The sequence below is a fragment of the Phocoena phocoena genome, chromosome 2, assembly GCF_963924675.1.
Source record: "Phocoena phocoena chromosome 2, mPhoPho1.1, whole genome shotgun sequence".
NCBI lineage: Eukaryota > Metazoa > Chordata > Mammalia > Artiodactyla > Phocoenidae > Phocoena > Phocoena phocoena.
In genome coordinates, this window is record NC_089220.1 from 133,365,034 (window position 1) to 133,436,516 (window position 71,483).

General features: G+C 47.5%; 1 protein-coding gene, 1 non-coding gene and 1 pseudogene across 3 annotated transcripts; all 3 read right to left on the bottom strand.

The window, feature by feature from the left end:
- Positions 1-1,354: 1,354 nt before the first annotated feature.
- On the bottom strand, positions 1,355-58,375 carry ST8SIA2 (ST8 alpha-N-acetyl-neuraminide alpha-2,8-sialyltransferase 2). Of its 2 annotated transcripts, XM_065871837.1 has the most exons (6): positions 58,278-58,375; positions 26,015-26,077; positions 23,824-23,952; positions 19,499-19,756; positions 14,770-15,063; positions 1,355-1,640 (listed from the first exon to the last, which is right to left on the bottom strand). In XM_065871837.1, exons 1-6 carry the CDS (start codon positions 58,373-58,375, stop codon positions 1,355-1,357), a joined length of 1,128 nt encoding a protein of 375 aa, XP_065727909.1. The 2 variants fall into 2 exon arrangements, with proteins under 2 accessions (XP_065727909.1, XP_065727910.1); XM_065871838.1 differs by lacking the exon at positions 26,015-26,077.
- Positions 32,047-39,642, bottom strand: LOC136143777 (alpha-enolase pseudogene; annotated as a pseudogene).
- On the bottom strand, positions 38,100-38,238 carry LOC136119744 (small nucleolar RNA U109). Its single transcript, XR_010655703.1, has one exon. It is a non-coding gene; the product is annotated as a small nucleolar RNA U109 (small nucleolar RNA).
- Positions 58,376-71,483: the final 13,108 nt, after the last annotated feature.

Genomic DNA, 71,483 nt, shown 5'->3' on the forward strand with positions numbered 1-71,483 from the left:
GCCAAATTCTAAAATCACTGCCACTGTGAAAAGAAGGAGGTGGGGATGGACATTGGAACCTCTCCCCACAGAGCTGAAAACCTCAGTGTTGGAGCTCAGTGCCGGCAAGTGCTGGCAAGTGTGACGATCAGGGTAGGAAAGTGACAAGAAAGTGACATTGACACAGCAGTCTGGCTGCAGAGACACCCCCCCACCCCGCCCTGGAGTGCAGGATGCAGAAAGCAAACACAGTGGCTGTAGAGAAATGGAGCTCGATGTTTAACATTTTTCCACACTCTGGGGCCTCACACTCTGGGGCTCCTGAGGCACCCAGGAAGGCAATCATATATATTTTAAAGGGATGACATTTATCTTTGCGGTACCCTTTTAAGCTTTTGCGGCGGCTTCCCTGGAGGCAGAAGGGAATAGCACAGTCCTTCCTGTGACATTCTAACAGAGCAGGAAGGAGGCTAACCCGGAGGATGAAAGCCCAGGGTCCCTTCCTCTTTGACAACTCAAGTGGCTTTAAAGAACAACCACCACATGTGGGACACTCTTTTGCCTTATTCGGGGCTGGAGTGCTGACTCTTAGTAGGAAGCTGCGATTTTTCAAAAACACGATTTGGAACACCCTAGCAATTTAGTGTCATCTGCCTGCTTGGTCCCAGGTTCTTGGGGGTTCTTGCAAAGCCAGAATAGGACCTGTCCACTGTCTTCTCCAGCCTTCTCTCCAGAGCTATGGAGGCTGGTCTGGGACAGGTGGGTCAACTGTGGTTCGTCCTATGGGCAGTTCAACTCTAGGTTCATGGAACCAAGTCCTCAGCTCTGACGTGGCCTCTGCTCCTTTTGGTGACCTTGTGCTCCTTGGCTGGGCTGAATGTTCCAACCTCCCTCTTCCTGGGAACAGCACCATTTTAGACTTGGGTCAAGTTGTCCCCTCTGGTGTTGGCTCACCCAGAATCCACATTTCTCAGAGGCTCGGGGCAGCTGCCAACAAGTGGTTCTCCAATCATCCATGAGCCCAAAGATCCCTCCAACTTGGGAGGCAGTCATCCAGTCATGGGACTGACATCTCTTCCTGTCAAGTCCTTCTGCCCCCAAAGATGCTCTGAGTCTCAATCTGATCCAGGTGGGTTCTCCACACCTTCTTCCTGTGGCTTATCTGCCTAATGCTAGATGAACACCACACAGTTATAAATACTCAGGTCAATATATATATGCAGGTATAGATATATATATTCTGGTCACTGTTTTACACTTGAACAAAGAAAACCACGAGCCTGCTTGTTCTAGAGTTTGTGCCACCCCGACTCCCATCTGCCTGTGGTGTAGCTGGCAGGAAATGTGAGCCACTGAGTCCCACAGGGCGCTCACCTTACGTGGCCCCGTCGCACTGGCCGACAGTCAGTTTCAAAGCCCCCTGCTCGTGCAGGTTCTTCAGGGCCTTGAACTCCAAGGGCATGGTATGGGGACCGGCCTGGGAAGTGTAGCCGTACTTGAGGCTGTCGTAATAGTGGTACTTGACGGGGTTCTGGTTCTGATCTAGCGGAAAGGGCCAGAAGCCATAGAGGTAGATCTGGTTGCAGAAACGCGTGGCCAGGGTGTACATCAAGAGGCCCGTGGTGGGTCTTTTGATGTGAACTTTGTTAGTCAGCCAGTATCTGGGGAAAAAAAAAAGAAAAAGAAAGTGAAACAAAGAAACAAAAAAGAAACCTGAGTTTGCGAATTATCCTTTCCAGGAAGGGGAAGATTTTGTCCTGGGCCACAGCCTGCCGCCTGCTGAGGACATGAGGTTCGGAGATGAAAGGGGCTTGCCCAGGTTCACCTGGGTAGAAAGGGCATGACCTTGACTTGAGCTCAGGCTGGTTGAAACCTAAAGCAGGGTCTGGCAAACTTTTTCTGTAAAGGGCCAGGTGGCAACAATGGCTGGCTTTGCGGCCATAGTCCTGGCCTCTGCCATGGTAGCCCGAGAGCGCCACGGACAACACACACGGGTGTGGCTGCGCCATAGTTTGCCAACCCTGATAAAGGGCCGCCTCTTGCCTGGTGCCCACTGCCTATTGCCACACCTGACTTTGGCAGGGGTTGACCTCCTTGCCTCCTAAGCATCACAGATTTCTTTCCCATCCCTGCCCACAGGCCCCACACCCCACCCCCTTCCGCCTCTGATGCAGGCTGCCCATCTCTCAGCATACGTGGCTTCCCTGGAGGGCAGAGGGAGCAGCAAACAGCGGCCTTCCCTGTGAGGCTGGGTTCTGCAAAGGAATCTGTCGGAAGTATGAGAGGAAACACGGGGCGGGGGCAGGGCGGGGAGAGCAGAGCTTTAGGCTAAGGGCTTCCTGTGTTGAGTGAGGTGCTGAGCTACCTTTGTACATAGAGGGCCTTGGTTTACCTTAATCGAGAAAGAAGTGAGGAAGAAACCATCTTCATTTCACTGGCTAAGCAACAGAGGTTGAGAGGCGGTTTCAGTGACAGTTCTGTCTACAACTACCGGTGTGCCTTTGAGCAAGTTGCTTCTCCCTGCTGGACCCACTTTTTCACATTTATGCAACGATGGGGCACGGACCAAGGGATTGCCAAGACAGCCTCCAAGTTCCACCACAATCCAGAAGTGTCTTCAGAAGTGGGAAAATAGACACTCTCTTTGCCATCATTTTTATTTTCCATCATGGTTTTTCTCCTGCTTGGATTTAGAACCCACTGGGACGCGTGGTCCAACCTCTTTATTTCTAGTAAAACCTTCCACGTACCCAATGCTGAATCCTTTTAGATGTAATGTGTATGCCTTGGTGGAAAGCCGTATTTCCCTATCACAAAGTCCTTACTACTGTGTCTCCACCGGACAGTGTCCGTGGTTTTCTGTACTCAAACACACTCTGTGGGCCCCCATCCCACGAGCTCCCATTTGCTGCTGTGAAAAACACCCACCCCCCGTCGGAAGCACAGGCCAACGACGTTCCCCGCGGCACAGTGATGCCCAAGACTATAAAGTCACACGTGTCAGTGAAATTCATGCCGGAAGGTAAAACGATGCCGGACAGAACGCTTATGTATTGCTGAAAGTTACAAGTGTTTTACGTTATTAACAGTGCTTCTAGCTCAAAGTTTGGGGGCAGCTTCTCTAGAAGCCCAAGTACACCCTTTTCCAAGTACACCCTTTTGCAAGAGGCTCCTTCTGCAGCTCCAAAATAGGAACCCCCGAACATTTCAGAGACTCAAGCTTAAATCCTTTAGCTTTTGGGGGAGGCATTAGCCTTTGTATCAGACAAGGTTATAGATTCCTAATAACCCATATAATTTCAGTCAATCATATACTATTGGATATAATAAAACTTATTTCAAGGCTCCCTCACACCCCATCCTGTCTGTCAGGCCAGGGTGATCTGAACTTCCCCCCTAACATTGATGATGGAGTCTGTGGTCCCCAACGGCCGGAATCAGAGTGACCGTGATTCTTCCGGGCTCTGCATGTGGCCCACTTTCACAACGGCTCTTGTTTCATAAGCCTGTCAGTTGAAGGCCCCTTCCTTTGTACCCTATCCTTTTTCATCTTGTCTGAGCCAAGAAACTTCCCTGAAGCTGAATTTTCCAACCTGGAATCAGACAGAGAGGCAGAGGCAGAGGACAGAAGAATGGCTCTAGTAACTGCAAACACAATACAAAAAATAATAGGAAAAGAGTTGGCGGACATACCACAGAACTTCATCATTTCTGTCCTGCATGGTTGAGAAGTTTCATCCCAGCTGATACGTAGGAGGCATGGTGCTGGCTCAGGGGGGTGCTTGATGCTGAGACTGGGGCTTATTAGATAGGGAGCCCTTCCTTAGACTACCTCAATACTCTATACGCTCAGTGGGGTTGAGCTGAGCTTGGGAGGACCCTGGGGGTTGAAGGCAGGAAGAGTGCATGGAGGAGAATTCAGAAGAGCAGCAGCTGATACGTCGGCTTAACTACATCTAATCATGGAGAGCTCACCCCCTCTTGAGCTACTCCATTGCACTTTCAGCTTTAACTTAACGGTTCACAACCTAGGCTGCCCCTGCCTGGAGCTTTAAGAGGACCCATCCTGGGTCCCACATCCAGATGCAGCCTGGACGCTGGGATTTTTAAAACCTCCCCCAGTAATTTAAATGTGCAGGCAAGGCTAAGAAGCCCTGCTCTAACTGGTAGGTGGTTCTGCCAAAAGAACCTAAGAACGAGACTTATTTAGAGAAAAGAGGGGGAAAAAGTAAGCACAAGGGATAGTCATCGAGTTTTAAAGACAGCTGGGCCTGGAGAACTCATCTAGCTCAGCGGTCTGGCAGGGGATATAGCTGAGCGAGCTGGGAATTGGGACGTGTGTGTAAGGAAAACTGACACTGGCCTCTGTGTTGCCAAGGCAATAGGGAGTGGGGGGGACTGTGGCATCTAAAGGGGTAGCTGGTTTTATTGTTGTCTTGTACGGTCATGTAAAATTTTCTGATTTTTTCAAAGGTATCAGAAATCTGGATTTTAACACAAATTCTCCAAATTTTTAAATGTTGGCAACTACTTAAAAAAATTGTTTTTAAAATCTGGTGAGTCCCTATTGGGTGAGTTAACAGACCATATCTATGGGTAATCCACGGTTCTCCTGGATTGAACTTGTCCTCTTCTTCCAATTTACAGAGGAAAAAGTGAGAATCCAGGGTGACTTGCCAGAGAAGAGGCAAACCTCTCACACAGCTGGTCAGATAGAGCTTGGATAAAATGCAGCCTCCCCACTCCTGGTTCTTGGGCTTTTTTCACTCCATAGTGATTCTGGGGGGTGGGGGCGTTGTCGGGGTTGGGGATGAGCTGGCTGCAGCTGCTGTTGACACTATCCAGGGACACATGAGCCACGGGCTGTGTCCCCTCATGAGACCATCTCAAAGACTGTTCACTCCCTGAGAAATTCAAGCCCTAACAACGGCCACATGACAGATTAGGGATTTGCGGTTTGTTTATTTTCTGATTGTAAGGCCTTAGCAGAGTAAGGCTTTCAGAAATAAATTTCTTTTCGAGCCATTGCTGCTCTGCCCAGAGAGAGGCAGTGAAGCATTGAATCAGTGGGGAAACGTCCAAGTAGCTCATAGGTGGGTCTGAGTTTACCCAGACAAGTGCAGTGCCCTCCCCGTAGATGTGCCTTTCCCCTACATGTCCTCTTGGTGAACTCTCTTTTTTTTTTTCCCCTCAAACTGAGCACGTGAATCACGTCTTCCTGGAAATGCTCCCTTTGTTCCACTCTCTTCTCAGCTCAAACTGAATTAGTCATTCCCCCCTTATTATTATGAGTTTTGTTTCCATGGATCCTATTGTGCTTATCAACCCGAGCTGATCCTTCATTACCCTATGGGTTGGACTCCCACTTGAAACTGTACTGCGATCTCCCCAAGAGCAGAGGCCATGCCTTACACTCCTTTGTGGGGTCATCAGAGGCACCTGGCTCAGTGTGTGGTGCAGCCAAGGCACTATGGCCGAGACGGCATCGCTCAACCAGTCCTCCATGGGCTTGCCTATATCTCTCAGCATCCCTTGTAGATGAGCTGGAGTCACATGACCAGTTCTGGCCAATAGACTGCAATAGGAAATGGTCCCTGCTGGACCAACTGTTCCCCAAGAGCTTACTCCTGCCTTGGAGAACCTCAGTGCCTCCTGGAAAGATGATGTCAGCCTAAGATGAAAGAAGCCTAAATCCTAGAATCACTGGTTGGAAGACAGCTCCAACTAACCTACATCCCACTTTGCGAGGATGAGAGATAAACTTCTGTTGTGCTAAATCACAAGGGTTTCAGGGGTTGTTATTGTAGCATAAACTAGAATTGATTATCCTGGCTTCCATGGCGCTCGGCAACTTAGGACTTAAATGGAATTGAAAAATGGGAAGAAGTAGAAAAGGAGAGAGGGGGAAGCTAGCAGTGCATGCAGCTTTGTGACTCTGGCCAGCTAAGACAGGAATAGAAACACCCAGCCTCTCAGATCTGCTGCCCAGAATCGCTCACTGGGAAAGGTGTTAACAGCAAAAGAGGCTCCGGAATGAATTGAGAGCTCAGTGGCAGGGAGGGACCCTCTCATTTCCGATTCTGCCTCTGTGGGTAAACAAGAGCTCCTGAGTGAGGTCTGACAGGGACACGGGGACACCGTTTAATGAGCAGCTTGTTCTAGAAGCTGACAGTTATGCGGGAACAAATCACTCTCCATTTCCTTTATCGCTCCTCAGTCGCCCTGGCCAATTTAGAGACTGTGTGCATGGCCGACTTGTAGACGATTTCTTTCCTTGAGATAACAGCTGGGTGTTAAAACACAAACTAATTAATTTTGCCTTCCTAAACGAGGTTAGCTGGGTGCATCCAGGATGCTGTATTGACAATGCACCTTTAATATCCCAGTCTGGAGGCTTTAATTAGAAGGCAAAGTCATCTCCAAAAAGGCAGTAATCATTTTTCAAATTCGTTACCCCAATTGCCAAGACAATTAAGTGGCATATTTTATGAGCATGGACGGAAATAAATGAAGATTGCCAAAATCATCACCAAAGCACACTTGTCCTTCTCCCTGGATTCCTGTGCTCGGTATGTGGCAAGCATGGTGGCTGCCATGGTTGGAAAAAGTGACCAAAGGGGCTTTCTCTAAGAAGCTGAAAGCACTTTGTGGGATATAGCTCATATCATCCTTAAGGAACAGGAATGCCTCACAGGTGGTCATCGAGGGATACTTGGTGATGCTTTGCACAGGATCACCAGCAAAGCCAGAAACAGGGCTCTCAGACTCCTGTTCTCTCGTCATCTACATCACCAGCCCGGTCTCTGGTCCAGGGGCCTCAAAGCTCATGGCTGTCTTTCCTTGGGAGCACCTTAGAGCTCTGGTGTCTTGGGGGGCATCTCAGGATGTAGCTTCCCAGCTTTGTGGAACTGGAGATCGGGGGGGTTGTTTCAGAATTTGGGGCTGGTGTGCAGAGCTGGTTAAGCCCTGGGGATGCTTGAGGCTGATTCCTGGTCCCCAGGCCTCCATGCTTACCCAAGCCAGTGCTCTCATTCAAGTAAGCCAGGCTAGCCTCAAGTATTACCATGCCACCAAAAGCTCGCCCATGACTCCTGGGGTCCACAGGATAACATCCAGCAGCCTCAGCCCAACCTGTGCAGCCCTTGAGATTTGGGCCTGAAATCCCTCCTACCACCTGGCATGCACAGCCACACTGCCACCAGGAACTTCTGGTCTCTTCCAGGACACCACCACCTCCTACTTCTCCTGGCTGGCAACTCCTTCTCAGCTTCCCTGAAGGAAGCCTTCTAGGACCTGCCTGGATGGTTTTGTGTACTGTATGTTGTTCTTTTCCTATCCTAGCACTGATCATGCTATGCTGTAACGATTTGTTTACTTGTCTTCCTCCTCCCCTACAATTTAAACTTCTATGAGCAAGTGGGTTGACTTCTTGCTTCCATGTAACCCCAGATCCGAGCATAGCTCACCCATAGAGTGGGTGCTTCACAGATCTCTGTTTAATGAAGCAGTGAGTAAAGATTAGCAAGTAGGGGTTAATGTCTCCCTTTGGGGCCACTGGCGGGAGAGGTGGAAGGAGCCTGGCCTCACCCTAAACCCTTCTAGGCAGCCACTGGGTTCTCACATGTGAAAGGTGGGCTAACAGCATCCTAGACAGTATGTTGCCAAAAGAAAGAAGGAAAAACCATGATGCCGGTTACTTAAGGCGTTCCTCCTGCTACACGTGGGGGTGGCCCCAGGGAGTCTGGAGACTGCAGCTCCCACACAGGTATCGCTTCTGTCGCTAGAGGCCCTGCAGGGACCCAGCAAGACCATTTCTTGGGGGTTTAAACCTTCTGGCTAGATTCTGGAATCTAAACTGAGGCCACTACAAATAGAAAAAAAAAGTTATATTTAACCTCATTCATAATTAAAGGAAAATTCAATTTCACACAACGAGATGCCATTTTTCACGGGATTGGCAGAGATAATAGTTGTTGATAACACACCATGTTGGGGAGGTTATGTGAAAACAGGTATTTTCAATAATCATAGGTGGGAGTGTAAATTGGTAAATACCTCTGTGGTGGGCAATTTGGCAATCTCTATGAAAACTAGCAATGCTTATAGCATACATCCATCTCTCTTTTTTAGCAATGGCACATCTAAAAAGCAAGACTACATATATACATATGTGTATAGATGCCAGTCCAGGACAATTGCTGTAATACTGATCATACGAGCAGAAGACTGGAAAAGCTTGCGATGCCCACTGATGCCTTCTGCTAACAGAAATTATGGTCCAGACACGGTGGAGTGTAAGGCAGCTGTGAAGGAGAATGAGGTGTTGCATGTCGATATGGAATAATTTCCAGAATTTAGCAAAGTGCAGTACTTAAAACATGCTCCCTTAGGTGTGAAAGTGGATATTTCTGGAAGGATACACATAGAAAAACCAGTTTAATAGGCTGCTTCTGTGGAGGAGGGCTCACTTTTCACTTGAAATCCTTCCATACTATTTGGCTTTTTCTTTTGACTATGTCCATTGCTATTTAAAAAAAAAAATGGAGACAATCCATTAAAAACGACCAATGCCATCTGTGCTTCAACACCCCAGACCTTCCTCCCTTTCTGTAGGTAACACCACTATGCAATGCACTTCCACACTCCGTGTCCACTGGAGGAGACTGGGCCTCAACTCCTGTGACCAGCCCTGGAGACTTGCTCTGTGGACTCTGATAGGCATGTCTGGGAGGGGCCCCCTCCAGGCTTAGCTGGTCTCTCCCCTGCCTCCCTGCACCCTGCTTCCTCTCTCACCCCGGACCTGCCCTCCGGCCTCAGGTTCTGCTCCCCTCTGACAGGCAGCAAGGCCTACTTTGCTGAGCTGCTGCTCCAGCCCTGGCAGTGGTGCCCGCTGGATCAGTGCCTTCTGAGGGCCTAGGCTCAGCACTCCTGATGCCTAATTAAGCATGAATTCACCGGCCTTCTGTGCACTAGGCTTGTGGGCTGGGCGGCTGGTTACACAGGCCAGCCAGCGAGCTGCTTTCCTGCCCAAGGGCAGCCCTCTCTGTAGGTCCCAGCCTTCCCCATTGTGGTAACTGAATTAGAGCCATTCACTACCAGCTGCTGACCAGAGCTTCCCACTTCCTGCCGCCAAATTCAATTGCCTGGGTGTCCTTCCCCTCCATTGCTCACGCCCCTTGCCAACAGCCAGCCAGGGCACTGTGCCACCTTGAGGGCCGGCAGAGCCAGAAGCTCCTGGAAGCCAGGTTGGGTCAGGGGCAGTGAGTGTCGAAGGGCAGGCCTTCTGCTCAGTGTCTCTGACTCACGCTGCCCACTTCCCTGTAATATCCAGGACCGATAACTGCCACAGATGGCAGGAATCTTGAGAGTACATGGTGCGTAGAGAGTCTCCTAGCACAGGTGTGTTGAATCAAAGGCTCTCTGTGTGTGTGGGGGGGCGGGCGCGGGTACTATCTAGCCCAACTGTTAAAGGCTGAATTGCATCCCCTCGAAACTCATATGTTGAAGTCATAACTTCCAGTACTTCAGAATGTGACCTTTGGAGATAAGGGTCTTTACAGAGACAACCAAGTTAAAATAAGGCTACTAGAGTGAGTTCTAATCTAATATAACTGATGTCCTTAAATCTGGAGACAGACAGGGAGAATGATGAAGATGGCCATCTATGAGCCAAAGAGAGAGGCCTGGAAGAGATTCTTCCCTCAGAGGCCCCAGAAGGATTTCTAGCCTCCAGAACTGTAGGGCAATAACATTTCTGTTCTTTAGGCCACCCAGCCTGTGGTACTTTTTTACAGCAGCCCTAGCAAACTAACACCCTAACTGTATAATACATATTTCCCTCTCCACAGCCCAGTAAGGGGCATCTCTTGCTGTCTGGACATCTCCAAGAATGCAGAATTCATCCATTCCTAAGAGGCAACTATACTCATTTCAGATGATCTTTATTTGTTGGAATGTTCTTCCCAGTGTCCAGAGGAAACCAGACTTACTCTAGATCCTTTTCCCGACCCTAGTTCATACGTGGAGACTCACAGCCCAAATCTGCGAGCCCTTCAAGGGCAGGAGCCTTGATTTATTGAATTTTGTGTTCTCCCAGCACAGGCCTGGAACACTTGAGGTGCCTGCAAGTATTTGCTGAATAAGAAAGATTGCTCTCATACTCCTTGGAGACTTCTCTTCCCAAATCCTTTCAACTTTTGAATTTCTTTGCCACTGTGGCCCCTCTCCAGCCTGGTACCCAAAACGGAATGTGATTCTCCAACAATCCATCGCTGACCTCCCTGACTCTCCAAGATGTTACCCATCCATCCATTGCTATGGATGTGTATTGCTGAGATCACATTATCCCTTTGAGCAACCACACATCTGCTGATGGTTGGTACTGTTTATCCCTCTTTACCTGTACAACTGTTTGGAACCCAAGTACAGAATCTTGCATTCATTCATATGAAATTTCTTCCTCTTAGATTGGCTCGTTGTTTCAGCCTGTCAAGAGAAATTTGGATTCAACTCTAAGGCCCCCGATATTGGGAATTCCCCAAAAGTCACATCACCTTTGCTAAGGTGACAATTGATGCCTTCAAGTAAGTCACTGGTAAAAATGGGGACAGTTGGCAGGACAGGGTGCTGGTGGCCTGTTCTTAAAGATCTCCATGAAGTCAACGTTAATCTAATCAGTTAGTGTCTTTGGGGCATCAATGGTCAACAGACAGTGGTCAGTCTATGTGTCAAGGATATGGGAAGGTGGGCGGCAGTGGGAAAAGCAGAGACTTTGAAGCCTCTACATGTGGATTCTAATCCCCCTCTTCCCATCTGAGTGATCTTGGGCAATCCTCTTCACATTCCTGAGCCTGTTTCCTTATGAGTAAACTGAGGATGGAAATAGTATCTATCCTATAAGGCTGTTCTGAGGTGTCCTGACCTTCCCGCTTGTGCTGCTTGGTGGGGAAGCTGCCCTGTGCTTGCGATAACGGTGCTGTGCAGGTGGAGTCTTGACATGCTGCTATCCACTGCGGTCTCCTAACACCACATCTTCAGTGCAGCAGCTCCCAGTCCTCTGAGCTCATAGCACCCCCAAATCCAGAACTGGGTGGGTGTGAATTTCTGCTGCATCTGGTGCATTGCACTAAAGTGAGACAATGTGGTTAAGTTCATGGTTGTGACTCTTACTGGCTGGGTGACCCCATACAAATCACCCAACTTGTCTGGTCATCAAGTTCCTCATTTGTAAGATGAAGACACTAGGGTGCTCAAAGTCAATTCCCACTTGACACTCTGATCAACAAGCACAAGGATTCTAATTTCCTCACACTTGTTATTTTCCACTGTTTTGATAATAGCCATTCTAGTGGGTGTGAAGTTGTAACGCATTGTTGTTTTGTCTTATATTTCCCTAGTGATTAGTGATGTTGAGCACCTTTTCATGTGCATATAGGCCACTTGTATATCTACTTTGGAGAGATGTCCGTTCAAGTCCTTTGGCCATTATTGAATTGGGTTGTTTGATTTTTGCTGTTGTTGAGTTATAGGAGGTCTCTATATATTCTGGATATTAATCCCTTATTAGATAATATGATTTGCAAATATTTTCTCCTATTCTATGGGTAGCTTTTTAACTCTCTTGATATATTGTCTTTTTGGCACACGAAGAGTTTTAATTTTGATGAAGTCCATTTTTATCTATTTTGTTGTTTGTTGCTGTTGTTGTTACCTGTGTTTTTGGTGTCATACTTAAGAACCCATTGCCAAACCCAAGGTCATAAGGAGATTCCCTACGCTTTTCTATAAGAGTAAATTTCTTCTAAGTGAATTGTACACTTTAAAATGGTTTCAATGGGCTATACTATCAAAACACCAAAATAATGAGTGTTGGCCAGGATGTGGATAAATTGAATAACAAGTGTTGGATGAATGTGGAGAAACTGGAACTCTTGTACACTGTTGGTAGATTGTAAAACGGTGCTGCCACTATGGAAAACAGTATGGAGGCTCCTTAAAAAAATTAAAAACAGAACTATGGCATGATCCAACAATTCCATTTCTGAGTGGATATCCAAAAGAATTGAAAGCAGGGTCTCAAAGAGCTATTCACAGACCCATGTTCATAGCAGCACTATTTACAAGAGTCAAGAGGTAAAAGCAACCCAAATGTCCATTGATGGATGAATGGATAAACAAAACATGGCATATACATACAATAGTATATTATTCAGCCTTCAAAAGGAAGGAGATTCTGACACATGCTACAACATGGATGAAACTTGAGGACGTTAAGTGAAACAAGCCAGTCACAAAGAAGCAAAGACTATATTACTTTACTTATACGAGGTATCTAAAGTAGCCAAAATCATAGAAACAGAAGGAGAATGGTGGTTACCAGGGGTTGGATATATGAGGAAGAGGGGACTTGTGTTTAATCAGTACGGAGTTTTGGATTTGCATGAAGAAAAAGTTCTGGAGGGTCTGTTTCACAACAGTGTGAAAATACTTAACACTACTGAACTACACAGTTGAAAATGGTTAAAATGGTAAATTTCATGTGGTGTATATTTTACCACAATAAAAAAGTGTTTATCCTGTCCCACCCCATAAATGGGGTGTTTTTGTTGGACAACAGATTTTTAATGAGGAAATAAGATTATTCTGCAAACTACAACCCATATTGGAACTTTGAGGTAAAGTTCAGGTGAATTTGACTTAGTCCATTGTTCTATAGACTCCTTTATTAAATAGAGCCTAAATAATTTTCCCTCCCAGTGATTTTACCCTCTGGTCCTGCTTCTACCTCTTGAGTCTACAGGACAAGTCTAATCCCTTGGTTGGTGGTTGGTGGCAGCTGCCATGATCACAGTAGTTATGACTGATTGTCTGTCTCCCCTGTGTTGGCACAGGACACACATTCTGTCGTAGGTATTGCTCCTCAGTATAAATAGAGAAAGCAGGGCACAGGAGACAAGCCACCTGGTCAAGGATGTTATACAACCAAGGGAGTAACGGAGCTGGGATGTGAACCCAGGTGTCCCTACCTCCAAAGCTCATGTTCCTGTTGCTAGACCAGATTGCCTCTTAGCCAGATTCCTCCTCGGCCTTATTCTCTATGACCCCTTATTGTTTTCTCAGATGCCTTTGTTCTGCATCCCTCACCAGCTCATTCTTCCTCTTGCAGTAAACACCAGGTAAGTTCCCACCTGGTGGGAACAGAGGCAAGCCCTTCCTCTCAATACAGACATTGCCCACCTTCTCAGTGATGCCCTACTGGACCCAAACCCTATAGGGCCCAGTGTCCACACAGAGGGAGGGGGCCATTGTCAGAAATCCATCCCAAGGCCCCTGAAGCCCTCATTCCTGCCCCCTCCCCTTGCTAAAAGGAGAACACTTTCCCATCCGTCTCTCCTGCAGTATTTCCTCCCGGGAGTTCCTGCAAAGGAAGATGTTGCAATCTCAGGATTAACAGCCTGTTTGTTTAAAGGGCTTATTACTGGTGCTTAATGCTATTTTGACAGGTGAAAGTGAGTCAATTATAGCTGGAAATAGTTCCAGCTGCATAGTTCCTTCCAGGTGGTTGCCCATTCCCTAGCCAAGGGACCTCTTTTCTCTTTACCAAAGGGCACTTCGTCTCTTTCCCTCATATCCTCTGACCTCCAAACCACATAAAGACTTTCCTCCTTCCAGGAAGGAACAATGTTAAAGGCATGGAGCCTAAATCCATGAGAGGCGGGCTGCTGCAGCATCCCCGCTCCATGAGGGGGTGAAATGGGTGCTAAAGGGAGGCTTGACAGGTCAACCTCCAGGATAAAGAATGCAGCCCTAGCGAGCCTGGGTTCATACAGGTATCACTGTCCTCCATCAGCCACGAATGTGGCTGCCTCTCATTGAATGTCTCTCTAGGTCTTTCTTGAGGGCAATCGGTTCCTGTATTGATACCCATCCTAATTAGACCAGTGCTGGTCACAGGCTTGGGCGCCTCAGGTCGGGGGTCACCTTTATGAAGACAGCAAGAGTCCTTTCTGGGTGGCTCAAAGGACTTCCTAGGGTCACACCAAGTTAGGCTAAGGCCCCAATGAAGATCATTTCAATGTCCCCCAGAAATTGTCTTGTGTCACCAGAGCAGGACTGTGAACTGCCAGGTGGTTGGATGGACCACTGGATTCAGGGCCAAGCTGGCAGTCAGGAGTGTCATGAGATGTATTTGTAACAGGTATCTCACAGTTAATATGCCCAAGAAAAAGCTCTCTTCCTCAACATGCCCAAACACACAGAGACTTCTTCCAGACTCTCCCACCACAGAGAATGGCACCACTATCCACACATCTGCTCCAGCTCTAACTCTGACAGTCATCCTGGATTTCTCTCTTTCTCTCACCCCTTGAGGTCCTTAAATAGAATCCATTAGCAAATCCTGCTGCCTCTACTCCAAATGTTCTAGCAAATCTGACCAAAGTGTTGCATATCTACCACCACTGTCCCAGTCTAAGCCACAGTGATTCCCAACCTGGACTCTTGCAACTGCTTTCCAACAGATATTCCTGCTTTCCTTTTTGCCCCCCCGTGGTTTCTCCTCCACCCAGTGGCTGTCCAAGAATCATTCTCCACACCGCTCTCTGGGTGGGGGCAACAGATTGCTCAGAACTGGCACACATTTGCCAGCCTACTTCTCCAGGAAGGGAGGCTCAGAAAGGCCAGGCGACTTGCAGAGGTCAGACAACGAGTGAGTGGTGGAGCTGGGCCGCAAATGCACCTGGGAAAGGAAAACTGCCTCTCGAGCACCCCCCGCACCCCGTGGCTGCTCACCCGCGGACGGCGTGCAGCAGGCGCAGAGAGGGGTATGCAGTACGCACGTTGACGCGGTGCTTCAGGATGAGCTCGTTGACCCACTCGACCCGCTCCTTGCCGCCCCTGGCCATGAAGGCGGGGATCCACAGGATGCTGCCGTTGAGGCTGTGCAGCCGCTGCAGCAGCTTCTCCCGCCACGTGGCGTTGACCAAGTCCTCGAAGGCCCGCTGGATGACAGAGGGGTTCATGGTCACCAGGTCTGTCTTGAGCCCCACATCCCGGGCGTACTCCTGCACCGGGGCCAGGTTGCACCTGCCGGAGAAAAAGGCAGCGATGGTCCTTTCGGGGAAGCTGAGGCACTGCTGCTTAGACTTAACTTTATCCATCCTTTATCTCTCCTCGCATCCTTCTCATCCCCAAACAAAGACCTAGGGCATCTTCCTGAATTCACCAGGCCCTCCTGTCATCCCTGTTCTTTCTTCTCCTGACACACATATTGACTGGGCCCTTAGCATATACATAGAACCTTGCTGGGCCCCGGGGTTGTACAATGCCTGCCTGTAAGTCAGCCCTCAGCCCACAAGATGACCATGCTATAGGCAGGTGTGACCTGGTCACATTAGGTGACAGAGTGAGGGCTCTGAAGACACACTCCTGGGTTCAAAATTCAGCTCTGATATTTTCTACCTGTGTGATTCTAGGTAACCCGATCAACCTCTCTGTGCTTTCTGAGAGCTTCCTCCTGGCTAGGGAGAAGCCACAACAGTTTCTTTTAGCTATGATGGACATCACAACAGCATCCCCTCCCAGGGATTAAGGCAGTCCCTAGACACCCAGTACTTAGAACGCTGCTGGACCACAGTGAGAGCCCAGCACATGTTAACTGTTACCATCGTCCTCACGGGGAGGAGCACCGGGTGGGCTTCCTGAGGTGGTGACCATCACAGGAAGTCTGGAAGGATGGCAGAGCAGAAGCCCATCTGTGGATAAGGCACCTCAGAAGAGTGTTTCTCCAGCTTGTAAGAGCAGAAGAATCATCTCAGGCAGTGGTTAAAAATACAGGATCCCGGGCTTCCCTGGTGGCGCAGTGGTTGAGAGTCCGCCTGCCGATGCAGGGGACACGGGTTCGTGCCCCGGTCTGGGAGGATCCCACATGCCGCGGAGCGGCTGGGCCCGTGAGCCATGGCCGCTGAGCCTGCACGTCCGGAGCCTGTGCTCCGCAACGGGAGAGGCCACAACAGTGAGAGGTCCGCGTACCGCAAAAAACAAAAAAACAAAAAAACCCCCAGAATCCCTAGGTCCCTCACCTGGAGGTCCAGATTTGGCAGGTGAGCTGAGGAATTGATATTTAGTCTTATAACCAGGCAGTTTAGGAAACATGACGCTATGGCATTTCAGGCCCAATAAATGTATCACGGGGGCCTAGGGGTATGAAGCAGTGTGGGTATTTAGGAGAAGGCAGGTGATTTGCTCTGATGGGGGCATATTGTGTGGAGGAGATGGGGTGAGAGAGGCAAGCAAGGTGAGATAGCAAAGGGTCTGTGTGTCAGGGATGCTGCCACCTGGCAGCCAGTGGGGGTCTGTACACAGTGGCGCCGTGTGACTTTTGTCCTGAAAGACCACACAAGTCGGCCCCATAGACAGGCAGATCTGTGAGAACCATAGAGTAAAGGTCAAAGTACAGCCATACATTGTTCTAAGTGGCTCTCGCCGTGGTGTTTCAGGTCCCTCTTTTCCAAGTGCGTGTGGACCGTTGCGGACGTGAGTCCGGGAGAGGCAGAGCATGCTGTGGCCGTGCCTCTCAAAGTGCGGTCCACTCATCGGCACAAGGGTATTTGAAATGCAGAGTCTCGGGCCCCACCCCAGACCTGATAACTCTGCATCTTGATAAGCTCAGATGATTCATATGCTGGTTATGTTTGGAGACACTGGGCTAGAGCCTAACGGAAGGACTTCAGAGACCGCCAGCCGAACCGCCCAGGTTACAGATGATGAAACTGAGGCCCAGAAAGGGGAGTGACACACTCCAAGTCACGTGACAAATTGGCAGCAGAGCCAAAACTGGACTCCAGACATCATACCACTCATCTTGCTGTGCAAGTGTCAAAAAAACAAAACAAAGCAAAACACAAAAACTGTTGGTTAGAACCTGCTGTGGCCTCTGGAAATCCTGGGGCCAGGCTGGGTGGAGCACTGAAAACTCAATATGGAAACCAGGTCAGGAAGGCCGCCTTCAACGCTGCCAGGCTCCCCAGGAGGTGATCAGACCCTGCCAGGGTCAGCTTTTGCCCTCTGACCATAACGCCCTCCGCAACTACCCTCACCCCTTCTCTGGCTTCCAATCAGACAAACCTGCCACTTCCCTTCTCCTCTCCCTTCTCCCCTCCATCCCCAATTTTTCGACTGGAGAGCTTTGAGAAACAGGACTGAACCACTGGGTACGCCAGGCACAGACAGAACCTGGGAAAGGACAACAAACTAAGACAAGCGTGGCTGCTGGGCTGCTGCAGCTCGTGCATCACCGTGGATGCAGGAGTCAGCACGCCACCTAATCCCATGTCCTGAGGTCCAGGGAGCTCTGTGATAAGGCCGCTTCCCAAAGCCCGGGACAAGGCTCTCTTTGCATCAAGAAAGTCCCGATAGAAACGTGAGATGCGGTTCTGCCAGCGCTGGGGTGCTGTTTGGGATGAAACTCGAGGCTCTGTGTGCCCTACTTTTGACCAGGGGACAGCAAGGCCTTGTTTTTGAGTTGGGTTGGGGGTCAGGTATCAGGGCCGTGAGTAACTGTGTCCAAATGTGTCCCCAGGCGACTGGAAAATGAGAAATGAGAATGAGAGCTCATTCTCTCTTTGGAGAGAATGATGGTCAAGTACAAATACAAGTTTCTCTGTCGCCCCTTCACTTCCCAGATTTTGTCTACAGGAGAATAAAGGAACTAGTAGAGTACACCTTAAAAGAGTTTTCCAAACTTGGGCCAACAACTGGCCAGCCCAGGAGACTTTTTTAACCAACCGTTTGTGCTGGGCTCTATCCAGTGGTCAGCAAACTTTTTCTGCAAAGGGCCAGATAAATATTTTAGGCTTGTGGGCTAAATGCTCGCTCTGTGGCAAATTCTTCAACTCTGTACAACTAATTCAACTCTATATCGCAGTGAGAAAGCAGCCACTGAGGATATGAGAATGAATGGGCATGGCTGTGTTTCAGTAAAACTTTATTGATAAAAACAGGTTATGGGCCATAGTCTGCCTGCCTCTGTTCTAGACCAACGGTTCTCAGTCTTGGCTGTACAAGATCCTTTTTGACCCACGTCCTAGAGAAATGGAAATAAAAACAAAAATAAACAAATGGGACCTAATGAAACTTAAAAGCTTTTGCACAGCAAAGGAAACCATAAACAAGATGAAAAGACAACCCTCAGAATGGGAGAAAATATTTGCAAACGAAGCAACTGACAAAGGATTTATCTCCAAAATATACAAGCAGCTCATGCAGCTCAATACTGAAAAAAAACAAAGAATCTAATCCAAAAATGGGCAGAAGAACTAAATAGACATTTCTCCAAAGAAGATACACAGACTGCCAACAAACACACGAGAGGATGCTCAACATCACTAATCATTAGAGAAATGCACATCAAAACTACAATGAGGTATCACCTCACACCAGTCAGAATGGCCATCATCAAAAAATCTACAAACGATAAATGCTGGAGAGGGTGTGGAGAAAAGGGCACCCTCTTGCATTGTTGGTGGGAATGTAAACTGATACAGTCACTATGGAGAACAGTATGGAGGTTTCTTTAAAAACTAAAAATAGAACTACCATATGACACAGCAATCCCACTACTGGGCATATACCCTGAGAAAACCATAATTCAAAAAGAGACATATACCACAATGTTCATTGCAGCTCTATTTACAATAGCCAGGACATGGAAGCAGCCCAAGTGTCCATCGACAGAGGAATGGATAAAGAAGATGTGGCACATATATACAATGGAATATTACTCAGCCATAAAAAGAAATTGAGCTATTTGTAGTGAGGTGGATGGAGACTGTCATACAGAGTGAAGTATGTCAGAAAGAGAAAAACAAATACCATATGCTAACACATATATATGGAATATAAAGAAAAAAAAATGGTTCTGAAGAATCTAGGGGCAGGACGGGAATAAAGACGCAGACATAGAGAATGGACTTGAGGACACGGGGAGGGGTAAGTGTAAGCTGGGATGAAGTGAGAGAGTGGCATGGACATAGATACACTACCAAATGTAAAATAGATAGCTAGTGGGAAACAGCCACATAGCACAGGGAGATCAGCTCGGTGCTTTGTGACCACCTAGAGGGGTGGGACAGTGAGGGTGGGAGGGAGATGCAAGAGGGAGGAGATATGGGGATATATGTATATGTATAACTGATTCACTTTGTTTTAAAGCAGAAACTAACACACCATTGTAAAGCAATTATACTCCAATAAAGACATTTAAAAAAAAAAATCTTGGCTGTACACCTGAAGCCCTCAGGCTCCCTGGGCTACATGCCCCCACCCCTCAGACGGACTGAATTGGTCTGGGGTGCAGTCTGGACATTGGAACTTTCCAAGGCTACCGAGCAATTCTAATGGACAGTCAAGGTTGAGAAAGGGGACTCACCCAACTAATCTTGTTTCAACCTTTTGGGACAACTGGCAAAGCTCAACTTAAATATGCCTGTCACTTTGTGTCCAGGGAACCTACTGCGGTTACCTGATGACAAAGCTGTGTGTGTCAATCTCCTGCCCGCAGCCGCTGTTCAGCAAGACCCCGGAGTTGCCCACGATGGCACAAGTCCCGAAGTGCTTGTTCTTCAGTGGAGAGGTTCTGGGGAGGAGCTCATAGAGGTTCTGGGACACGTTCATTGTGCTGTCTCGGTCGAAGATGTAATGAATAATATCTCCGGGTTTCAGGGTCCCCTTGAGGACAGAAATGTCCTTTTCAGCATCCAAGAACTTTAAGATTTGCTTCCTACGAAAACCAAACACACATGAGGAAAAAGTCTCCTGTTGCTACCTGCCCTTTGCCAACCCGGCTTTTCCTCTCCCTGGTCACCCTGCAGGGCTGATGCAGTCCAGCACACAGGGGCAGCTAGAGGTCAGATGCCCTCTGAGAATCTCTGGTTACACAGTTTTTAAAGTAAAATCTCCAGTTAGGATCCTCATCTTCCTAGGGACAGGAATAAAACTTCCCTGGTAATTCTGAGAGGATTTCTATCCTTTTTCTGACCACATCTCATCCCGTCTATGTGCTTGACTGGAGAGTCTCCAATCTCTGGTTCTGGGCAGAGACTGGCAACACGGCCCAGAGGCCGATCTGGTCCTCCTTCTAGGAGATAGGATACCTGCCCTGGGAAATGACTTCATCAGGACTGAATGTGAGCTCATCATGAAGGGCCCTGGAAGGAAGGGTGACCTGCCATCCTGGTTTGCCTAGGAAAGCACGGTTTTAGACTGAAAGCCTTGTACCCCAGGGACAAACTGTACCTGAGTCTTGGGCAAACCCAGACCATGGTCATCCTATCACATACTCCCCTCTCTGAGTGGGATTCAGGGCCACCATCTGACAGGCAGTCCTGAATTAGGACCTGGAAACCGGAAAGACAGGTGTCCCTCATTCCTCAGTGGCCTATTTTCTTCCCTGGAAGCCTTCTCTGTGCACAGCGGCCTCCCAGGGGGCGAGTGGGTGTGTGGACACTGTGAGGTGTGTCGACCACTCCCCGTTTGCAGGACTGCGAACATGGCCTGCCGTCCATGCACTGGTCCTTTCTGGGCTGTGTGCTCCCTGGCCCTCCTCACTGCTGGCTTGTTTGGAGTTTGTAAATATCGATACCTCTCTGGTCCCACAGAGCAGCGTTGCTTTGTGTTGTTTCAGAACAAAGGTGATCAAAAGACAGCTCTCTAGGCTTCAGCGTGACTTTGATTTATGGGGAAAGCTCCGGAATCATCTAGCAAAGCACATAGACGGGATGGGATGTGGTCAGAAAAGGGATAGGAATCCTCTCAGAATCACCAGGGGAGTTTTATTCCTGCCCCCAGGAAGGTGAGGACCCTAACTGGAGGTTTCACTTTAAAAACTGTGTAAACTGACCCAAAGATTTTTAGAAATGATTCAAGTCATTCAGAGAAGGAAATCTGGTACCCAGATCACCTGGAATTAATTTCATTTCCTGCAGCTAGCGAGCCCCCATCTAGAACAGACACAACGATGCTGTTCTTTTCCATCAAGCCCCAGAGGAACAGGACCTTCACACGCTTTGCAAATGTGAGGATTTGCAAGGTGGCTGCCCCATTGCACAGACGGTAACACTGATCCCTGAGAGCCTGTGTGATCTGAGATGGTCACAACCCGTGGCGTATCCCAGCAGGAGGCACATTCAATTATTTGGGGAACTATAAAGAATTCAGAGGCTCCAGGCTGACGCCTGAGAAATCCTGATTCTGAGTGTGGCCCGGGTCTCAGCACGCTTTCAAAGGCTCCGAAGGGGACTCTAAGGTGGGTCCAGGTTTGGGGGCCTCTGGCGTCACCAAGGGGCACCTAGAATGCTTGACAGGGCACAACGCACCTGTTCCACTGGTCTTGCCTTATCAATAATCTGGATCTCGTGCTTTCATGCAGGGGAAACCACTCTTGATGCATAATTTGTATCTCTTGATGGAAAACAGAGATACAACAGAAAACATCATTTTTATTTATAGTGCTTTACCTGGGATTACACAACTTAACAAACTAATATGGTCTGGAAATTGCTGAAACCTTTGCAATTACTTACCCCCAGAGTATTTAAAAGCAAAGAGAGTCCCCCAGAAAGCCCATGGATAAACTCCTCTGTGGATGAATTAATTTCCAACTAATTGTGAGAAATTACTACTGAGTATTAAACATCATTCCAAATCACTCACAGAATTTTATTATGAATAATTTTGGTGACTAATTGAAGGCAGATGAAGGAAATCCTTTTCCCCCCTGGGTGAAGGCACATTGTTCCTGCCGAGGTAGCTGTGTGTTTGCAGGATCCCCATGGCGGCCACAGTCTGGTCTTCTCCGAAAGGGGGAAATATCCTTTTCTCTACCCAGTGGTGGGAGAAAGAGTGAGTGGAGATTGAGGTGGGCCTGTGCTGGCAGGAGGATTTCACTCACAGGTGGTGTAGTGGGGTGAATAGTGGCCTCCCAAATATATGTTCACCTCCTAACCCTGGAACCTGTGAGGTGCTTTGTTTGGAAACAGCATCTTTGCAAATGTATTTAAATTAGGGATCTCGAGATCATCCTGATTACCCTGATGGGCCCTAAATCCAATGACAAGTGTCCTTATCAGAGATAGGAGAGGGGACACACAGACACAGAGCGAAAGGCCATGTGAAGACAAGGCGGAGGCTGGAGTGACATGGCTACATGGCAGGGAATGCCTGGAGCCAGCAGAAGCTGGAAGGGGCAAGGACACATTCTCCCTTGGAGCCTTCAGAGGGAGCGCTCAGAATTCTGACCCCCAGAACTATAGGGGAATCCATTTCTCTTGCGTGAAGCTACTGAGTTGGTGGAAATTTGTTACAGCAGTCCGAGGACTCGTGCTTCACAGGGCTGCTGACCAGGGGTGAGTAACGCAGGTTGGCAGCTGTTGGGGTGTAAGAGGAAGGCCGAGGGCCCAGCCAGGGGCCCTCAGAAGAGGCCTTGAATGAGGGGAGGCAGAATGGTGGTGACAGGAGTCAGCTCCTTCAGATGCTTTCTCAGCTGCTAGGGCTCCAATCTCACACCTCTCTACTCCCCACACTTCCTCAGGCCCCAAATCCAAGCCTCAAGAACCTGGGGGTAGGGGCAATTTGACGGTGAGCCCACCTGAAGGGGGAAGCTCCCTGCTCTGTATGGTGGCTACGGTCAAGGCTGACCGCCATGCCCCAGCCCCCTGTTCTCAGCTTCCTCTCCATGATGACGGGCTGGGAAGGTGGGGCTGTGATAGTCAAAGCTTTCCCGTCTGGTCCTGGTTACTGCACTGAGCTCATCACCCCCATTCCCTCCTCCTGATGGGTGCTCCAGCAACACAGCACAAACACCAGACTTCAGGCAGCAGCTTGGCATGCCTGGCAAACTCCTAATTATCCTTCAAAACCCATTGCTCCTGGCAAGCCTTTCCTGGCCAGCCCTTTTATTCCCCTTACAAAATGGAGTACTCTCTTCAGTATGATCTATCTCCACCTATTTATATGAGGCAACACCGCCTCATGTGTACAGCACGCTGCCCTGCTCTATCTTTGTTACATTTGTGCCTCCTGCCAGCATGTCTGATTCATGTCAGCGCCCCTGGCTCCCAGCACAATGTCTGCAAGTGAATGGCTGGGTTATACTGACCACTCTTTGCCGTGTCTATCACATCTCTGTCAAAGTCAAGTGGCCAAAGTGCTGACATTGGAATCCCTTCCTTACAGTTCCCCATTCCCGCCACCCAGCAATGTCTGCACTGCTCTGGAAATGTCACTCTGCAAAGATCAGGACAAGAGCTGCTCTCTGGCTAAAACAGACCTCTCCCTTTGTGGTTAGGGGTCCCATCGGCTCCTGGGTCACCTGATGCCCAATTGTAGCTTTTCTTCATGTCATCAGGGAGTGGCTGCCTACTCAAGCCACACGGGCTGTGGGAGGAGACAGCTCTCCAAAGACAAATGGGGGGACCATTGCCGCTGAAAGGGCATGGACGCCAGGCAAGGACTGCTGCTTTGGGGTCCTCTGGGAGAAGCCATCTGTGATCCCCCTGCCTCAGGCTCTCACTGCTGCTGACCCAAGAGCCTCACTCCCTCCAAACCCAGGACCTCAGCCAGTTGCTCCTGTCACTTCCCCAGCCTGAGTCGCCGCACACATGTGCTGGGCTGCCGGGCTTGCCTGGGGTTTTTATTTCCAATTGATCAGTGAGAGATGAAACCTGCCTCAGCGGGAGGTAAACATTTTATTTCTATCCTGACTTCTTTAGATGACGGAGAGTGGCAATTTGCCAGCTTGTGCCAAAGAAGGCCAAGTCTGTCTCTTGTCCTAGAGGTAATTACCACTACCTGATCCTCAGAGAGAGCGTTTGGTTGTGTCTCCACTTGGCCGAGGCTGGTTGGATGTTGCGCTTAAAGCCTTCATTACTTCTGTCAACAACAGCCGGGGACGAGGAGCCATTTATTACAACTTCAGCTCTGGAAGGGGGAAAAAGAAAGAGGAAGAGGGGAGACATGATCTGTTAGCAAGCCAATGACAAGTCTAACAGTTTTGTTTTTGCACAAGCTTGAAGGTAAACTTCTTCGGAGGAGCAAAATTGCAGTTATTACCTGAGAAGGGAAGGAAGTCTATTTATCTTCTAGAACGCACCAACTCTCTCCCTCAGGTATTACCTACATATATTCTGGGAGACAGGAAGGGGGTGATGAACTACCTTTCTCCCCACCCCCAGCCCCCGATGTCTCCTCCCAGTGAAACCTAGCCATCACTGTCGTAATAGTAATACTTCTTCAAGCCGCTTTTGTGAAACTCCGAAGAGCAGTTGAATTAACAACCAAATATTATAAGATGGTTTACAAACTTAATAAAGAGGAAACAAAAACTCATACTGGGGCAATGGGATGTAGCTTTATCTCATTATCCCTCGTTTGTAAGATGCCACTTCAAACGTCTGTGTAGTTCCAGAGTTATCGTAGCTCTGTTTCTCTCTCCCACTAGATTGTAAACAGGGGAGTTCCCTCACTCATTTCTATATTCCCCAATGGTCTAACATAGCAGCTGCTAAATAAATGTTTGTTGAATTTGAATTTGAATTTGACCTTGTGGGGGGGTGCCTGGATGGATGAAGTTGCTGGCTGGCTCTGAATGCCCGGGGCCAATCATAATTCTGGGTGCATACCATCTTTCCACCTGACTCAGGCGTTACAGGACCCGCTTGAATTCAGCTGTTTGAAATCTATGCTAGTAGGTTTCTATGAAACTAGGTTATGATTACATCTCAAAAGGCAGTGTAGGAGCCAGCCTGCCTCTGCTGGATGCACACAGATGCATGTGGGTCACATCGCAAGTTCCTTTTGTCTGTGCTGACAGCAGATTCTCTCAGTTAGAATGATAAGTGGATTTCTGATGCCAAATTCTGGAGCTTTAAAGAATTCAAACCAAACAACTATGTCCTCTGCATTTATCTTGGAACAGCCAAGTTAGAAAAGATGAAATCCTTCTAACAGGTCTAAACCCAACGCTCTATTTTGCTTTTTGTAGGTAGAAAGGAATTTATTTGGGGGTGCACTTTCTCCCCACATACCTCCATTCCCAATATTCCTGACTCCTCTGGCCGATATTACTTGTCTGGGATTCAAAAATATGTAACTTTGGCAGCGAACAGAAAATTCAAGGGTTTTGAGTAAGGTGGATGCATTCCTCCAGCCTGCAGGCTTAAAGGGAAAGCTATGAAAGAAAACAAAAGACCTGACCCTTTGCAATTTTTGCTGTTTTCATGAACAGAAGCAGAGGGTGTAGTGAAAAGATTTTATAAGCTGTGTGACTATGGGCAAATCACTTTATCTCTCTGAGCCTCAGTTTCCCCATTTATAGAAAGAAGGTATAGAAGAGGAAGATATCCTCTGGATGGGGACCGGGTAGCGTCCAACCATAGCCAGTGGCAAGCCTGAGTTTGTTGGCTTACAAGGCGTTTGCTCACACCCCTGTATCAAGCTGTCTTCTGGCCAAAGACCGTCATCCGAGGAAACACTCTTAGAATTTAGTGTGCCTTCAGTAATCAAGGTTAACATTTCTCAGTTGACTTCCTAAATATTTTTAAGAGGTCTCAGCAAAGTTCCTGAATGCTCTATTTTCTATCTTTACCTCCTGGACAAGCCATCTACCACAATGAAATTGGGCGAAAGTCCTGATTCCTTTCAGAGTCTCCATTATTTGGCAAAAATTCAAGTTATGAATAAGCTCATTGGTGGCTCAAGTGCCTCCAAGTGAGTGGGCTCTTTTGCAGAAAGAGACTCTTAGTCATCTGAATTTTCTATCTCTGCAGCCTCTAGACCTTGGGCCATTTCACGGGCTCCTCCTATCGACAACTCCCCCCGCCCCCCCACCAAAAGTGATTAGGGAAATGCAAAGCCAAAGTGAAACGAAACAGATCTCTTTGCTATTTGCTAAGTAAGAAGGGCACCATCCAGCAAAGAGGAGAAGCAGATTAATAGCTGCCTTACAGCAAAAACAAATGAACACAAAATCTAATTTACAAACCTATTAGATTTGCTATGTAAGCTGTTCACAGCTGATCTGATTGTACCTCTGCCTCCAGAATTCCTGCAAGACAAAGGAAATGCATTATTTATAAACCCAGCTCTTCTTTGCAAAGCCCTCTTCAGTTGCCAGGAGATCTCACAGCCCGCCTTGGAGGACTACAGAGGGACAATGAAATCTCACCTAGGCCTCTCCAGAAATGGGCAACCTCCTGGCCCAGCCACAAACCCGGGCATTTTCAAGGAAGTAGACCTCCTAGATCCTCCCGGGCCTCTCACTTGGACATTGTTTCAATTCTCACCAAGGTTTCCACTTGAGAATTTCATCTGAGCTTTGAGACAAACTCCTTTGTCTCCTCTGGTTAAGCCCATAGGCTAGCACGCTTGAGCCTGACTACGCACCTGCTGCAGCATGACTCAGTATTTCCTTTAGCCAGACTCATCCTTTGCCCCTGGTCTTCGCTGGCCATCACTCACCCGTGGTAAGACGTTGTCCATCACATGATCTCCAAACTTGAGACATCAGAAGTCCAACAGAGGCAGCAAGACTGACTCAACCAGTGCCTCCAACCAAATGTGAGAATGATTTGCTTTTTGGGGGCAGGAAATATAATATTAAGTGGTGTCACTTTACCAGGGAGCAGGAGATGGGCGAGTAATGGGGTCCTTTGCGTCTTCCTCTGGAGGAAAAGGTTTTTGGAGTAAAAGCATTCTAAGGCCCTTTCCAGCCCCACCACCTCTTCAGTTCTGTCAGATTCCATTCTGGATGGGGGCCATGAAGTTTCACCCTGCTTTGCTAATCACACTGGGCCAAGGGGAGAGATGAATCCATCTGCCCCTGGTACCCAGCCCACTTTGTGCTCTGTGTGTGTTTTTTAAAAAGTTGTATGTGAGACTAATTATTTTTATTAAGTTAAATAATTTTTTCACCACTGATTTATAGGATATGTGGTTTGAGGAGATATTTCTTCACACTTTTCTCATTTTTTATTTGGAGAGCTATAATCTTTTTGTGATTTTATTTTAATTTTTGAATTAACTTTTATTGGAACATAGTTGCTTTACAATGTTGTGTTAGTTTCTACTGTACAGCAAAGTGAATCAGATATATGTATACATATCTCCCCTCTTTTTTGGATTTCCTTCTCATTTAGGTCACCACAGAGCACTGAGTAGAGCTCCCTGTGCTATACAGTAGGTTCTCATTAGTTATCTATTTTATACATAGTATCAATAGTGTATATATGTCAAGCCCAATCTCCCAATTCATCCCACCCCCTTTTCCCCGCCCCCCGGTGTCCATACGTTTGTTCTCTACGTCTGTATCTCTATTTCTGCTTTGCAAATAAGATCATCTATCATTTTTTAACATCTATCATTTTTTAAAAGTTCCATCTAGCCTTTCAGCCAAGGTGTTGGCACACTCCAAAGAAATAATTAAAATCACTGCAAAAGCTGTATATTTAAAGAATCCTGTGATTTAATAAGAACTCTTTGGGGGAAGTTAATGCCTAACTCCTCACTGGTTTTAAATCTGGATTTTTCTATCTGCTTTCTTTAGGATTCACATACTTGTAGATATAACATTGTGTGTGTCTGTGTGCGCGCGTGTGTCTTTTCCTGATAGACTGAAATGTCCTTTCAACATTATTTGGCAACAGGAAATATTCTGCCTCATAGCTGGATGACCAGGCAACAGGACGTGTGCTATGACTCACCCAGTGCCTCATCTCAGGTCTCCCTTCAGGTCTCAAATTTCATTACACACAGTCTAATTCTTAATTACACAGAGTATCATTGGTTCTTCACATTTAAATCAATGCGTAATATCTCTTTTTTGTCTCTCTTCATTTACCCTTGGGATGGCGGCTTTCTCACACGTCTAATCCAAGTGTCTGGGAATACCTGGCCATCTCTGGCCTGTAGCCATAATCTACTTAGGTCAGCGCCCAAGGGCTTTCCTGGGCCCGCTGCTGTCCACATGACACTGACCTTTCACATGTCCTGACCCTGACCCCAGTCCTCAAAATCAGCACTCCTTGGGGGAGGGAAGACTTGCTGGGCCAGATATTAAGTCAAGTAAGTAATTAAAAGTGTGGTCATAGCTCAATACTAACGAAAGGTTATTGGAACAAAAAAGATTGTCTAGAAATGCTGCACACGAGAATTGACGTATGATTTAAAAAAATCATTATCAACGAGAAATTCAATAAATGGTTTGAAGTAGTTGATTAATAATCTGGAGGTGAGTTGGAGGGAAATCATGTAAGTGTTCCCTGACTTATAAATTTCAAGTGGATTTAACTAGTGTTTCTCAGACTTTAGTAATTCTCATATTCCTATCAGCAGTTTGCCATACTACTGTCTACTTAAGTTTTTAAATTGACTCATCTTTTAAAAACTTCTTAACCTACACAACACCATCCGTGAAAATATGGGTTTGATATCATGATTATATACTCATTTGAAAAGAACACAAAACCATTACCACAAAAATATTTATCAGTGGAATTCCCAAAATCATCTTACTTATTACCAAGCATACTTATAGCACCTCTGGGGAAGACTGAATTAAACAGTTAAATATTTAAAGAAGGCAACCCATACAAAATTGGTAAGAAAATGGAAGAGGACATTTATCAAATCTTGATGAGGTATGAGGAATATATGTGAAGGACTTTTAAAATTCAGAAGTGGAAGAAGAAATCCTAAGAGAAAATATAGTTTAAAAAAAAATCTTCATAAAAATTTAAAATTCTGCTTATACAAACAGCAAACCTCAACGAACTCTGCTCAGTACCTTTCTTGAAATCTGAGAGGACTCCAGGTGAGGTGAGAACTGCACCTGTGCATCTACCTGGTTTAACGCAACCAGGGGTTTGGAGAGGACTCAATGCTGAGCAACAACTTCCTCCTGCTTTCTCTTCTCCTGCCTCCAGGCCAGCTCCTGGGGAGCATCCAGTCCTGCTGACGTGGGCACCACAAACCATGCCCTTTTTCATACCGATCCTTCCTCTAACTCTGGGTTTCCCCACCTTGGCACTATTGATATTTCAATGTGGGTGTTGGGGGTTGGGCAGCTACCTGTGCACTGTAGGGTGTTCTAGCTGCATCCCTGGCCTCTACCCACTTTATGCCAGGAGCAGCCCTCCCCACACCCCCAAATTGTGACAACTAAAAATGCCTCCAGACATTGCCAAATGTCCCCTGGGGCAGGGAGGCAAAATGGCCTCCATTTGAGAACCTCTGCTTTGACATTTGTTTTCTACCTAATGCCTCTGAGAAGATGAATCCCCTCCATCAGCCAACCCATCCCACCACCTTCCTGTGCTAAACCCCAAGCCCAACCTCTGTGCTTCCCCTCAAAACCATCTTAGTTTTCAATTCTCAGCCACCTTTTCCTTCTCTTCCTAAAGCATTCTATTACAGCATTTGTCACCTTTTCATATATAATTATTTCATGGAATCACAGATGGGAGACTTTAAATAAATTTTGTCATTGACATAAACTCCTCCTCTTATAGTTGAAGAAACCAAGGTCTAGAGATTTGGTTCTGGTTTCGTCTTCCTCAGCTGCTCGCCACACTAGAAGGGAAGATCCTGGATTGTGTGCATTAACCATGTCTTTTATTTTCTATATCTGATGCTTTGACATCTGGGACCTTGCTGACTGTGGAGGGACAGCTCCTCTCAGGGTTAGCAAATTCCTAGAGATAGTAAACAACTGGCCTGGGAGTGCACCTTTCAAATACAAGTCAACTAATCTAGAGCCCATACCCCTGCCACCTCCCTTAGTGGGATCTTATTCTCTGGGCCACTATCCACCTGCCATAATCACCTGGAGCTAGGTACCAGACATCTATGCATCTATCGGGTTTAATTAACGAGGGGTTACAGTTGTCCCAGACAGGTAGGACAGCTCCTATGCCCCAGAGTCTGCTGAAGTTATCCAAACTAGCCAATCTTAAGCCTGCTTACCCTGCTTCACCCTTCCTTCCTATGGAAACCACAATAAAGGCTTTTGTCCACAGTTCCCCCTCCCCTCCCTCCTAAGTGACCTGGTGCTACTCCACGTGGCCCTGCATGATGTGGTGTGCCACCCCTCTTGGAATGTGGGAGTATAACACACTACATTTTCAATGGTGGTCACCTCCTGATCTGTTGGCCTGACCATACCTAAATAATAATAAAACCTATATTAAAACAGGGGGACCCTGTTTTGTTCACCTTCCCAGCCTTGCATAGTACTTTGTCCAGCTGGGGCTCAGTGAATCAAATCTAACTTCAGTGCTAAGTGGGACTTTTCTTCCAAAGTCTTCCCTGCAGTTTGCATGCTGTGTTCACACATATTACTTATACCTGTACAAGACACAGTTTCACCTCTCAGATACCCAGAGAACGGGGCAGACTGTCATTCAAAGAAACTCAGGTTGCAGATAATTTGGCTCAAAACGAATCCCATGAATTGGCAAGGGATTTTTTTTTTCTAATTAGGTTTTGCCTCCATTGTTATTAAAATAAGCTTTCATCCCTTGTGATTGGGGAATGCTGACACCTGCTTGGTTGGGTGACAGAGGAAGATGGTCAGGTGAGAAAAATTTGCTAAAGAAAATTCATCAACTTCTGAAATCATAGAAACAAAGATGCTTAGGTCATCCAAATGAGAAAATATATGGGAAAGCTCTTTGCACACTATAAAAAACTCTATAAAACAAGGTATAATATTAGTAATAATCCCTGTCCACTTGACCCTACCCAATATTCCCAGCCATAGTGAGGTTGGAGTCTGATTACTCCAAAGCTCTACATTTTAAGATGTCAGTCTCCTTTCCACCGTGAACATAATACTCTTTCCGAGCAGTAAACTAAGACAAAAAATAAAAATAGCCTGTTTAAAAAAATAATAACAAGGACTTCCCTGGCGGTCCAGTGGTTAAGACTTTGCCTTCCAACGCAGCGGATGCGAGTCCAATCCCTGGTCAGGGAGCTAACGGAAGCAATATTGTCACAAATTCAATAAAGACTTTAAAAGTGGTCCACATCAAAAAAGTCTTAAAAAAATAATAACATGCATAGTTGGATTTGTTTTCAGTGAAAAGCAATTAGCAAACCTGAAAACTGCATTTCTGTTTAGCCTCTTCATCCAAGCCCAGTTGTTTTACAGGTAAGGTCATGTTTCAGTGTGCTGGGGTCTCATAGCTATGTTAGAACCTCCCACATCCTTGGCTCCTCACTGAAGAGTCAGGCTCAGTAAATGAACTTTCAAGAGCTGAAAGCTTTAATTAAGTGTGCGGACCCAACTTAAACAGTTGATTAGTCCTGAGAATAAAAGATTAAACTAAAACACAATTCATGAATTCGCAGATGATTCTTCCTTTACCGTTTTGGGAAGATACTGAACGTGTGCTTTCAACTTGTGCATATAAACCACTGGGGTTCCTGCCTGTTGATCCTCCCAGGACACATTATAAGTATGTGGCCCCACAAACACATGGTAGGGAGAAAAGAAGCAAAAGGATGATTTGCAGTCATTCACATGAACAAAGCAAGGGGTTCCAACAGGGTTCAAGGGTGTTTTTTTTAAAGACTTTTTCTTTTTTGTGGTGAAATATACTTAACATAAAATTTCCATGTTATCCCTTTTTAAGTGTATGATTCAGTGGCATCCAGTATATTCACAATACTGTGGAGCCATCACCAGCGTTTATCTCTAGAAGTTTTTCATCACCCCCAACAGAAACTCTATACCCATTAAACAATAATTCCCCAATCCCTCCTCCCCCAACCCCCTAGTACTCTATTCTATTCTATTCTTCTATCTCTGTGAATGTGCCTACTCTAGATATTTTTTGTAAGTGGAATCATACAATATTTGTCCTTTTATGCCTGGCTTCTTTGACTTAATAGAGGATTTCAGGGTTCATCCATGGAGTAGCATGTCGGAAGCCTGGCTTTGGATGTGGCCATTCTCAGGAGCTAGAATATCACAGAGACGGGGGAAGGAAGGTCCCTTCCAAAGTGTTTGTGTCTGGATCATTGAGCACCTGTGATTAGGACAGGAGCAGAGGTCCCACCAGCTGACAAGTGCTTGGGGCTCAAGAGCTCAGGGGCTCTCCTGCCCAGAGCATACTTGGCTAGGAACTTCCTGAATTTTTTGCTGGCAAAGTGAGCTTTGATGTCCATTTCCTCCTCCATTTGAAGAGCTGGTCGTACTTGGCCAAGTGCTCAGACGGGCAAGGGGGCAGCTGCCTTGGTTGGTCCGGTGCAGATCCAGTCACAAGGCTGGCAATGACAGTATCTTCAGTTTCCCCGGCACAGTGAGAGACGTGGTGCCCCGTCCTTTGGACTGGACCAGTTTGAACTCCTGAAAAGACTCTGTCACAGGGTCTTTTTCATTCACTCTGAGCAGAAGGCATTTGCACAGAGTCTTTGCCCACAGGCTTGGGCATACGTTTCAGGTTGGTCACTGTGCAACCATCCCCTACCACCTGGGCACCACCTCCACTAGTGGAGAACTTCCAAGCTTTCCAGTCATACTGGTCTAAGGCATCTTCAGTGGATGCCACTAGGTAGTCCTTGATGAAGGACTTGTACTCATTCACCAACTCATCAGCGTGATATAACGGCTGGGGTCATCGGGAGACCCAAAGTTCAAGGTCATACTTTCCAAACTCTAAGAGTTAGATGCTGCTGCATCTGTGCCATTCACCAGCCTTTCCCACCACATTCCACAGCCACTCCAAGGCCTTGAATTCTTTAGGATATAAGTTGGCAAACTTTTCCTTAAAGGGCCAGACAGCAAATATTTTAGGCTTTGTGGGGCCAAGAGGAATAAGTGAGGATCTTAGGCAGATGAAGACACTTAAACGACAAAAGAGAAAACAAATTTCGACAAAGTTCTTATTGATGAAATTAAAAGTATAATAATGATGATCGAGTACATTATTTTGGGTAACAGGTCTATTAATAAGAAGAATGTAATTTTTGGGGGGGGATGAGACTTTAGTTAACGGAGGTTCAAAGTTAGTGTTCCTGTCATCATGGTAGAAAGGTGGCCTCATTCCTCTATAGAGCCTTCCCTTGCTTCCCTGAAACACTGTTACCTTCCCTCTGGTGAACTCACCGGATTGTGTCACTTGAATCTCCCTTTTGGACTTATACTCTATTCACCCTAAGAGTGTTGGAGAACTTGTCATATGGGGAAGCAAGTTAAGAGCACAAGCTCTGAGATAAGACTCCCAGTGTCTGCGTTCCAGCTGAACTAATCATTAGCTGTGTGATCTTTGACTACTGCTAACCTATCTAGAAGCTTCCATTTGTTTCCTCATCTAAAAAAATGAGTGATAGTATCTACTTCATGGAGTTTTTATAAAGATTAAGTGAGCTAGTGAGTGCAGAGATTAAAACAGTGCATGACATATCATAAAGCACTTGGTATTAATGTTATACTTATTTAGATTTTTTTGCAACCCTTTAAAACTGTAAAATCATCTCGGCTGGAGAGCCACATAATATCAGGTAGCTGCCCGGCTTTGACCTGTGAGTCGTGCTTTGCTAATTCCATCTCTAGTACGTTAGGAGCAAAATGCCCCTCCACAAAGCGTCTCTGACACATTTCTGATGACATCCTTCTGGTTGAGGTAGGCTTCTGCTGCCCTGAGCACGGCTTTCCTGAAGTCACAGCTCCAACAGTGAGGATCACAAACTCCTGTATTGTCGGCTCGTTAGCAGCGTGAGAACTACCCTGGATCACAGTGAAAGCTGGAACTGGCCAGTCACTTCCGCACTGCCAGCCAGCACTCAGTGTGACGGTACGGGGGGCCCCCTCTCAGCAGCTTCGGCTTCGCAGGCAGCAAACGACACTTCTGGTATGATGTTCGCACCAAATTTAGGTTTATTCCCAGTGCCACCCGTGTCTGACACCAGTTTGTTACCCTCCTCCAGGTCCCCCCACTCAGCTTCCAGCTCTTCAGGCCAGGTCTAACACCTTCACTGATGTGCTCGACAGTCTTTGAGATGCCTTTTCCTATTCAGCAAGTCTCATGATGGCACTGGAGCTCTCGGACCTCACAGACACTGAAACGCTGCTGGGCATAGAGCTCCGAAGAGACCAGTGTAGGTTTCAGCCTTGACAATGGTGTTTCCATGACAATTGAGACCTCTGGCTTATGTGGGTGTTGTAGGTGCTAACAGGAGGGTTACAGCAGCAAGCTCATGGGCTTCTGTCTTCTTATGCCCACCTCACTGAATGCTCAGCTCCTTCTTCTGCCATCCCCTCTTCCTTCATGTTAAATATTAGCTTGCTCTGATGTATTTGCTGGCTGCAATTTCAGCAAACTGTTTTTTTTTGTTTGTTTGTTTTTTGCGGTACGCGGGCCTCTCACTGTTGTGGCCTCTCCCTTTGCGGAGCACAGGCTCCGGACGCGCAGGCTCAGCGGCCATGGCTCACGGGCCCAGCCGCTCCGTGGCATGTGGGATCCTCTCGGACCGGGGCACGAACCCGCGTCCCCTGCATCGGCAGGCGGACTCTCAACCACTGTGCCACCAGGGAAGCCCAAACTTTTGTTTGTTAATCAGCTTCCATCAGTGTTCAAAAAGGTACCAGCTCACTCTTGGCTCTTCCCTCTGCTCGACCTCAGAAAATATTCGTGAGAACGGAGGGCTTTGATTCCAGCCAATTTCCCCAGTCTCTTATACTAGTCATCTGCACATCAGAAAAGTAAACAAGCCACTTGGATGCCAAGCATTTCCCATAACACTTATTCCTGATCTTTTCTCTTTCTCATCATGACCAACAACCAGGAGAGAGACCATATAATTTATCATCCAGACCAAATACTTTCGCAGTAAACCGAGGCACCAGCCAGAAATGATACATGAACTGGGATGACCAACTCATGTGGTACTGGTCCTCCTCCAATCTACACTCATTTTATAAAGGAGACAGACTTAATAATACAAAGACTTCTAAGAGAATGCTGCATTCCAAATCCAGACCACTCAAAACCCCAGAATCCAACGCAGTTAAAACTCAGAGGCGATACATATCTATGCAGTTGGTTGAACTGGAGCTGGTGAAAGCTGTCAGTAGAGGTGACTTCTCCAGTAAGTAGTTCATGGCTATAGGGCTTTTTCTGAGTCCCTCCCACCCCCCTTCTGAAGACCCTTCTTTACAGTGAACTAGCGTCCCTTGACCTGCCTCGGTGTCCTGGTCACACCTGCAGCAAGGTTCTCCCTACCCTCAGCTACCACTGCAGCTTCACCTAGCACGTGGCTTCACCACCAGCCCCTAGACTGGGGCCAAGCCTAGGACAGGGTCCTGATCATCTCTGCATTACCATGGAGGGGTGGAGGTCACATATCTCCTGCACATCCAATGTGCTCCAAAGAGGACTGCTGAATGAATAGATGAGTCAAAAAAGCTGAAGCCATCCCTTCGCTGTAGAGAAGAGGATTCAGCCCCCGCCGGAAGCACGTCTCGGGGAGGAAGAAGGGAAACCCCAGCCTCACTCCCACCTCCACTGCCCACCTACCCACACCTGCCAGGAGTGCTCCAGATACAGGGCCTTCACACTGGCTGTTCCCTCTCCCTGGAACATTTTTCCAACAGATACCCCATGGCTCACTCCTCCCTTTCCCCCTTTTTCAAATCTTGGCTCATATCGGACCTTCTCAGAGTGGCCTTCCCTCACCATCCCATTTAACATAGCATCTGCTGTCCTACTCCCCCCACTGTGGCCCTTCCCACTCCCATCCCCTTCTGTCTTCTCATCACCATATCATGTATCTTGTGTACGGTCTGCCTCTGCCACGGGTGTGTAAGTTCCATGATGGGAGCACTGTGTCTATCTTGTTGATGGCTGCACCCCTAGTGCCTGGACATCATCAGAAGTCAGTGGATATTTACAAATAGAAGGAATCTGCCTCCTCCCGTCCTTCGTTACAAGAAGCCAGCTGTCCTCTTATCCAAACCCAGTACCTCCACCTGTGTTCGGAATTGCATTCCCTTCCTGCCTTTGGTGATTCTTATTCCATCAACTACTTCTTCTCTCTTCCCCATATAGTTAAAGCTTCATTTCAGCTGCGTAATCATTCTGGTCTTTATCTTGGACCTTGTATATGTCAGACTCTGTCCTACAAATTTTATATTACTTCATTTAAGCCTGACAGTAGCCCGAGAATGTAGAAATGATGATCCACTTCTACCTGAGAGGAAACAGAGGCACAGAGAAGGGGAAAATCCTGCCCGGGGCCACACAACTACTAAGAAGGGATGTCAGGATTTGAACCCAGCAGGCTGGCTCAGAGCCTTATGACTCTGCCATGTTGCTGGCTCATCCCCACTAGCATTTATATATATGTTTGCTTTTCTCATCTTCAATAAACGACCCAACTTTTCTTTCATATACCCCTCAGCTACTTCTCTGTCTCTTGCCAGCACTTTGCAAACTTCTACACTGTCTGTGATTCCTTGCTCCACCCTCTCCCCCTACCACTCCATTCTGGTTCATGTCCCCAACACTTTATCAAAAGCACTCTTGTATGAACACCTTGTGATGGGCATGTCTGTCCCCATCTTATTTGAACTCTGTCAACATTTGGTGGCACGTCCTCCTTCCTGGATAAGTAAAGTCGGGACTTCCTGGTTCTGGCCACAGGGTGGCCCTGGACAAACCTTCTCCCTCTGGAGGAAATAAGCTACTGGGAAGAGTCATGATAAACGATCCCAAGTGAAGAGAAGGCTTAGAGTCCTCAGGGCATCCTTAAGATTCCTTCTGGCTCTGAAAATCCATTATTTTAAATCACACTCCTCTCAACACTTTAAGGTTCCATTAATAACGACATAAAATCCCTCCTTGATTCTTTCTGTTCCCCTAACAGAGGGTGCCCCCCAATTAAAAAATCTCAATTTTTCTCTATATTCACACCCAACAGGATTTTGTCCAGCATTACTTTCTATAAAAATATAGAAAATATTTTTCTTATAAAATATTAGTTTTATAAAATTTTCAGATAAAAAATATGGTTGAATATTTTTGTCAACATCTTCCTGCCCCCCCACCACCACCAAAATTTACCCCCCAAGAGCGATGGCTTCACTATTCCAGGTGACAATCCTAGTCCCAGACGTACATGTTAACAAAACACATCCTTAGGAAGGGGATGTGGATTCCAAGAGAACAGTGAAAAGTATTAATAACTTCATTTGCTTGAGCTCCACCCTGTGCCAGGCACTGTACCAGCGGCATGTTAATTTTCATATTTTGGTTTTAGAAATAGGACATGCAGGCTCAAAAAGTTTAAGTGATTTGCCCAGGGTCACCCCCAGCAAATAAACTGTCAGAGCAGGGATTCAGTTTGCATGTAGTCAAACCACGTGTGCCTGCAGAACACTGGCTCCTGCACCCTGCCCTTCACCTGCTGCATGTAAAAATTTAATACACAGCCAAAGAGATGCCAGAGACTTAAGAGGAAGCAAAGGTTACTCAATAAGTAGTTGTGAGACACTTGGTGAGCTAATTGGGAAAATATTCAAGTCAGATTCTCCACTGGCACCACACCAATGAGGACAAAATGTGATCTAGCCATTAAAAACTACGCTTAGGAAGAGTTTTATATGAAAATTCATTCAATCCTATTTTAGTCCATTTGGGCAGCTAGAAGATAATACTGTAGTCTGGGGGGCTTATAAACAACACCAATTGATTGCTCACAGTTCTGGAGGCTGGAAGTCTGAGGTCAGGGTGCCAGCATGGCCAGATGAGGGCCCTCTTCTAAGTCACAGACGTCTTTTATCCTCACATGGCAGAAGGGGTGAGGGGTCTCTCTGAAGCCTCTTCTATAAGGGCACTAACCCCATTCATGAGGCCTCCACCCTCATGACCTAATCACCCCCAAAGACCCCATCTCCAAATACCATCACATTGGGCATTAGGATTCCAACATGTGAATTTGCGGGGTGGAGGACACAAACATTCAAACCATAGCACTTCCACTGGCCTGTCACTTAGTGTCCACTATTGACAGTTGCTGCGGGCTCCTGCTGCAGACACAGTGTTAGCCTTGCCTGTCGTTTTCCGCTTTTTTATTGTATTAGAAATATACCACTGCAAAACCTTAACGGAGAGGTTGGCAGCCCTGAAAACTTCACATTTCATTCATGTCACTCGGTGTGGATAAATCCGTGCTCTTTAAAGAGAAGCAGAACGTCTGTCCAACGTGCCGTGCTCTGCTCTTGAACCCGCCTCGCTGGGACTTGAAAGCTCTCTGCCTTAAGCTGGCCTTTCTTCCCTCCCCTTTGTTCACTTCTCGACAGACCTGCATTCAGAGAGGCCGTGTCCCTATTAACACAGCTGCAGTCTTTTCCTCTGAAAACCCCTGGAGGGCACCTGGGTTGGGGACGACTTTAAAGTCACTTTTCTTCTGGGTGTTTGATATGTCTTGTCCCCTTCCCTACTCTGCTGGACCTGGATAAATGCGGCTCCCCCGACAGCCGATACCACTCAGGGAATGTTGCTGTCACCTGGAAGGAGCACGGCGGGACCGTCAGTAAGGGTGCTGGAGTTCTGGTTCCCAACGTGCTCTAGCTTTGCAGCCCTTGGCCTCTCGAGGTCTTGAGGTCCTTCTCTGCAAAGCGGGGTCCTGTGGTGGGATTAAAGCAAGAAGCTCCGGGCAGACGTGAATGTCAGTTGCAGTGTTGTTATTGAAGGTGATGGCTGCTGCCTTCGGGGTCAGAAGAAACCACTGCTGCGTGTGGACTCTGCCGAGCCCCCTCGGATCAGCTGTCCTCAGGGAAGCTGCCTTCCAACAGCATGGTCCATTAGGGAGAAATAAGGAGCGGTGGATGGAAGAAAATGGAATGTGTTATCTGTGGCAGAACTGTGATTCTCACCGCTGCTGCTGCTCTGTCGGATGGCTCTGCAGCGGTCCAGTGGGGAGATCTGCCCGAGATTAAATTAGTGCATTTTCTTTTCTCCAGCAAAGAAGTGCTCAGCTAACTAGCACGAGAGGCACATCTGACAGTCATGTTGCCAAGACCTGGGTGTGGTCCATCCACCAGTCACGGGGCTGTGCTGGATGGAGCCCCAGTGGGACCCACAGGGTGTGGCCTGGTCCCTGAGTGTGTTGACGACACATCAGTTCTCCTGAACGAGACCCTGAAATGTCCCTTAGGTCCTAGATTCCCTCCTTCTTCATCAAGTGTCAACACTCCTCCAGGTTTTCCTTGAAACTCTTCTCTGCTGCTCCCTCCCAGACCTTCCTCCTAGGCCCTTCCCCTAGATGTCAGGGCTGCTCAGAGCCCACCCTTAGCCCTTGAGAAGCCCCGGCTTCTATTGTTCATCTACATGCCCACAACTCCTGATGCACTTCCAGGTTCCAGAATCACAGAACAGACTAGTCACCGCCACACAGACCACAGACCTGACCGGCACTCACACCTCCAACCTGCTCTCCCCCAGGTTTCCCTCAGGGAATGGCACCCACCCAGTCATGCAGAATCTGGGTGCTGTGGACACTCCCCATCCTCTCTCACCAGGTTTCCCCTCCAAGATCACCCAGCCTTCAGACTCTCCCACCTGAGGACAGCAGGTGCCATGCCCTCATGCCTTCCCTCAGGTTCCCCGCCATGGTTTCTGTCTTACCTCCCTGTCTGCAGAGAGCCATCCTTTGCCAAACGCTCCTACGTGGGACCTGGATTTCCAAAATGCAAAGTGCAACATGGCGCTTCCTCCTTGAAGCTCTTCTGGGTTCCCTCTCTGAGCCCCATTGCTTTCAAAATAAAGTTCGGGTTCCTTAGCATAGCACAGAAGACTCTGAGTCTGTCCTCATCTTCACTTTCTCACACATCTACCTGCTAACTCCACCAAGCAATGGGCAGTTTCCGGAACGTGTGAGTCAGATCATAAGATTGTGCCTTCGAACATTATCCTCTCTCTCCAAAACCCTTTATTCTGTTTTCCATTTACTTAATTCAGAGTTTATGACTTGCCAGCCCCAGGTCATATCTGGCCTGGGGAGCTTTCACAGTGTTAAATCTTTTAGGATTAAGAGGCCAATTGTAAAAACCCAAGGGATTAGTCATTAAAAAATATCTTAAGTTTTGGCTTCTTTTGAACAATCAGAACCCTGAACCATAGTAACTGGTGGAGATGAGAAGCAGCTGTGCCTCACGTTGGGGGCGGGGTATAAACTATATTTTCCCACAGTCCACATCCCTCCTTACTGTCTTACACTGTACGGTTTCACTTATTTATGTGACCTGCCTAGACCTTGAAGGCATTTGAGTTTGAGATCCCTAGACCCGCTCCTACTCAGGTAGCAAAACTCAGCTCATGTCACCTTCTCCATGACCTTCCCTGACTCAGAAGCCCCGCTTATGCCAGGTACAGCAAGGCTACGGGAACTGAGGGTGTATAGGAAGTGGCAGGGAGTACTAGTTCCTTGCTCCCTTTCGATGACAACTGACAAGATGCTTATTGATAAAATCAACCAGAGCAGAAGAGGAACACCCAGAGGCACCATCGTCCCCACCCCACACACAATATTCAGAAGAAAAAAGTTCTGGAAAAGAAAATTTGGGAGCTCCATTCTCCCTATGATGTGGCGCGAGGCTGCTTTCTTGGACTTGCTGATTGAATCACTAACTGATAGACTAGTAATGGAAAGCCAGCCCTGACTCTGGAGGGATACTCAGCCCTAACACCTTAGGTGTGAGCTGTGGTCTCCATCCCCACTCCCCAGCGCATGTTCTGTGGGAGTCCAAGGCTCTGGGGAGGAATTGCCGGGGGGGGGGGGGGTTCTGCCCTTTGGGTCCCCCTTGTGAGCTGCTTTCTGATTGCCTTTGAGAAAAGCCCCGAGACAGTGCTCAGGGTGGAGAAAATGAACTCCAGCCCTGTTGCTTCAGGGCACGGAAAGTGACATCAGCCAACAAACATCACTGCAGCTGGTAGCAGGTGGGGGGTGGGATGCGGATGGGCATAGGGAGGATGCTGGCACCCAAGGCTGTGTCCAGGTTGATGCTAGAATCGGGTGTCTGAATGGGGACTTGAGGAGGCATCTGCTCAGATGGATAGTGGAGAAGCGACAATGAATTCTTCTTCCTTCTCTTCTTTTTGTTCTAATTAACGTGTATGATGGGCCCCGGGCTGGGCTCTGGGGTCACAGTGGGGGATGGAGACACTCTCCAGTCTGAAGGTTCTTAAAATTGAAATTTGGAGACAAGAAACACACACATACACATACAGGAAACGCTGCAGCAAAGGAACAGAATCATAACCACCCATCCATACACTGGGTGATGCTAAGAAGAAACGAGGAGAAGCAGTGATTAGAGACTGAGGGTATCCTTGGGAGCAGGCAGGGAAGAGCTGTCTGGGGGGCTGGCATTTTGTCAGAACCCCAGAATACGAGGAGGGCAGCCTCAAAAGGGCTGTGGGAAGAGCATCAGGCGGAGGGGTCTGCACAAGCCATGGTCCCAAAGCAAGAGGAGCCTGATGCGTGAATGGATCCCAATCTTCCCTCATGTAAAATTCATGTTGTTTCTGGGCCCTCCACGCCCCATAAGATGGTCTCTGAATCTTCACCCCCACCTCTGTTTATTGGCCCCATTTTCTCCTCAAGATTGTGACTTTCTCATATAACCTCTCCCTCTTTCCTTCTCTCCCCTCATTGCTTCTTTACCTTAGTTTTACAAATACACTTTTTAAATTTTTAAAATATTCTCCTTCTGCCTGGTCCTGCTCTCGACCTGCTTCTCTTTGCCTCGCAAACCTCTAGCAAGGCCGGACTGTAATCATGGCCCCCTTTTATCAGGGACCTCTCTGAAATCTCACATCACCTCACCACACCAAGGAAAGAGGTCTCTCAACTGTCACCCAGAGACCGCTGATGCCCCAGCCAGTGGCCCTGGAGCAATCCTCATCCCATGTGCCCTTCTGCTGGGGGTGCTTGCCCTCCTTGGTCACAGCTTTGGTCTCTCGGTTCTCCCCTCACTTCTTTGTCCTTCTCCATGCCCTTTGCTCCCTTGGTTCCTCCTTCCAACTCTCTAAACGAGGGCAAAGACCGAAGCTTAATCCTGGGGTCTCTGCTACGTTAAAGATGGCTACACTCATGGCTTCAACCGTCTCCCTCCAAATGGCTTCTGATCTCCATCTCAGCTCTGACCTCTCTCCTAAATATTATTCGCTTACGTATTGGTTACAGTTGCCCACCATCCAGGTGACCATGGACAAGTCCCTTCCCAGCTTGGGGTGTCATCGCTGTACCTGGAAAATACAGGGGAATGGGCTGGCTGGCCTCTTTTGTACCTACACTCCAATAATTGGTGATTCAATGATTTTTAAATGTCTTCATTCCTACATAGATGAACTCTATCCTCTTAAAATCATCATGTTGAAAGTCAAACTCATCATTGGACCTTAAGGCACAGATTTCCCTCTGGATTCTGATACCCACAGTGGGCTCAGCCATCACTGACCATCCCAGAGTATTGTCATTTCTCCTCTGTAACCAAGACTCCCTAGCTCTCTCTTCCTTTCCGTTTATAGCCCCTGCCCCCCAGCCCAGACCCTCCATGCTGCTCCTATAGATGACCTGGGTGGTCTCCCTAGCTTCTGCCCCTTCCAGCAACATACAGTCTACACATTCCTGTTCAAAACATTTCAAGGGTCTCAATTGTTCATGGCAGCTCCTCTTCAGCTTTGTGGAATCCTTTGAGAGTCCTCTAAAATGTATGGATCCTCTGCTCAGAGAAATGCCTAAGATTTCAAGAGGTTCATGGATCTCCTAAAACCCATCACAGACTCTTTAGAGGTCTTTGGACCCCAGATTAGACCAAAGCAACCCCCCAAAGAATCAAGTGTGAGTTCCTCAGATCCTGACAGCCTGGCTCTGCACCCCCTGTCCTATCGTATTTTCCTCCACCCTCAGGTCGTCCCGAAGCCCCCCACTCCAGCCAAGTCCCAAAGGTAGGAACAGCTCTTTGATGTGCACTTGAACCTTCTTTGTCTCAGGCCATTCTCCCCATCTGGATCATCCATTTCATTCTTCTTCCAGCTAAGTCTTGGACCATTCCTTCAAGTTCCCACCCTGATCCCACCTCGTCTAGAAAATGTTTCTCTTGCCACCGCCCTTTGTGGGGACTCCCTCTTTGGAGCTCCTACAGATCTGAAGCATCATCACTAGGACCGCAATATTGTCAATTTTTGTTTCTGTGACATGGCAGGGCTCACCACTGAGGACAGGGATGCTTACTAGGTTGAGATGCTTGCTGGTGATAATGAATCTTCCTGATAACTGAAGGAAGAAGGCTTCCGAAATCCTCCAATTGAGCTATGACTGATGCCAGCTTTTCTATATTTTATTACATACACTCACATGCTTTTCTAAAATGTGGTACATTGAGCATAACTGATCAGGAACACCCATCCTGCTGTAATAGAATGATTCTCCAAGTGGTACTGAGAGGCGGGGAATAAAGATGCTGCTGGGCCTGTCTTGCCAGTTCCTCAAGAGGCTTCGTTGAGATGTGAAAGCATCCACTGTGATGCCTGGCATGTGGCAGACCCTCAGTGTGTAAGTTTGCCTTCCACCTCCCTTAGAGTGGCTTTTTCCCCTTTTAAATGTAGAGCAGGTGGTAGGTGAAAATAGCTCAGCACCTATTTATTGCCCTACTCTAAGATTTCAGGGCAAGGAATTTAGAGGCGTAGAAAAAGGATTAGCTATTTCCATTGAGTCTGGACTCACTCAACAGGGAAGGTATCCAGTGGTGATGCTTTGCAGCTAGAGAAGACCTGTGGGGTTGTTGAACCTCATTTACAGATGGGGAAATTGAGGCCCTGAGAGCTTAGGGCCTGCCCTTGAGGTGGCAGATCTCCCAGCTCTCACTCACCCCAGACACGTTTCTCATCCTCACACAGGACGATGTGTGATGCACATTCCTGTTCACAACATTTCAAGGGTCTCAACTGTTCATAGCAGCTCCTCTTCAGCTTTGTGGTATCCTTTGAGAATCCTTTAAAATGTATGGGGTCCTTCCCTGGTGGCTCAGTGGTTGGGAGTCCGCCTGCCAATGCAGGGGACACGGGTTCGATCCCTGGTCTGGGAGGATCCCACATGCCGTGGAGTGGCTGGGCCCGTGCGCCATAACTGCTGAGCCTGCGCTCCAGAGCCCGCGAGCCACTACTGAAGCCCGTGCTGCCTAGAGCCTGTGCTCCGCAACGAGAAGCCACTGCAATGAGAAGCCCACTCACTGCAGCCAAGAGCAGCCCCCTCTCGCCACAGCTAGAGAAAGCCCACGTGCAGCAATGAAGACCCAACACAGCCAAAAATAAATCAATAAATATTTTAAAATGTATGGATCCTCTGGCCAGAGAAATGCCTAAACTTTCAAGAGTTTCTCCTCCATCAGACCACAAACTCCTCAAGCACTTTTTCTGTGCTGGGTTCATCTTTGCCTGTCACCAGCATCTCGCACAGGGCTTGTGAGCCCTTGTGTGTGACGAATCAGATGGATTTTACTCACACGGCTTTGTGATGACCACACAAGACTCGTGGTAACAGTCACGGGAACCAGGTACCAGGGAGCCTTCCTGCGGCTCTTCTCCAGGGGCACTGGGATGCCTCGTAAGGCGGCTGTTTCTGCACCTAATTGGAAACAGACTGACTTTTCCAGCAGACTTGGCCCCTGGCAGAGGGTGTGCTGGTTACCCTAAAGTGCTGTACTTGGGATATAGTCATTGAGCATTTACTGGGCGACTTGCCCTGCGTATATGGAGATGAACAGGATAGAAATGGATCTTTCCCTCATGGAGAGTCATCTTGTGGAAGATGAAAAAAAGAACAGAAGTAAATATACCATCACCTGGTCCAGGCAGAACAACCCTCTCCAGTGGCTAATCTCCACCTATTTCCAAGACAGAAAATAAAAACAACACTACACAATGGGAATCTGATGAAGACCCCAAACCCAAAAGTCAACACAGTTTGCTTTATTTTATCTCAATTGATCTCAACTCTCAAATATTCCAGCTTCAAAAGGTAAGATTAGGTACCATTAAGCCAGCCAGTCCGGCATTGATTAAAAAAACCCTCCTTGATACTACAGGATGGAGGAGGTTGCAGACCCTTATTAATCTCTTTGTTATCAGCATGATCTCAGCCTGCCAGGAGCCAGCATACCTGATTCCCAATTCTGGCCACATCCACATCCCTCCGGTCCTCTGGCTTCTGCGTACCAGGCCATGGAGCTTGTATATAGCACCATGAATTACCCTGTTAAGATACCTTTAACAGTGGGCTGGTCTTTTCTCCAAGGAATCAGGGAAAAGGAAAAGTGCATTTCATCTATAACCAAGACGGAACTCAATGGATTTCAAATCAGACAATCATGTGGGAGCTGATATAAACCATCATATTTTCTCTCCTTTGGCCATGGAAAGGAATATATAAATGATTGCAGAATGTAGGTGGCAGGAGCTGTTCTGAGCTTCTCTCTGGAACTAACTCCCTCCTTCCTGCCCTCCCTCCTTTCCTTCCTTTATTCTCCAAACCAGCACTTACCCTCTGCCAGGCCCTGTGCAAGGGGCTGAAAGTACAACGCAGCACAGATGTGAAATGGTCCTAGCCCTCCTAAAGCTACAATCTACCAGGCAGGAAAGGCACCATGCAAGAAGTATGAACCGTGAGGAGGAAAATATAGAGGGCGCCGGGAGACTCTAAGACGGGAGTCTCACCTAGTGGTGTTTCTGGGAGTTGGTGGCAGGGCTCAATCAGCCTTGCCTTTTGAGTCATCCACAAGGTTGTTTCATCGGAGAATTCTTTTTCTGAGCACTGGGCAACTTCCCAGATACAATGAGAAATCGTATCTGTAACTAGGTACTTTTTTGGAAGATTAACTCACTTACTCTCTGTAGAAGTTTTACAAGGACTTGTCGCGGCTTTGCTGCCAAGGGGGCAGATAATGGTCACAGAGAGAAGTAAGGCAACCACGACATCACAGCATCGACTTCAGTCATTTTGGAGGTTTACCTATACGTGTTTTGCTAATCCCACTTTATTGACTTAATAGTTTTCTTTAAATCGACTCATTTAAAAACTTAAATGAATTAATCATCAAAGGAACCTTTATATCACTACCATAAATAGAATACCAATATCCCTTGCCCTAAATAGAAAGTAATGGCAAAAATAAATACAATTAAAGTCTTGGTTTCCAGCCTGCCCAGAGGCTGTCTTTATCTGAAGTAGCAGATTGGTTTTTAAAGGCTCCCCTCTACTTGCCTTTGATAGCCCCTAGAGGCCTCCCCCATCAATTCCTCTGCTTTTTATAACTGAGAATGGAGTTTGGAATTAGATTGCCGGCTGGGCAGGCCACCAAAACCACTCAGGAACCCCAAGAAATCTAAGGAACTGTAACCACGTGTGCCGACTGTGAAGTGGGGCCAGGAACTGTGTGAATGATCACATCCAAGCCAAGCTCATGAGGGGACTTAATGACACAGTCAAGGAGTACTTGGCTGACCAGCTTCTCTGGAAATTTCGATCACATGCTCCAGCCCTGGGTCAAAGTTATTCTGGTACAGACATTGCGGCCTCCTTAAGCTTATTTAATAAATCAATTCAATCTTGGTTAAGATTTCTCCTTGCCTTAGGACTTCCCTGGTGGTCCAGTGGTTAAGACTCTGTGCTCCCAATGCAGGGGGCATGGGTTCGATCTCTGGTGGGAGAACTAATATCCCATATGCTGCACGGCATGGCTAAAATAAACCCAAAAAACAAGTTTTAAGAACTTCTTGGCCAAGAAAGTTGCAAAGAAAGGGTTAACTCTGAAATCTAGATTAAAAAAAAAAAAGCCTCACGGATGAGATGGAAAATAAACTGCATTAAAAAAAAAAAAAAAAGATTTCTCCTTGCCTTACTTCATGCCTCAGGCCTCATTTGTGGGAGGGTGAAAGGGAGAGAAGAAGGTTAATCCACAGGCCTAAACCCCGGCACCCTGGAAACGGCCAGGTAGACCTTCATAAAATTCAGTTCTTTTTTCTGTGTTTATCAAGCAGTTACTTTACCTGAGTCTCAGTTTACTCATCCATAAAATGGGTTTTCCCAGGGTTTTATAATGAAATAATGTATGAAAAACCCTGGTGTGCACACAGGCATCCAGCTGTAATAATAACCATTACTGATTTTTCTGACATCCTTTTGAGAGTCAAGGCCAACTCTGATGGGCAACAGGGATCCTCAGACAAGTTTCCCCTGGTTTGATGGGCCAAGGTCTTTGCCTTGGGCTGGGGCTCTGCAGAAGGTCAGGAAACCAATTATTCCCACCAGTGCAGGGAGTGTGTATGCACATTACCTGGGGTCTTGTTCTGATGCAGATTTCATCAGGTGTGGATCTGGGGTGAGGCCTGAGATTTTGCATTTCTACCAAAACTCCAGGTGAAGCCCATGTGGCTGGTCCAAGGACCGCACTTTGATTGACAAGGCCCAGTGGTTCTCCAAGTGTGGTCCTCGAAAGGGCCAGAGATATCAGCGTCACCCGGAACTTGTTAGTGATGCCAGTTTTCAGGCTCCGCCCCAGACCTGCTGAATCAGAAACTCTGGGGTGGGGCCGGCACTGTCTGTAACAGCCCCCAGTTTTGGGACTGCCTGACCCTGGAAACCAGGGCACTTGCTCACTCCAGTTGTCTTCTGGGAGTTGCCTGGCATGAGCCTAAATGGGGAGAGTCAGCTGTATCTCAGCAGATGGTAAGAAAAGCGCAGCTAGGAACCCAGATCTGGGAGAGAGGCGTGGTCTGGGCTATCTGCACCCTTGGCCTCTCACCTCTCTCCCCACTGCTTCCCTCCCCCACCACTCCCTGACTTCCATGCAGTTTAGACTTTGACAGGGACCTTATGGACCCCTCCACTGAAGTTAGACAGGAAGGCAGGCCAACGAGTAGTTACAGAGAGTCCATGAAAAGTGTATGTTTGCACTTTCCAAGGTCCTAAATCCCAGGTGTTGGGAATTTGGGCCCCCTCCAGCAAGTGTATCCAGATATGCTCACAACAAAGAAATGGTTTGTATATCTCTAATTCCAGTCTACGTCCCTTTCTCTTTTTCTCCCTCTACTGCCTCCCAACCATGATTTTTGTGCTATATCATTTTTTGAATTAAATAGTACTCACATTGATGTTGCTTTGTTAATACCACAACTATGCTCTTCAAATAAATCAATGTATCTTGAGCACCTGCCAGGCACTCTTCTGGCTGCTTTCATTTGTGTGTGTGTGTGCGTGTGTGTGTGTTTAGTTGTGGTAAAATACACCTAACGTAAAATTTACCATTTTCACCATTTCCAGCTGTACGGTTCAATAGTGTCAAGTACATTCACATTGCTGTGCAACCAATCTCCAGAGTTCTCATCCTGCAAACAACACTGAAGCTCTGTGTGCCAACTGAACAGCAACTCCCCTCCCGCAGCTCCTGGCAACTACCCCTCTACTTCCTGTCTCCATGAATTTGACTATTCTAGTCATATAAGTGGACTCATACAATATCCGTTCTCTGTGTCTGGTTTATTTCACTTAGTATAATGTCCTCAAGGCTCATCCATGTTGTAGCATGTGTCAGAATTTCTTTCCCTTTTAAGGCTAACATTCCATTGTATATACATACCACATTTTGCTTATCCATTCATCCGTTGATGGACATTTTTTGGCTATTGCAAATAATACTGCTATAAACACGGGTATAAAAATATCTGTTCAAATCCCTGCTTTTGATTCTTTGGGGTATATACCCAGAAGAGGAATTGCTGGGTCAGATGGTAATTCTATTCTTAATTTTTTGAGGAACCACCCTGCTGTTTTTCACAGCAGCTGCACCATTTTACATTCCCACGATTTATCATTTACTCCTCAGAACACTGTGAGTTGGATACTAGTAACTCCATTATATAGATTAGGAAACTGAGGCTCAGAGAGGTGAAGCCACCTGCCTGAGGTCACACAGGTAATAAGTGTTTCATCAGCGATTAGAGCCTCAGTCTTTCCATAGCAGCTCCCAGGGGCTCCAAAGGTGTGGCCTAGTGTCCAGAGGCAAGAGCAGTGAGTCTGGCTCACAGGGAAGACTTGACAGTCCTTACTGACCGGAGAAAAGGAAGGCCCCAGGCTGGCAGCTGGGAGAGATTTACAAAGAAGCCCTAAGGGAGTCATCCTAATGACGCTGGAGGGTAGAGCTTTGGCGGCAGTACCCTCTGGGGAAGGGGCTGCAGAGCCTTAGCTGGCTCCACCCCCAATGCTAGATGGTCCCCGTCTTCTGGAGCTATTTGTCGAGGAGCTGCTGCTCTCTCGTGCTGCATGCAGTCTAAGAGGCTCTCTGCCCGGGCCAGGACCTGTACACCACTGTGGGTTTCTCTCTTGCCCTTCTATTTGCCTCTCCTGGGAACTAAACCTATGGACTGGGGTATAGTTTGGACATCAGGCAGAGTCGGCTTAGAGCTAAATCCCAAACTTAGGAGCCTCAGAGGTGCAGCAGGAGGGGCTTTGCTGCTTGCAGGAGAAGAGCAAACGAAAGTCGCCTATCAATTTACCAGCTCATTTTCTCCGGGTATCTTAGCCTCCCCGCTGCATTATTTAATGGCATTTACTAAGCAAGAAGGTGTGAATTAATCCTGTGTAGCGCTCCTCCGAGCATGGCCAATATTCTTGTTCTTGAAATTGGAGATGGGAAACCTAACAGCAAGCGCCCACACCTCGCTGGACAGAGTTCAAGGGTGTGTGCCCCTCCTCAGCCTTGGCTGAAACGTTGCACCCAAGGGCGTGGTCGCCATAGTGCTTGGGAGGCTCACCTGACATGCCACGAGTCCTTTCTGAAGTCCTAATGTTTCCAGCTTCCCTTTGCAAACTGTCTTTGTGGTACAGAAAATGGCCCAAGGCAGGAGACGGGAGGCAGGGGGGACAGGGGCAGGCGGCCCAGTGATTCGGGGACACAGAGTCACTATGAACAGCGTGGGTGATGGAGTCGGGCAAACTTGGCTGGCACCTCATTTCCTTGTTACTGGCTGTGTGTCCTTAGCAAGTCTTGGCACCTCTTTGGGCCCCTACTTCCTCATCTGCTGATGAGCAAACGTGGCAGCTGTGAGGCTTAAGAGATTGCCCCGTACAGCTCTCGGCACAATGTCAGCTCCCAGGAAACGGGCTCCCTGGGCCTGTACAATCTCCCTGCAGAAGCCTGTCCCCTCCCAGCCTACTTTATTCCCTCCTTGCCAGGTTCCGGGAAGCGGACTGCACTAGCCCTTCTCTCTTTCCCCAGAAGAAAATTCCTCCAGGCCTTAATCGTCCGTGCTGTTTTTCTCTCCCATCAGTGTGTGCGTACGTGTGTGTGTCTACTCTAATGAGTTGGTCAAACAAATGTGCTCCAGAACCACTCTGATGAGACCTGGTGGGGACGAAGAGGGGGCTGGACGGGAGGGAAAGGGGGAAGGTGGAGTGGCGGGCACCATTCCAAAACAAGATGCTGTGGATCTGGCGACCCTAAATCTCGTTGATCTTCTGGGCTGCCATATTCCATTACGGCCTCACCTCTAGTTTCCTGTCTCCTGAGCTCTCTTCCAGCGTTGCTGCTTTCCGGGTTTCTCTCTCCCACAGACCTCTCTCTTTCCAAGCTTCACCCTTTGGAAGCTCGAGCACGCATATTTTCCCCACCGGGTGTCATTTCGTACGTCCGTTTGGGAGAGTTCTACTGATTCCCTGGAACCTGGGTTCCCATCCCAGCTCTGCAAGTGACTAGCTCTGTGACCTTGGCCAAGTTACTTAACTGTTCTGTGCCTCAGGTTCCTCATTATAAAATGGAGATAATAACAATATGGACCTCATAGGATTAGTTGGGGGGATTACAGGTGCGAACAGAGCTAAAGTGCTTAGGCTCTCATATGGCACACAGCAGACCCGCCCCAAAAAACATGACTGTTGTCATCGTCTGCTGGCGTCAGCCTCCACGGAGGAAAGATGTATGAGGAATGAGCCCCTGTTTCTAGAAGCGATGCCCTCTGTTTACTCTTCAAGGTAAACTGAGACCCCAGACTACAGATTTCAGTGATCGGTAACATTTCCAAAGAATTGGGGCAGTTTAGGAAAAAGATCACAACTACTCTCTACCATCACCCTCTTTCAGGAAAGAAAGGACATCAATACCCAAAAGAAAAAAAAAAAAGAACAGCATCTCAAAGGATAGTTCTTGGGAAATGACAGTTGGCATACTTGAAACTAACATAATTGTCATGGCTACATTGTGTTTTTTATTTTTTCTTTTCTTTTCTCCTTCTGGATCAGCACTGGGAAATGCTGACCTCAGGGTCATTTCAACCTCCAGCCATCAACTAAGAGAAGGAGGAGAAATTGTAGCCCGGAGCCTTAAAAGGGGACCAGGAAGCAGAGCTGAGCGTCTCCGTGTTTCTCCAACAATAAGAGCAAAGTGCTGAGGAAACTCTGTGACAGAGCCAGGAGCTTCCTTCTCACAGAGCAATTTCAGAACTCAAACACACACCCACACAGCAAGGCAGGACGCTGGGTTTCCAAGAGCAGCGAATCAGGATTCCAAGTGCTAGAAGTGTCCCTGCCGTGTGTAATACAGACACCCCTGGAGCAGTTCCCTTTGCCACTGCGAAGTCTGTGACAGCTGAAGCTAAGAAAATGCTGTGACAGACAGGTCCTGTCAGGACACTGGGTGGCTTCCTAGCCAAGTGACCAACTGCAGGAGACTGGGGAGAATTTAAATCCAGCCCAGCTGCCCCCCAGGAGAGTGACTAACCCCAACACTTAAGGACAAGCCCCAGACCAGCAGTCACTCATTCACAGGGGACGGTTTCCCTGCGCGCAGATGACACCCAAGCGTCTCACCTTGGGGCTTCTCCTGGAGAGGTGGACCTGTTCCTGTTCCCTGGCAGGAGGCGGCCACCTGACCACCCCGCTGGTGGCATTCATGTTCCTGCCCCTGCCTTACTCCTTTCACTGTATCTTTCCACCTGCCTCTTGAATTTGTTCTCGCTTGAGGCAGCTGAGAGGTGCGAGGCTCCTGAAACCCACTGAGGGTCCTCGCAGCTGCTATGAGTCTTGGCTAATCCATCACGATTCCCTGGTTTGACCAGTGTTTGAAAATCATAACACCACTTAAAAGTGCTTAATAGAGAAAATCTTTGAGATGACACACATCAACCTGACCTCTTCTTACTCCCTCAATGTTTCAAACACACAACACAGCCTTTCTGTTCAGCATCCTTTCTGGGGACCAGCCCTTGGAAGGAAACAGTGGGCCCCAACTTAAGTCTGCTCTTAACGCCAGTGTGGAAGCCGTTAAGGTGATAAAGATGGACAGAGCAGGCATTTCCTCTCCAGGCAGAAGGAGGATGGGGGAGGTGCTGGCACTGTCGGCAGTGGCAGGGCCAGAAAGGGCTCTCTGGAGAAAATGAGCTGGACAGAGGCTTGGAGGTGGGGCTCTATATCTTTGCTTTTTATCTGAACTGACAGTGGGAAACTTATCACTGGGTCCTCCTCTTTTACAAATTAGAAAGGTGCTTTCATTCCCATTGGCCTGTTCTACAACATTCTGAGACAATGAAAACTGTGCCCTTAACTGGGCTGTGGCCTCCATGTTGGATACACATGTTGGGAAAAGCAAGGGGCTTTCTGAGCAAGCGGAGGGTGTTTAATTGTTATTAGAATCGTGTAGACCTTTGGGGTCAGAAAGGCTGAATGCTTACTTCTGCCATGTGCTAGGCCCAAGTTTGTTCATCCTAAAAATACTTTATGGGCTCTATTTACTAAACCATATACTTGTCACCAGGGGCTGGGGATAAGGGAAAAAAATAAAACAAAATTGTTGAGTCCATCTCCATAGGATACTGTCACTATGGGATGCTAAGTGTACACACAGGAGAGGCAGCTACCCCAGACTGTCCAAGGAAGGTCTGGGGCCCTGGAATTCTTTGCAAAGGAGGTGATACTAGCTTTCGTCTTAAAGGAGGAGGGAGGGGAAGTAAGGATGGGTGGGGTGTGGGGTTAAGAATAGTGTGTGCAAGGAGGTTGTTCTAGAAAGCAGTAAGAACATGTGCAAAGGCACAGAGGCATGAAGTCATGGTACATTCCAGGGAACTGTGAGCAATACAGAATGTCTGGAGGCCAGGAAGGCTGAAGAGAGAGGCTGGGGCCAGATTAGGTATTACCTCGTACGCCATGCTAAAAGCAATGGGAGCCTTTATAGAATTCCGCTATCTCTGAGAAGTATTTATCATTTGCGATCTACAACATCCCCAATTTGTAAAACCTAAGCAATTTTAAAATCAAGCAACCCCGCTTTACAAGGGGAAAGAGGCCCTGAGTGGTGAATTGGTTTCTAAGATGGATATCTATTTGCAATTTAAATTTGATGCTAGGAACAGTTGGCAACAAGGGCTTGGAGCAAGTCAGTTAAACACCAGACTTTCTTTCTGTCCTATTTTATCCTCCAATCATGTTTATACTTGAGTGAAGTACATGAGGACTGGGGCGAAGAATGGGCTTTAAAAAAATGTTGCACGGTCTTGTGTGAATATGTGTGTTTCTTACAGAGTGCCTGGACTGCGAATGCCCAAGGTCATTTCCTTTCTCATCCACCTGGACTCATCCACTGAAAGGTACACCTCACCTCATTCTCAGCTGATGGCAGTAGTTGCCAGCCCACGGATCTGAGGGTCAGAGCTAGTCCTTCCTTGTCTATTACCTTCCCAGGCAGTGTCCGATGTTTGGGGGGCACCAGGACCCTGACCATGGTGTACTGGACGGCATCAGTTCTGACCGGTCAGATGTCCATTCTCGCAGGTCAGCGCCCGAGAGGGACCAGTTGTTAAGCATCTTTAACTATCACCTAGTCCAGGTTCCTGGATACCCAATCTTGTGGTGTGTAGAAGTGAGGAAGGCGTATTCAACTGACATCAGAATCAGGGCTGCAATGGAATGGGAGTTTTCTCTCCTTCAGAAGCTATATAGCCCAAGGCCCCACCTATAAGTCTGGGATGCTCAGGCCCATGGCCAGTGAGCTTGTCTGGCAAACCAGGGTATAGCATCACACTGAACTTTGACTGCACCAGAGGGGCACTTTGGGGAGACGAGCCCCGAGTCCTTCTCCAATCCTCATTACTCACCTTCCCTCCTTCTAAACCGCTGAGGGCAGGGGAGCAGGTAACTACTAAGTCAGACCAGGCTCTTAGGAAAACTGGGCCTTTGAAAGGATGCGGGGGGATGAGTTAGGAAGGCTAGTTCTGAGACCTATTATGTAATGTTACTGCAGGGGGCAAAGAATTCGAAGGACAGGGCAGTCTAGCACGGCAGTCAAGACAGGGGCTTTGGCTTCTCTTAGAATTAGGGTCATTTGCTTTATCACAAGCAAGTTATACAACCTCTCTGAGCCTCAGTTTCCTCACTGATGAGCTAAAGATAGCCACCCTACCTAGCTTCAAGAGGTTTGGTGAGGACTGAGTGAGCTAGTGCTTCAAAGCAGTAAGCACGGTGTCTGGCAGTATTTGTGCTCAGCAAATAGTAGCTTTTGGAGCCACTAGTAGGTGACCATTGGGTTGCCAGGAGGATGACATGTGTTAGCGTCTATAAAGCACTTGGAATAGCTCTTGGTTCATAGCAAGCACTCAATAAATAAATGAATGTTAATGACCGCCGTCATCTTCACCTTCACCATTGCCATGATTTCTGTTATTACTAGCTACATCCTCTTTAATAAGAGTTCTGTAACTATTTTACGATTAGAGACCTCATTCGGGGACTAGGGCATTGGGTTATAAGTGAGGAGACCTGTGCAGGCTTGCCCTGTCCCTAACCAGCCAGGGTGTGATCTTGGATAAGAGATGCTACTTCTCAGGGTCAAATTTATCCTAATTGTAAAAAGAGAGGAGGTTTTTTAGGGGGAGCCCTGCACTCCTTTCCCACCCTAAGGCTTTGTGAGTGTCAGCCTTCCCTAAGGATGCCGTGTATGCTCATCACTGGGCCAGACCCCAGAAAGATATTTATCCAGTAGATGTTTACTGAATGCCTTCTGTGTGTCAGGTTCTGAAGGCATCACGGTGGGCAAGACAGCCGTGCCCATAACTCTCTCTTGAAGGTTACACTCAAGACTAAAGCCCAGGGGATAATCAGAAAAAGAGTTTTAGCTTACGACTTGGTCCAACTGACTCTAAATTTGGGGTGCTGCGTGAGTTGATGGGGCTGTTTTACCAAAGCTCCACCCAATCTCTGATTTAGAATTTGAATTCACTCTTCGAATGCTTTGAAGAGCATTTTACATTTTTTTTTCTCATTCAGCCCTAGGGAGACATTTCCCCAAGCAAGCAATTTAGAAACAGAACTTTGAAAATCATCACTTAGGAAGAGACGTGTCTCTAGGGAAATAGCCCCTGGAAGAAAACCCCTGCCCTTCATAACCCGTTATATGATTCCTTGGGCAGGACAGAACTTCTGAGATCACCACAGCAAAAGCCTTATTTTATAATAAAAGGAATCAAGAGTTTAGCAAAAATATATCTCAGTTTTGTTCCTCTAGACGATACACATGAAATTGTCTTTCCTCTTTTACTTCTCATGTGTTAATCCTTGGAAAATTTACTTCAAGAAGAGATTTTTCCTTCTTTCCTTCCTTCCTTCCTAAAAGATCACAGGGTGCCACCATTGTCTTCCAGAAACAGCCATCCTTTCACAGAATTGTCTTCTCCCAGGGAGTGGTACTGGCACGTAATTTGTAATCTTCCCTAGCACAGGTCAATATCAAGTAGGGGAAGGGTGGGCAGGGCTGGTGCAATAGCACCGTGGTCTCGAGGATGATCCCAGGTCTCCCGGAAAGGCAAAGCATAGGGGGAGGAAGATGAGTCCTCCTCCTGGCGCCGCCTCACTGGCCACTGTGCTAGGGCACTGAGCCCCCGCTGGCTGCTCAAAGCTGGGGTGCTTCCAAGGATTAAATAAGAGACTGAGCTTGAAACTTGGCTTGAAAAACAGATATAGGGGGCTGCGGGGATTCCGGTCCTCAGTTTCATGTCCTTCCTCCCCCAGTTATGGCAAATCCCAGATGAGTTAACAGTGTGTGGGGAAGACTGGGGGTGGGGCTGGAGGAGGGGCTGCAGGAGAGGGGTCTCAGGCCTGGGTCAGGACTGGTCAAGTCAGGGGTCAGCCTGCGGACAGGGGCAACAGAAGGGGGGATAATGTCACACCAGATGACACAAAATTGTTAGACAGTTTTCCCCAGTGTGGGTCCAAGCAGGACCCCCCCACACACACACAATGAAACACATCCATAGCACAAGAGCCCTGGGATTTAAATATATATGTAAATGCCCTTCTTAGCTCAGGCCTTGCAGCTTATTTCTGGATACCGTTAGAACAACCTAACGTGGGGAGTAAGGGCTTTACAACACATTTGGCAGGGAAGTGTAGCATTATGTGCAAAGTGATTTGTTGATTGCATTTTAAAACTTAAAAGTCACTGGCCTATAGAAGAAATTCGGTAAAAGTTCAGTGAATGGATAAGCGAGGGATGCCTGAATGGGTGCAGCTCTTACGTTTTCATAGCAGAACAATGGGCAGCTGCTGGTCCTTCCCTCACACGTCAAGGTCAGCAAGTGGTCTGGGCCAGGCGGAGCCCACATCTGGGAGAAGAGTGTAGGAGCCGAGAGGAAGACCCTCCCCACCGCGTCCTCCATCACCTCAAGCCTTGCCTTGCCTGATTTCCTTTCCGATCCACGTTTTTGAGGCGAACAGCTACAGAACGTAGCGTTTCTCTATCTCCGCGTGGGAGCATGTCGTGTATTAACTGAACACTATTTGTGAAAGTTTTCTGAGTTCCTGGGGAAACCGAGAATGAGGAGGAGGGAGAGGCAGAGAAACGTTTGGTGCTTGAAGAGCACTGGAGTTCACAGAAGGAATTCTGCGGTGGCCAAGATGGGAAGGGGCAAGGAGAAAAGGAGAGAGCAGGTAGTGGCGCCTGCCCCAGGTTTGAGTCCTTAGGGCCTTGGCATCCTGGATCAGGACTGGCCTTTCCCTTCTGAGGGATCTGTCAGCTTAGCGAGCCCTCAACTAGCGCTGATAGTGAATGAAATAACAGATGGGACAAAGGAGGGGCGCACGCGGTGCGGGACTAGCCCCACGGAGGAAGGGACTTTCTGCCCACTCTGCGACCTCACTTTCTCTCTGCCCAGGGCCAGGAGGCTCTCCAAAGGGCCCCTCAGAACCCTGGCTGCACACTCCCCCCACCTGCCTACAGCGGGTTGGTGGCTCTTTGTAGCGCCGAAGCGGAGAGGGGCCGGCCCAGGGGCGGGGCGCGACTCTCAGCCTCCAGGACCCACAGCAGGTGCGTCCCGCGCCGCAAGCGCGCACTCTTGGAAGTCCGGCGGCAGGGCAGGGGCTCGCGGTTCCCCCGCTGCCCCCGGAGAGATCGGGAGAAAAGCGAGGGCTAGAACGCGTGCTAGGCACCCTCCTCCCCAGCCCCCGAAGACGAGAGGGCGGTGGTACAGACTTTCCCGAAAGGTCTCCATCGCGGCGCTGCGAGCGCACAGGAACCCGGGGGCGTAAGGGGAGCCGCGGGATTAGCTAAGCGCCCAAAGCCAGGTGAAGGTGGGGAAGGGATCTCAGCTAACCCCCGCGCGCTCCGCCTCTAGCGGTGTCAGCCCACACCCCTGTGCTGGGCTCCCGGGCCGGCGGGAGGCGCGTGTGCGTGTCTGTAGGTACTGGGGACACTCGCCTTCCCGGGAGCCCGTGAAGAGCCCCCGCCCTCCGCCCCGGCCCGGGGATCCCCTCCCCCAGCACAGAGATCCCCGCGCGCCCCCTGCCCACTTTGCTCAAGCGAGAAAGCGGCCGAGCAGGAGACAAAGAAACTCCTGCCTCCTCCACTCTCGGCCCCTCCGCCCGCCCCAGACACTCCCGGGCGCCCTCCCTCGACCCCGGAGACAACGCGCGCGGACATGCAGAGGAAAGGAGGCAGGGTGGGCGAGTCCGCTCCCCGACGCGGACCAGCTGGAGGCTGGCAGTGCTCCCTGCCCGGGGACTCCCAGTGGCAGCCGCGCCCCCACCCTCCGCTCCCCAAACAGTCCCGGGCTCCCTGCACAGCCACCCCCGGCCCAAATCGTCCCCCGGCTCTCCAGCGGAGCGACAGGGGGGCGCGGCGCACACAAAGCGGGCGTGAGGGAGGATGCGGAGTACCGGGGTGGTAAGAGATCCCGCCAGGGCTCGGCACGGGCCCAGGCGCAGCTATTTACCCGATTTCTTCTTCGATCTCCGAGATGTCTGCGAAGATGAGGAAGACCACGAGCAGCGTGAGCGCAGCCAGCATCCAGCTCCGGAACTGCAGCTGCATGGTGGGTTCGCGCCCACCGGGACCCGCGCGGGCCGGCGCAAGGAGCTGGGGCTGGAGGGCGCAGCGGCAGGCGCGGGAGCCTCCGCGCGCGGCGCCCAGCGGGGCAGACACCCTGCGCTCCGGGCGAGTCCGGGCCGGCGGCGGCGGCGACGACAGCGGCAGACAAGGGTTGCTCAGGCGCGGCGAGCCGGCTCGCTCCCTCTCAGCTCCCGTCCGCCCCTCCTCTCTACTCCCCTCCCCTCCCTTCCCCCGCCCCGCGCGGGGCTCCGCGCGCAGTTTGACAGCTTCGCTCAGCTCCTCTGCCCTCCTCCTCCCACCCCAGTCAACTCCAGTGTCCAGCCTCCCGCCTTTGCTTCTCCCGCCCGGCTTCTTTCAGCTCCCGAGGGCGCTGGGATGTGGCCGGAGCCTGCCACTCCCCGCTTAAGGAGGCTGGGCTCGGGGCACCGGGTGCGTCCGCGTACAGAGCTGAGCCCAGGGAAGAGCGCGCACCGCCCGGCGTACCCCGCCGGCTGGCAGACGCCCTCCCTCGCTCGCTCTTTGTCCAGAGCCCTCGGTTTCTCACAAAGTTTTCCCGACACAAAGACTAACACCTGGGGACAGCCCCCGCGCGCGACGAGGAGGCCGTTTCAGCCAGTCAGAGGTTTCAGCAGTTGACGAATTAGGAGGGGTGGTGGAGGAAGGGGAGGGGAGAAGAAATATCCAGGACAGGCCAACTTCGGCAGGGATGCAGATTGCAATTTGTGGGCGAGGTGCTCGACCGCCGAGAAACCACCGCCTTCAGGAGCTCATCTTGGTCTCCATTGATAGACCCAAGGAGACCGGGTCCAGAGAGTCCCCTGAGTTGACTGAGCTCTTGCAGCCTTGCCTAGAACCCTGGCTCCTGCTGGAGTGACTGCTCTACCCACAATGGCAGACTCAGTGCCCGCCCTGCCTGGGCCCTCGCGGTGCTAATTCGGAGCTGGGCTTCATCTTACCAGCTCTTGCCCTCTCCTGGCAAAATCAATAATCCCCGCCCCGGAGTCTTATCTTGATCTAAAGGTCTGCTAGAAAATATGGCTCCCACAAGGGGTAATGCCCCCTGTGCTGAATATTTTATGCTTCCCCAACCTTAGACAGCTTAACTTAAATTACATTTTGCACCAACCATTAGCCTGGGGTGGGAAGGGCCCCATTAAGTTTTACTGGAATTAGATAATTACCCAAATTTTCTTTTTCTTGCACTAATTGTAACAATCCTGAAATCGGAAACTTCCCAGAGATGACAAGCTGGTTATGAAAGTGAGAAGCTATATGGAATGTCCTCTCCGTAAAGCCCTGGTGAATGAGTGGGAGAGGCAGATTGGCTGTGCCCCCGGGGCCACCCATACAGAGCCAGGTCCCAGAGGGGCGTGGAGAGGAGCTGGCAGTGTCTAAGCCCCTTCGGAAGAACCCTGGGTTGGTAAGAGGGCCTTTTTGATTTCCCCTCCAAAGCACTGGCTGTGCTCTGCCTCTTTGCCTTCTTCTGCCTCTCTGTGTGTAGGAGTTGTATTTGTTATCATTTTGCCTTGTTTTTCCGAGATGAATGGTTGGGACTGTGGGACAGGGAGAGGACAGAACAGGATACAGCTGTCACGTTGCTTAACCTTTCAATCACTCATCCGTTCACTCTGTCACTTGGCAGTATTTATTGAGCACCTACTCTGTGCCAGGCTCTGTGCTAGGGGCTAGAGATAGCGTAAGAAGAGAGAGGCCATGTTTCCTGCCCTCTCGTGGTTCATGGTTCACGAGGAAGACAGACCTGGAAATCTGTAGTTGTGGTAGGGGGCTGTGAGCTACAATACAGCTGTGGCCTCTTGAATAGCTTATAATTGATTAATAAGATCACCCGCAAAAGCAAGAAGGAACTGGCTGGCCTCTCTCTCCCCAGCTCTCTGCTTCTCTACCAACTACACTCTTACTATGCGGAACATCGTGGAGAGATTGCCACGATCCTAAATTTATCCCAGGTCAGGTAAACGTCACTGCTATAAGCACTGCTACAATAGAGTCTATTTCCACTTCCTATTAGGTGACCCGTGTTATCATCCCAGCCTCAGAGGCTTCCTTCTTTGGACTCACTTGAGGAGTCATTATAAGTGGCCAGGAGGAGTAGAAACTTGGTGAATAGTTCCATCCCTTATAGAGAAATCCTTGTAACCAGACCCAACGAGCAACATCCCTCAAGTACATCTGCTGGGAAGTAGCACTAGCTTTATAACGTGGAGGCTGTCCTTGCACTGAGAGTCATTGAGATGGGATTTTACTCGGAGAATAATAGGGAGCCCTTGTGATAGTTGATTGTGGAATGCTGTCCCTAAACACTTGGGCTTGAGTCTGTGTGGGCCAGCTACTCTTACAGCGATCTGTGTACATTCACCGCCCCTTGCAGCTGTCTCCAAAAACTGAGTTTGTTCCTGGGATCTGGAAAGAGGAAGAGTGATTGGATCAAAGGTGTCACGTCGGCTGGGCTTGGCCATCCTGACCCCTCCTCTCCTTCTGACCCCTCTGTTTAAGCGTGACTTTTTCCTGCCTTGGTTTGTTCAGGAAACTGGAAGGTCCCACAGTAATCATTTCTTTAAGCTAAGTCATTGAATGTGTGGGTTGAAATATAGAAGTTTATGGGAGTGGCAGCAAATGAAAAGTCACTACTACCCATTAACATTTTAGCTCAAATTAATGGAGTCTATTAGCTATTCAGGCTCCTCCTCAGGCCCCGGGAAGTGCGTATTAATGAGGGAAAGAGGAACAGGAAGCTCTGCAGAGCCCTGAAGGGGCTCAGTCGAGTCACACCCAGTCATGGGGCGGTCCCTTCTCATCCCTGACACTGGCTAAGGGTGTGCTTCCCCTTCCAGGGTCCAACTTCAGGAATGGGGACCGCAACCCAGAGCTGAAACTCGGAGAAACTCAAGATTGCATGTACCATTTACACATCTAACTGAACTCCCTCCACCTCTCACCCCCAGATATATAGACTTTTCACCAGAACTACTTCTTAGGTGGTAGTGAAGAATCCTTTTGGCAATCCTTTCACATGTGTACCACCTTCTTCATTTTACACTGGAGGAAACGGAGGCTCAAAAGAGGCTAAATTGCCCAAGATGTTTCACCTGGCAGAGAGGAACTTTTAATTCAGTTAGGCCTCCCCTGGGCCTCAGCAACTTCTGGGATCAGATTGCCAAGGCCCCCTCCGGCACTCCAGGCAGCTCTAAATGGATTTGTAAGCTACCATTGCCTTTGATTCTTACTGTATCTTCTTAGTTCTGGGATGTCAGGATTCAAGGAACAAATTTATCTTCATTCCCTGAACACCCTTCATCATTGGAGAGACCATGATCATAAATCTCAATTCTTGTCTTTCCACATGAAAGAGCCTAGGCCTTTCAGTCCATCCAAACTTGATTTAAAAACTCAATAATAAGTAATAATTTTCTCATTCAGAACTCTTACCTGGTAACTATCACCCTTGACCTCTCTCCGAGAGAGAGAGAATTTTGACATTTTTAACATTTTACAACAACCTACAAAGTGGTAGTGACCTGACTTTTTCATCGTCTCTGAAGCAGAAGCTATGAACAGCTATCGGTGGGACGGGGTGGGTTGGGGGGTGTAAGGAAGTAGAATATCTTAATCGGAACAGACTAATAGGCTGTTGTGTTTCTGCACCTCCAATAGCTGAGAGAACCTGCCTTCCTTTCTGAAATTTACTCTAAATTTGAATGTTCTCAGAAATGCAACTTTTCACCCTTCAAAATCAGAATCGAGCCATAACAAGGAAAAGTAAACAGGCACATCTGCTTTCCATCTGTAGCTTTTGTAAGTGGTAAAACTGTATATTAGCCAAAGAAAGGAAGGAAATATATCCAGGCAATTGCTGTAAATGTTTCTGGGATTATCAGCAGGAGATCTTGGAAGGGACTTGGGAATGTGCTCCCCAGAGAATTGGAGGTGTTAGCAGAGAGTGGGGAAATGGTTCAGTTTTGCTGGGATTTTTCTAACCCTTCAGACGGTATTAAAGGTAGTTTGAACCAAAGCATGAAGTCAGGTACCAGATGGCAAAGGTAAACCTAAAAGAATGTCCTCACTTTGCTGTACATCTGAAACTAGCACAACTTTGTAAATCAACTATACTTCAATAAAAAAGGGTTTAACCAAAAAAAAAAAAGGAATCATACAATTAAAAAAAAAAGCATCCATGATACCAGTCCTTTGTCAGATACACATATTAAAAATACTTTCTTACAGTCCAAAAAAAAGGTATGTCCTTTCTCTATTCTGACCAGTTCTTCAGCAAAATTATCACTGCGATCCTGGAATCAGCTTTCTCTGAGTCAGCTCACCCAACTTTGCTCAGAGTCCAGCGTGACCCCTCACCTGCCACCACCCCTTGAGGCATCTGAGGAAGCTGGCCTGAGCCGGCCATCCCTGGCACTCAGTTCTGTGTCTCTTCTTTTAACCTCAGTTTGGATCATGGACCTCCATATTTTCAGAGCTGGAAGAGTGGGTATAGACAGCTCCTGGCCACTCATTTACTTAAGTGTTGCTGTATCACCTGTCATGTGTCTGGAACTCTGCCAGAGGGCTGGGATGTAGTGGGGATCCGTAGGTACAGTTTCCGCTCTTCTGCAGCTTGGAGTCCTGGGGGATTTTACAGATGGAAAACCCTGGGACCCAGAGACAAAAAGACTTGACCACAGCCCCACTGCTAATTTCAGAACTGAGAACAGAATTCAGCTCTCCTGTCTTCTAGTTGAGTTCAGTGCTAGCTCTCCTGCACATACCAATTGTATTTAGTTTTTCATGACATTTCAGTGAGATTGTAAATTCTCAAGGGGTGTGGACCTCTATTTCTCTTCTGGTCCCATGTTATCCATTATGGTAGAAACTAACTCAATACCTGTTCCAGCCATGGCCAATCTCAAGCCCCAACCATCACCTCACTGAAGGCAACGTTGAGAAGAGTTGATATAGTATTTCTACCACGTACAGACCATACATGAAATAATCTCAAGAACATAGGTAGGGGACTTCCCTGGTGGCGCAGTGGTTAAGAATCTGCCAGCCGGGCTTCCCTGGTGGCTCAGTGGTTGAGAGTCCGCCTGCCAAAGCTGGGGACACGGGTTCGTGCCCCAGTCTGGGAGGATCCCAGATGCCGCAGAGCGGCTGGGCCCGTGAGCCATGGCCCTTGAGCCTGCGCGTCCGGAGCCTGTGCTCCACAACGGGAGAGGCCACAACAGTGAGAGGCCCACATACTGCAAAAAAAAAAAAAAAAAAAAAAATCTGCCTGTCAATGCAAAAAAAAAGAATCTGCCTGCCAATGCAGGGGATACGGGTTCAATCCCTGGTCCAGGAAGATCCCACACGCTGCAGAGCAACTAAGTGCATGCACCACAACTACGGAGCCTGAGCTTTACAGCCCACAAGACACAACTACCGAAGCCGGCGTGCCTAGAGCCCATGCTCCGCAACAAGAGAAGCCACCGCGATAAGAAGCTCATGCACTGCAATGACGAGGAGCCCCCACTCGCCACAACTAGAGAAAAGCCCACGTGCAGCAACGAAGACGCAATGAAGTCAAAATAATGATAATAATAATGATAAATAAATTAAAATTATAAAAAAGAACATAGGTAAAACGTAGAAAATAAAATTAAGAAGTGATGCATTCCGAGTATGCATTGCCTTTAATATAATTTATTAATGTAAGTTTATATACTTTAATGTTTAATGACAGCCCTGTTTAACAGTCAGGCATTTCCAGCACAACACTGGTGACCAGTGGCAACAGGAAGTTGCCACAGTCACATCTTCCTGGTGAGCAGGTTTGGTGAAATACCATTTCTAAAGTAGACTCCAGAAGGGATAGTCTCCAAAGCCATGGTAGCGTTCATCAGAATATCCAGCTGCTGGGATCTTAGCACAAAACACTGGTTAAAGGGGAGTGCCCCTTGGCCCCAAGTGGGTTTCTTGTACAATGTCCCTTTAGGAGTCCTCTTCTACTTCTCCTCAAATGTATTATTTGTGGTTGTATGTCTTTTTTTCCCAGTTCCCCAAGTCAGGTTTGATAAAGCAGATTGGGAAAGTTGCAGAAGGATCAAGAGGCCAGTGGTTTTATGAGTGAATTAGTTTGGATTAAGTTTAGCTGCAAGCAACAGTAAACACAAAATGCCCAAAACCAAGTTTTTTGTTTTTTTGTTTTTTTGTCATGTGCGAGTCTCCAAGCACATAGCCAGGGCTGGTTTGGCCATGGGGTCCCCAAGGTACTTAGGGACTCAGGTCCTTCCAGCTTTCCTCTCTCTCATCCCTACAGTGAGGCCCTTTCCTTGTGACCCATCACATCCAAGTTCTAAACAATAGCATGGAGGAAGAGACACAGGCAAAAAGAAAGTTCTTGAAACTGGTCACATGATACTTCTGCTTCTGCCCCTTTGTCCTGAATACCGTCATGTGGCCACGCATAGCTGCAAGAGAAGCATGAACAGCTCTTTATTCTGGCCTTCTATGTGCTCAGCTAACAAGTCTATCATGGAAGAAGGGAAGGAGAGATGTGGGAGACAACTGGCAGGCTCTCCCACAGTGGGGATGGAAAAGACCACGGCAGGCTTTTTCTCTCCCACCTCCAGCTCTGCACACAAACCCTCATTAGGCCTGCCTTCAGATGACTGTGTGAAGCAAGGACTTGCTGGAAGTTGCTGACCAGAAATAAGCATGTGTGTGGGTAGCAGAGCTGTTTCTGTAGCTGAGTTTCATGTTGTTGCATTTTCTGTTTCTTAGCACCCTATTTTCCTACCTTTATTTCATTGTTATCACCCTAGGAGGCAGTGTAGTGGTTTGTATTAAGCAGGTATTTTGGTTCTAATGCTTTGACATCTGGATCCTTGCTGACCCCGGAGAGACAGGGAGACCCTGCCCAGGGTAGTCAGTTTCTAGAGATGGTAAAGGATTTGCCTGGAATTGTACCTTTCATGTGCAAGCCAAACAATCCAGGGTCTACACCCCAACCACCTCTTTATGGGGCTCTCAGTCTGGGCCACTATCCCCTTGTCCTAAATACCCTAAGGCCAGTACCAGATACCTAGAGACAGCCCCTATGCCCCAGAGCCCACTGAAATTATGCAAACCAGCCTATCCTAAGCCTGCTTATCCTGCCTCACCTGTTCCTTTCCATGGAAACCACAATAAAGGCTCTTGCCCACATTTTTTCCCTACACATTCTGCTTTCTGACTGACCCTGGTGCTTCCCCTGGTGGTCCTGCATGGCATGGCATGCCCCCTCCTCTTGGAACTGTGAGTAACAAACTATCTTTTCGATGGCTCTCCTGATCCATTTGCCTCACTATAGCTGAATAATAACACCTACATTTAAAAACAGAGCAGTGCTCCTCAAACTATTCGTGGTGCAGGACCAGCATTTTTATTAGGTTTTAAATTGCTCATTGATTGCAGACCAGTGCATGTCCTTCTGCATGCCTAGTATGCATTTCACACCATGGGCTACTCACTGTGGCTGTCAGGCATCCCCAGACCCTCTTCATCTAGGGGAGCCCTTAATCACACACAGAGATGTTGCAAATGTGAAATTGTTATAAAAGTTTCTAAATGTTTGTCTTTACTTTCTGTACTCCTCTGAGCAGGGATCAGTAACACACAGTTCACACACCAGTACTGGTCCATGGACCACACTTTGAGTAGTTCTGGTTTAGAGTTGATTTCCACATCACACAGATCACTGTTCAGAACTTAGCTTCTTGTGTGATCTGTATTCAAGTTTCAGTCTCCTAAATAATAAGTGAGGAAAATAACAATACTCAGCTCACAAATTTCAGTGAGAATGAACTAAGATAACGTATCTAAAGTACATGGAATTCTAGCATAAAGTAAATGCTCATCACATATGGACTTTCATTTATTATTTAGGATAATGCAAACATAGAAAGGATATATAAATAAAATGTGAGCAGTGGTTATTGCTGGATGGTGAAACTTGAGTTGATCTGTATTTTTCTACATACTTTTCTCTGTTTTATAAAATTTTCTACAATGATCATACATGACTCTGTAATCAAGAAAAATGTCATTAAAATTTGTCATGCCTATTTTCTCTGCACTGAATTTTTTTCTCCCAAACTTTAATATTCTTTCTCAATAACCCAACATAAACACACATATTAAGAAAATTGGTTTTGCGAACAATTTCCAATCTTTCTTTGATGTTTCGTAAACATCTACCTAGTATTCATATTGCAATTTACAATGAAGGAAAGCACGGTCTACAAAACCGTGCCCCACTCATGTTGGGAGCCTTGGAGATTCTTCCCTCTCATATACTTCTCACCTGACGTCACTGATCATCACTTAACCTGGATTTCTCTGTTGGTTGTCCTACATCTCAGCCCAGCCTCAGCTTCTGGAGCAAAGGGGCGATTCAGAGAGCCACCTGCAGGGAGAGGAGACAGTGGCTTAACGCCCACATGGTACCCAAATCTTGCAACTCGCAGGGGCTGAGGGGGCCTCTTCCCCTCTGCCCCACCATTGCTCAAATTCTGCTGACCATGGTTTCATGCTGGCAACAATACTGACGATCTGTTAAAATGAAGAGTGAGAGTGAAAGAAACATGAAGTTCATAAAGACATCCTTTCTTTTCAAATCTTCACAAATAAAGTTCTTGTCCAGGCCTTCAAGGCATCCTATGGTGTGCAGCTCTCTTTGAGAAGAATAATCCTCACTCTAAATGCAGTTAGGTGACCACTACACATCTTGAAATGTCCTCTTTTTTGCTGGGAGGAAATTTATTGAGATGAAAAAGAAAGCCGTAATTTAAGTTTCCTCGGACAACATATATTTTTTTAGAAATGTATTAAATCCAAATTGTCTCAAACTCATCCAAACTCTAAAAGGGTATTATTACTACTCAAGATTTATTACAGTGAACATTTTCTTGGAAAGACTATCTTTACCACCAAGTAGAATTGCATGTTTTTATGTTACAGATATTCTTCATAGTACATTGGGATCCCACATGCAATTGAAGCTTAGACTAAAAGTTTACATACAGGGAGATAATTTTGACAATTCTGAATGATTATGGAGATTTGTAGCTGTGTACCTGCCTTTACATAAGCATATTATTGGTGATAGCTATGAGTTACTTGCTTCCAAGTCCTTAGTCAGTAATAGAACCCCAGCTATAACCATGATCCAGTGAAGAAATACAGTCCGTTTCTTAGGTTTCTGGAAATTCACTGAGATGACAGATGAGAGCTGGGTCCCTCTTTTGGTCCGAAAGCTGTTTAGTACATTTTCCTGAGTGGCCCTGGGAGCTGCCACTAGCCATCTGACATCAGTGGGAGGTAGACTGGGCACCTAACAGCCACCCTGGTGAGCCCTTAAATTGCTCACATACTGAGTCAGAGAAATGCCACAAGATTTTCCCAATATAGCAGCGCATGGGTCCGGGAGAGATCAGGAAGGCCAGTTTACTCTTTCAGTTTTCTTCCAAAAGGAAAAAAACTGGAGTCTCAGATCCAGAAGGGCCCCATTGTGGGTTATTTTACCTCTGTAAGTGCTCATGAGGTCCTTGGCCAAACTCTCTCACATCCACTGAGTCAGCTGTTTGTCTGGATTGTGCTTCTAGAGCTTACAGGGAAGGTCAGGAAGAAAGAGAGACCTAGTGACAGCTGGAGAACTTGGAAGACTTTCTTTACAATGTCCTTCCTTTCCCCTTTTCCTTTGTGTGAATAATCCCCATTTGGACAATTTGATGAGTTTTGTAATTCTTCTTTCTGGGGGGTGTATAGTTGATTTACAATGTTGTGGTAGTTTTAGGTGTATAGTAAAATGAATCTGTTATACGTATACATACATCCACTCTTTTTTAGATTCTTTTCCTACATAGGCCATTACAGAGTACTGAGTAGAGTTCCCTGTGCTATACAGTAGGTCCTTATTAGTTATCTGTTTTAGATATAGTAGTGTATATGTGTCAATCCCAGTCTTCCAATTTATCCCTCCCCTCCCCTTACCCCCCAGTAACCATAAGTTTATTCTCTACATCTGTAACTCTATTTCTTATTTTGTAGTTTTCAAGATATAAGTGAGTTCCTTTGGCCTTTTATAACAAACCCCCCCTCACATTCTCAGCACTGTCATCCTATTTTCTACTTGAATTGGTAACGTCTTGGCTTTTATGTGTTTTATAAACCTTTTGTTTTTTTCCCTATAGTTCAGCTCATTTCAAAGGATACTATTCTCTTGTGGTTCCAGGCCTAGCAAAGGGGATGGCATCTTCACCTCCCCTTCCTTACCATGTCTGTGTGCCAGCCGCTGGGAGGGGCAGATGTCCTTCATGCAGGATGAGTGCCCCAGGATCAGACCACAGCTGGCCTCTGGCAGAGGTGTGCCACTGCAAAGGAAGAAAACAAAAGCAAAGCTGCATTCATTTCAAGCTCCATTAGGGGCATGTGTTGGGAAAGGAAATCAATGGGAAAGATGAAGCTGGCAGGAAAGGAACTTCTTTTCCTTCGTTTCTAGAATGGAATTGACCACAAATAACGACAAAGCAGAAATCACTAAGTGGCATCTATTTTTAAAAATAGGGAAATTTAAAAATCACATCCCAGAAACATTTTGTTGTTATTTCTAAAGCATAGCTAAAGAAAAAAAAAAAAGAAGATAAATACTAAAAAGATTACTGCCACTTGGTTCTTTTTTCCTTCACACGGAAAAATATTAGCCAGGACCCAGGACAACAGTGCACAGCTAGCCATTGTGAGATTATGAGAGGGAGACTCTTTGAATGAAGAGACTCTTTGAATTGTTGTTCCAAGGTTGCTGCAGCCGAGTTTGAGAGGATAAACTCTTAAGTATCAATAATATTGATGATTCATCATAATTTTCTAGATAATAGAAAACCATTTTACAGTTTTGCTTTCAGAAGCCGGTAAAGAGAGGGCTTTCACAGGGAGAGGTTTACCACTCAAAAGTCATCCTCATTCACTGACAAAATAAAATATAAAAGGTATTTTCAAAGAAGATGTGGATAGGAATAGAGTTTTGGATGTTTGTAAACTAGTCCCTGCAGAATCAATCCTTACTCTGCATTCATACAACTTGTGAATTTATGGCCGTTCCACAAAAGGAGGAAATTTTTTCTATCAGTCATTTGATTTCTTTTATGCAGTCAGTCCTGGATGCTTTCATTTCCACTCATTTGATAAGCTTTTCCCCCCAACTGCTTTTGTTGTCCTGCTGTAATAGCTGAAGGGAACCACCAGGTGGCACTGTGCAAGATGGGCGGCGGGGTGGGGGTCGGGCTTACCCAGAATGACGTGGTATCCCTGGGCTGAGCCAGTGCCAGGAAAGTACTGGACCACGAAGAGTCGAAAGGGAAATTGGGAGAATGGGAGTATAGCGAGGAGACAATCACCTAAAGAGGCAAGAATCTCACATTTTGCTTATTGACCTGTCTCAGAAGCCAGTTTCAATCACAATGTAACTGGAATTGAGATGAAAAAGTCGTTACAGTAGTATCTCTGGAGATGAGTATCCAACGCAAACAAGTCAAGGGGAGATGGATGTGGATTATCAAAAACTGGTTGGAAAATCCGAGTTATTCCTTCAGAGGAATCCAAGGTATTTCTTCAGAGGAGTCCTTTTCTTAATGCCCCTTCTAGCTTGGGTGAAGAAATTAAATTTGAGCAGTTCTTCAAACAATCAATAACAAAAGTCAGTAATAGAATGACACCTTGCACCATCAGTGAAAATCAATAATAAATCAACACTTTGCACTATTCCTGATTTGGGCACAACCACAGTAAGATGTACATTTCTAGCTGTTTTAAATCAAAAAGTTAAAAGTATGAAATGTCCCCACTTTCCCCAGATATCCTGACATATAATTAGACCAAAAACCAGAGTCTTTCTCTTGACATCCCTTCCCCTCCCCCAAAGAAAGGGATATAAAACAGCAAATCCACTTCCTTGAAGGAGGAGGAAGAGGGTGATATTAAGACAGTATTTGTGTCCTCACAGCTCACACACCTGCCACAAGATCCTAGTAAACATCTTCCCCTTATGTGCCCAGCTCTGTGTCCAGCAATCTGATTTTTAAGAAACTGAAGCCAGAGCTTTTCCCTCAGAGTCTTTGCAAAAGATCCCCAATTCAATTATGAGGTGACACTTGTCACATGTTGCATAGATAGAGCTGCACCCAAATCCTCATTAACTTAATGGATTCCTATAGTCAGTCCTCCAGGGATGTGGAGATTCATGGCAAGTGTGGGAGTGTTTATAAATGCATCTCCCATTACTCGCAGGTTCTGAAAGTGAGAGTGTTCTACTCCTGTAGCAGGTAGGGAGGAAGGGAACACAGTACCAGAAAAGCTGTCATCATTTGTTCATTCATTTATGCTTTTTATGACACCTAGTTTTGCTTCCCAAGAAGAGAATGTTTATTAATCTTCATGCCCTTTGTCCATCTTGGAGTTCCTGCTGACCCATTTCATATGACATTTTTGGAGTAAAGACTTAAGTGTCACCTATCTAGGGCAGTTGGCTTTGCTTACAGATTGCATTTTTCCATGTCCAGAGGAAATTATTTTTTACCAAGTGTCTCTCAAGTATAAATCATGGATCATAAACTCATAGCCCAAGTTTACACTGAGTCACAAAAATATCTTCTTGGGCCAGCAAAGTAGCTTAAAATGTTTTGAGTCTAAAGGCCTTTAGTGGGCCACAGACTTCAGCTCTCAACAGGGTCCACCACTCCCTGTTGTTTTAACATCTAGTCTGATTCACATACCTGTGATCTGTGCTTGGCTCCAGGGGCATCTAAGAACTAGATCTGTGTGAAACTCACATTGTTGTTAGGAAAAGAACCCAGAATGTGTGCACTTTATTGAGGATGGGTCAGCACCTTCTCATATAATAGATTTTAAATAGAGGGGGATAATCCCATATACTGTTCACAGGGGGGTAATTTGGAGCAACTTCTCTGGAGGGCAAACCTAGTGATATAATGGAAATCATGTTATATGGGACATCTGTTCTATAGAGGAATTGATGGTCAGTGAGAATGGAAATGGGCAGACCCAC

Excerpts from the sequence above, each read along its gene's own strand:
- ST8SIA2 (XM_065871837.1), bottom strand. The coding sequence starts at position 58,375 with ATGCAGCTGCAGTTCCGGAGCTGGATGCTGGCTGCGCTCACGCTGCTC. Across the intron at positions 26,078-58,277 it reads GAGATCGAAGAAGAAATCGG|GAATTCTGGAGGCAGAGGTA; the intron begins GTAAATAGCTGC and ends TTTGTCTTGCAG. Across the intron at positions 19,757-23,823 it reads ACGCTCTCTCTGAGGATCAG|GAAGCAAATCTTAAAGTTCT; the intron begins GTAGTGGTAATT and ends TGGTTTTCGTAG.